The following is a 72,089-nucleotide window of genomic DNA, read 5'->3' on the forward strand; positions in this document are numbered from 1 at the left end:
TCTGTCGGTTCCAGCGACCCTTGCAGTGTTGGCATAAAAGGAACTGCACTAAGCTGGTTCAAGTCCTATTTCTCTGAGCGATCTCAATTTGTATGTGTTAACGATAAATCTTCCACTTGTACCGATTCTATTCACCTTATATATGCTTCCTTTGGGCAATATTATAAGGAACCACTCTATAAACTTTCATTGTTATGCGGATGATACAAAATTATATCTAGAAATTAAACCAGACGAAACCAATCAATTGGCTAAACTTGAAGCATGCCTTAAGGACATAAAAACTTGGATGTGTCGCAACTTTTTGATGTTGAACAGACAAAACTGAAGTTATTATACTTGGCCCTAAATGCCTCCGAAATACATTTTCTAATAACATAGATGCTCTGATGGCATTAATTTGGCCTCCAGCACCACTGTAAGGAATCTTGGTGTCATCTTTGATCAGGATCTGTCGTTTAACTCCCATATAAAACAAATCTCAAGGACTGCCTTCTTTCATCTATGTAACATTGCAAAAATAAGACTCATAATACATATATACACGTCTCAAAATGATGCAGAAAAACTAGTCCATGCATTTGTTACTTCAAGGCTGGATTACTGCAACTCGTTATCAGGTTGTCCCAAAAAGTTGCTTAAGACTCTTCGGGATCATTACTCCTGTATTAGCTGCTCTGCACTGGCTCCCGGTAAAATAGAATTCAAAATCCTTCTCCTGACTTACAAAGCAATTAATGGTCAGGCTCCAGCATATCTTAAAGATCTTATAGTACCTTATAATCCAACTAGAGCATTAGTGCTCCCAGACTGCAGGTTTACTTGTAGTTCCTAGAGTCTCTAAGAGTACAATGGTAGCCTCAGTTGCTCTCTCTAGTCTTCCATTTTTTTCCCCCCTTTAATTATGGGGACAGAGGGTGTTGTAACCTGTACAGTCTGTAAAGCACACTGAGACAAATGTATAATTTGTGATATTGGGCTATGCAAATTAATTTGATTTGCTTAAAAAGGTGAAATCTTTTATTTGGCTGCAGCTCAACTTTTCATCCCATTCTGTCTGTTCATTTAGATCAGTGATCTTCACTATGTCCTATTAATGTGGCTCTCATGTAAAACAAAGTCAATAAGAGAGCCACTTTCTTTTCCAGTCATAAAAGGCATGTCTGCTTATTAAAACCTCTTACCGTGTGCGAGCCCAGCAGGAGTTTTATTGCGCCTGTACATGTGCATTTTCTAATAAAAAATGATTTTTATATATTTTTTGAAAGCTTAGAATCTCGTCTATGTAGATATTGAGATGAAAATCAAGCAGGTACAATCAGCTCCTGAAACTAGCAAGTACACTCAAAATCACAACTTTGAGCCCACTTACTTACACTTACCTATAAAGCCTCATAAATTTCTTCTTCAGCAATATTTTGAAAAAGACGCTTAAAAGCCATTGCCAGATGTTCACACGTTCGTTTCCGGTAAAAAGATATCCACTGTGAACATCGTCACATCGATAAAAGTCCATGAACAGGTGTTGCAATCTGTGAAATCAGCTCATCGATTTTTACATTGTGTGATCATAAACAGTCATAACTTAATATCTCGTGCACTCATCACGGTTCAGACACGTCCTGGTTTTAGCGCGGGCTCTCAGCATTTGATTGACATTTCATTTGAGCCAATCGGAGCTTCGATGGGTTTTTTACAACCTTCATGAGCCAATGAGTGTCAACTTGATAAGAAAGTGCCCACCCTCTTCTTTCATTGGCATGCTGCGCCAGGAGCAGCTCAGCGTCCTGGTGGCGTGCGCATCGTATAGATAATGAACTCGTTCGTTCGTTAGATGCGTCACTTCCCATGGTTTGTTTTTTAAAAATACATTTGTTTTTCAAAATAATATTTATTATTTATTGTTCAGAAGAACATACAAAAAAACATAAAAATATTAGAAAAAAATGTGTTCATACTTAACTTAGTGATTACTACTAACAGGGAATATGGGTATATAATAGTTATTTATAAATAAATAAAAATAATATTTATTAAGTTAATAAATATATGTACAAATTGCACAGTTGGTGTACGCCTGGTGTTACTCTTAGACAAACCTGTCTAATAAATTACGTTTTTATCCCTTTTTATCTGAAATTTGGTGGTGAACTTGATAACACTTTATATGTTTCTATTGTGTATTTTAGCTCAGGACTACCAGCTATACCCATCTTCAGACATCTTTTTAACAAAGAAATTCTGGCGGAGTGTATTTTCTTCAAATTCAGTATATTCAGACCACTATTACTCAGTGTCAGAAGCACTTGGAGTGATTATCCAGTGTTTTGCAAGAACAATAAGAGAGTTATCTTTTGAGACCAAAATTATAATTTACTTTACACAAATACAATTAGCAGAACATCCCTAAAGGTGCACTGAAGCCTGAAAGACATTTAAAATCCATGCTGAGAACAGATTTGTTCAACCCGAAGTCCCTCTACCAATTTAAGTTCAGTCTCCAGTGGATAGGCTTATGGGTTAGTTTGCGCAGTTCTTGTAAATGTGGTTATTATCCACTGAAAACACAAATGTTGGGTCCATAATGTAACATCTACAGCTCATAACATAACAGTGATATGATATCATCATCATTGCCTATGTAATGAGTAAATCCTTTAAATTATATGACTGGGTCAATCACATTAATGTGTCTTGTCCACAACTGGCTGCCTAAAGTCCCGTCCTGTCAGTGTAATGACTATTAACTTCATGTCAACTGTTGTAGTACAACCTAATTACCCTAGTGTGGTGACAATTTAATAATTATATATTTAAACAATTCACTATTTCCAGTAATTCTAGTACACATGGATTCATTTCAAGATGTCCATCATACATGATTCAATAACTACTTCTTGACAGATTGCCCTATAGGCACGAGTCCCCAGCTGTTCCAGAGGAATTACTCGTGGTCTAAAACTTCACACTGTGTTTGAGCTTGGATGCTCTCATATGTGTTTATGCGTAACCTTCTCTCACCCCGGCTGTATCCAGATGAAAAATGTCTTTTTAACCTTGTTTAAAAGATTTAAGACAAGAGATTGAAGATGAAAACAAGTCTTCTTGACCTCGGAAAGTTGGCACTGTTATACTGGACAATTAGGGCAGTTAGATGGTCATAGGACATAAAACGTGGCATGTCTTTGTGGTAGTTCCAATTTATAAGAGGATTTCCAGTGAAGAAATAAATATCTTGTGACCAGGTTCGAGGTAGCCTGACATTTAATATTCCCCCTTGGAAAATCACTGTTTATTACATTATTCAGTGTAACTTCATTAGCTGCTGACTCAGTTCACCCCGGGTAACCTTTGATAAAGCCTGTTCTCATATCATTTTGTCAATGGAACTCTTCACCATTTGTATTTATTTCTGTACCATTTGCAAAGCTGTGCCCACACTACATACCGTTTCTTTGCCTGTCAAGCCTCTTTTCTTGGAAAGCACATAATGCAGTTTATAATTACAACAGTGTCCGATTTACATCTTACAATTCTTGGAATTTCTTTCAATAAGGGGTCCCTGATTTCAGATGTACAGCATATGTACAGCAGATGGCTAATTAAGCTAATGTTAGCTCTGTGATTTGGTTGAAAACATCCTCTCTACTCTACAATGGTCCTCTTTACAATGGTTTTAAAACAAGAATCCTGTAATTGTTTTAAAATATATTCTTGATAGCTACATTCATATACATACTTACAGATATCATGCTTAAAGTCTGAGACTGAAGTCACCAGTTGATTTTTCTTGCATTTCAGTGTAGCCTAGTATTATATGTATGAATAGGAAAAGTCTAAAATCAGTCTAGTATTTCATTCTAACATGGTTAGCTATACATGCTTTACTATTCATCTTCTGTATACTGCAAATCATACTTAAAGCCTCCTTAATATGGATCACTTCATTCCTTAAACAAGTCTTCATCCAGAGAAAGCATTGCACATTAATTTAGATAAAAAAAAAAAACTTTATTGAACAGCTCCCCTCAAAAAAAATTACAATTTCTGTAGCTTTGGTATCAACTCATTTACATTAATGTATACAAGATATTCACAGCACATAGAAAACAGTGTGCTAAAAGAGAATTACAAAAAAAACACATACACTAATCCTATGCAGTAGCGAAAAGTACCACACCACATATAGCTTAGACATTCACTGACAGCACAGCATTGATAAACTGCTTTAGAAAAACTCCAGTTATCTTTGTATTGCAAGAAGAGAAAAGTTTCAAATCAGTTAATCAAAAAATTGAACAAAATACAGGCAAGCATAGGCAAACAATATATACAGAACAGATTATTCCATCTGTCGCCTCGAGTAAAGTCCTTGTAATGTTACGTGAAACGCTAGAAAGTCATTTCTGTTTCTTGTCAGGATTTTCTTTGACACCAATAATTCAAAGCCTGTTAAACACAGTAGGCTGACTTTTGTGGAAGCAAATAGTTTGACTACTGTGGAAATTCTGAGTAGAGCCTGTCCACATATACTGCTGACTATGTGCCTATGAGCAAGGCACTGAACTGCTGATCATTGTTAAAGGGCCTATGACATCGGTTCTTCAACACATAGTACATCCTGCGCTTTGGGTTTGGGTCCAGCATAGATAACAAAAACCAGAATTCGTAGTCGTAAGTACACGTGAACATATCCGTCCAGAGAGGACTTCTGCCGATACCAAGTATCAGTGTTATCCAGTGAACATTACCAGACACTATTTCTACAACCTTGCATACTTACAGTGCACATGCACATAATTATTGGAGGACCTATACAGTAACTCTCCAACATGCACTTATTTCACTTTGCCTAGGTCACTATTCCTGACAACTTTAATGCCTTTAGCATGCTATCCATGCTACTTCCAACAATCCACCTAATTGAAAAGTACTTTTGCATTTCAAAGTGACGAGTGATGAATTCAATGCAGAGAATAAAAGCTAAAAAGACTGATACTTTAAAATCATTACCAGTGCATTACTCTAATCTTTATTTTTTTTATATTGTCTAGTCTAGAAAAAGACTTCAAAATGTTTGCAGTAATAAACAACTTGTGTGTTAATCTAATCTTTGTAACCAGTGCCACAGTCGGTAACCAAACCATACAAAAATACATCTTATCCCTCCTGAACTCTGAGCACATTTCTGTCATATCAAAGTGAATACTTTACCAAACATTAGATATTGCAAAAAATTATTGATCCCTACAATTCCTCTTCTCTTATCATAACAGTCTGACAGTTCTTTCTCCATCGTCATAAGAAAATCATTTGAATGCCCATTCCTAGAAAGACTAATATATATACTTTTTCTCTGCAAAGAAACACAAACTTCCAGCTTCTGCCGGTTTATATTGTCCAGAGGGCTTCCCAGACGTTCCTTTGTTACCAGTCGATCATGTCTACTAGCCATTTTAAAGCTGAAGCAACAGCCACGTTAAATCCACTTAAATCCCTGCGGTCCATGCCTCTGCAACACTACCTCTCAGTATTCATGACTTCCTGGCTTGGTACTTTCAGATTTCATGGTTATAGCCAATCATCAGCAATCGATACGTCGACAGGTTTGTTGTCTGAAGAGGGGCCTTTGGTGATATCAAGGGTTGGTTCCACATAGGGGCCCAGTTGGGGCATGGAGGCAGCCGGTTGACCCAGGGAGGCTACCAAAAAAAGGAAGTCGTTGATGTGGCGCGGACTAGTGATTGCTATCCCCCTCATGGCCTTGGTGGTGATCTTCGAGGAGCTCTTTATGCTGGAGCCTCGTCGAGGAACCTCACAATGCAGCAGGGCTCGGAAGCATCTGTAAAACTGGGGCAAGCATATAAAACAGACATGTGATCAGAAATGCACTGTAGTCTCTCAGTCTACTGAACCAAAACACAAATACTTAGAACTGATCAGACACTTCTTCTCTCTCACTGACCCCCCATCACTTCCCAAAATACTACTTCATGTGGAAAAAATTGCCAAGGGACAAATTAAAGTCTACACCATCTGGCCTATTCTACAGTGTTGACTTATATTCTGTGTGGAATGCTACGCTGTAATTTACACTGCCAGCAATCTTCAAACAGGGTGACATGCACTTTTTTCCTTTTACATTCACTTGTTTTGCAAAGCAAGTCTAGGTGTACAATGACTTTTGTTTTCACCATACAACTTCAACTGCATGCTCCACAGGTCTCCATAGCTTTAGACCAGGGGTGGGGAACCTCCGGCCTCCGGGCCGTATACGGCCCGCGAGACCATTTGATTCGGCCCTCGAGGTAATTCATAACACACGCAAAAAAATCCACTAGAAAGAAAACCACAAAAAAATCTAGACGCCAATATAATAAATCGGGCGACTGACTATTTTTGCAAGCCACGGTCAGGGTCCTTGAACACAACACGAGCGGAACGTGTCATCACGTGGTCACGTCATGTCAAACTTCACTATTAAACGAGATGGTCATTAACATCAGTGAACGCAGCGTGGCGAGTGTAAAACAGAAATGTCGATTATTTCTTTGTGGAAGTAAAAGGCCAGTGTGTCTAGTCTTTGCAGACGTACTTGCGGTGATGAAAAATAATCTTGAGCGTCATTACAGCACGAAACATCCAAACTGCACGAGCTGAAAGGACGAGTGCGTTTGGATAAAGTTAACGCTCTTCAGCGGAGTTTGGCCCAACAAGCAGCTCTCCAGAGCGTAACATACAAACATGGAAAGATAGACCGGTAGACCACCACACCAAGAACAGACTGTTCCACCACTGCTGTGCAATTATCACTGCCATTTACAATACTCACTTTATTTTCTATCAACCTCTTGGTACTTGTATTATTTTTTATTCTATTTAATTATTGTTTACTGCCTTTTTACTTCATGTTCTTTTGCTGTGACAAGATACATTTCCCCGTTGTGGGACTAATAAAGGATTTATGTTTTCTGATAAAACAGAAGATACATGAATAAAAAAAGTTGCTTTTTTGTACAGCATGTACAGAAAAGTGAAATGAATGGGCTGTGTCTTTAAAAAATGTGCAGAGGTTATGAGTTTAATAATTAGTATGGCCCTCGAAGGTTGTTGTAAAAAATAAAATGGCCCTTTATAGGAAAAAGGTTCCCCACCCCTGCTTTAGACGATCTTTACTGTGCTTGCTATGTTTGAACAAAGTGCAACGTGCCAACAGTCCACTGTCTGGTTCTCCAGAGATCTTCAACTGCTGGCAGAACTATACGCATCTTTCACATTATGTCAAAGTTGCTTCTGACTTCCCTTTTTCATGGTCTGTTGTCTACATAGATGAACCCCAACTTAGCCTAACAATGACAGGCTTGATAAAGAAAATGAGGATGTGCATTGTATCAACCGAATACAAAAGGAAGAGAAGATTGGGGGGGGGGGGGTTCTGCTGCACTTCATCAGCCAATAAATAGTGGGCCACTTTGTTGGCTACTGCACTTCTGGTGAGACGAGATAGTTCAGGCTAAGAACTGAACTGTAAATCAACACGACCCCCCCCCCGACTAGATGAACTGCAAGCTGTTGTCTATCAATAGTGTCCTGGTACTTGCTCCGACTGTAACTGGAAGCAGACTTATGTTGCTCGTGCAGCAGTGAAGCGCACGGTGCCTGTTACAGCTGCCAAACAACCCCATGATTACAATTCTGCACTTCACGATTTATGGCCATTGCCAACCTTCAGTATCCTTTTTATGTAGTGAGGTGGAAAGTAAGAGAGAGGAGGTCTAGGTTGTTGGTGGACATGTAGCACATCTGACTTTGCAGACCTGCAATTAACATTTGTATTTTTATTATCCATAATTGGGATCTTATTCCAACCAAATATTTTAGTTGACTAAGCTAAACATACCTTTTTTCATAGTTGTTTTGCCACAACCACAATCCTTTCCTAACCTTAACCATACGACAGTTTACATTTGTAGATTTTGCAGAAAGGGAGAACTGGACATGGAAAACAATTCTGTCATAGAACATAATATTGGGTTTTGCAGGATTGTCCACTTTCAACGTTCTTGTCTGGTGAAAAGGTTAGTTTCAAGTCTCCGCCTGTTCTCATACACCTAGGCTTCTGAGTTACATTTAATGTGTACCCTTCCTGACAATGTAGTTTAAAGTATGATGAAGGCCACTGTGTATGAAAGTTTTAGTCAAAGGTTACTGATTGGACTCAACACTTCAAAATCTTATTAATAAACAATCTTGTTTAAACAGGATGTATAATAACCTGACATCAACATCCAACTCAAAATCTATTTCCAATGACTAATAGTTACTTATTGTCTGCTTGAAATAACTGTTAATTTAAAACGATAGATCAGTGTCCCCAAAGTAGTAAGCTGAGTAGTAAATTCATGGCATATCATTATAAAACATTGTACATCCTTCAATAACACATGCTGATAAAAGGGAGGTTTTTACCTTGAAATTCGACAGAACGAGATTTAAGTTGTCAGTGATTTTCAGCACGACCAAATAACAAGACATATTACCATAAACACATTTCCTCAAACTAATAGCATTGCTTCAATGATATCACATCAACCTTTTCAGGGTTACACCTCCACAAATGCTGTATTCTAACCAGCGCCAAGAATCGGAACACGTTTTGTGGAAAGAAAGGACGGGCTGTCTCCAAGGCACAAAGGAAAGGCATTGAAATGTAAACAGCTTTTGTCAGGATATGATAAATAGTGAATACATTTTCAAACCCAAGAAACAGATCTGGAAGTGTCAGGATTATGATTTCATGCAGATCTTCCTGTGTTACAAACCTCTGCACAGAGCCCCTGTGTTGCCCAGCTCGACGTGCAGCTATCTGCTGATGGACAGGTGGGAAGATTCTGAATAATTGAGGACCTCTGCAGTGGGTTGAAAGCATAACAATGCATTCAAGGTATTTGGCTATACTTTACATTCCAGGCATTTTCCTGCCACGTCCAGGACATGTACAACATATGCAGCCACTGGACCACAATGTAGAGCAAGTCCTCTTCTCAGCTCCTGCTGATGTGGACTCTGAAGACGCCACTCTTGAGTAAACGTAGTATACTTAGTATACTTACATTTTCAGGTATACTTATAGTCTACTACATTTTCTCATGAGCGCAAAATATGATAAAACATTTTCACGCATCTGGTTAAAGTGGAAATAACTACAAAAGGTCAAATGCACAAGTTATTGGTGAATAATATTACATGCAGTGACTAATATGAAGAGAGAGACACAAAGAACAAATAGAGTGTTGATGAATGCATAGATTAATTAAAATGCATGAATGAAATACAGTTGATGAAAGTCACAGGAAGATGTGCAGCAAACTTTGTAACAATAAAGAAATATGGGCTTTTGCTGAAAAGCAGTACCTGGTTCTGAAGGCTGATGCACACCCTCCTCTTGACTTCAAATGTGTTACTCAAATTGTTTTTATATAGATGGATGTTGTTGCTGCATATTTTGGAAATGTCATTTTTGATTATATGATAGATTCCCTGTCAGCTCACAGTCCCAGATTGGCCTCAGTTTAGCAGGTTTTTACTATATCAGTCTGTAGTCTATGTTCTCGTGCGTTACCTGATGGTGAAGGTCTGAGGACCGAAACACTGTGTCACTAATACATTTCATTACAAGTAAACAACAGTGTGTGGGAACTCCCTCTTCTCTTGGACAGCAGTCCCAACAATGTCCTCAATCCTTTCATGCAACAGCTTCTTCCAGAATTATTTTGTAAAGGACAAGGCTGGTAGTATTCTAAATAATCCTATTATGATTAAATCTCACTGCAAGTAGTGCCTCTGCAGCCAAAGCTTAATATAGTTTATTCATCAGTGCCATAGAGCTCTGTTAGTCCATCAAAATCTATTATACAATCAAATTAGCCACACTGCTGCTCTGGGTGCAGTGCTACTTCACTCCAATGAGCAGGGGCAGCGTAGACGATTCTACATACCAAATCTGCAGTTTAATCCTCCATAAATAAACTATTTACTCTTGTTTTTAGTGATGTTTGCTAAATATCATAATGCCTGGCTGTTTTGGGATTTTCTTTTTAAAGTATATAATTTTGACCTGGTTTCAAAGATTCAAATACTCAGTAAAAACATGGGATTGCGGCTGAAGCTGAGGCTGGGGAAAGTAAAGTACTGATGGATGGACAATAGGGTTGGGCGATATACAGTTTGTAGGATTTCAGCCCAACAACTGACAATTTCCGATACATTCACATATATTCTTCATTCAAACAAAATAAGACCCCTGAACCATGGTTAGGTCTTTCCACTGTTCAACCATCCCCAGCTGTAGTTTGGTCAGAATAACCCCTCAGTTCTCTGAGTAAGATGTGAGAATGTGCTGGCTCTACATGCTGTCTGTCGGTCGCCCTGCCCGCCTCCTTTTCGGAGGCTGACCATTAAATTAGCAAAATAAAATTGCCCAAAGAAAAACATCTGGTGATGTACCCAGCCAATCGCCAATAGCTGATATATCCGTCCAATTGCCCTCCCCTAACGGACAACACTTCTTTTTAATTGGATTTGTTATCGATAAGAAAAATAAGGAATATTGGCAGCCATATCCGAAATTTCAAACCTGTACTTTCCAGTTGAAAACATTTCTCAAACATGAATTTCTAACCACACCACGAACACATCTCGTGAGAATTTAGTCATTTGACTTGACATTGAACTTCTCCTGCATATCGCTGTCTGTCAAAGGCTTGCTGGGTACGAAGAGGTGCAGAGAGGGAGAGACGGAGCGAGAAACGCCTCAGGACATCAACCAAAAACTTCTCCCCACGATGTATCTACGAGCAATACATGTGACCCCTTTTGTCAGTCTGTCCGTGACCTTTAGGTCATCGATCGTTGAGGGCTAGCGCCGAGATGTAAAGAACCGAGACACTCAATGCCTCTCAGTGGTGCTGATGCAAACTCCCTGCTCCCCTCAGCTGTCCAAACAACATGCTGAAGAGTGTTGGACAGATGGTAGAGAGGGAGATGGAAACGACAGGAAAAAAGGCAGTGGATGAAGCTAATTAAGACACGGGGGCGTCGAGGCTAAGGTCAAGAGAAAGGTGAAGGCGAGGACAGATAAATAGATAAAGCATGACAGGGAGATGCACTGACGGAGTATTTCAAAGTGAGATGACTCAGGAAGGTTCACCTCAGACTGGTCACATCAGGTTTGTGTGATGCTTTCTATGATCTGGGCTGATGCTTTTCAGGCAGATGATGACAACAAGAGGGTCAAATATCAGCCATCGTCTCAGGCAATAGGAGCTCATTTATTTCTTTAAAGCAAGGGAAGTGTCGACTTTTCTGTTCCTACGTGACTGTACACACAGATACTATCATTGGCAGTTCACTCACGTTGGTTCTGCAAGAGGAGACATCAGTTTTGTTTGTTGTGTAAAAGTCCAAAATAATCCAACTGTGTGCATGCAGTAGGCAATATTTTCATATTCAATCAGTTGTTATATATATGCAGAAATGAATAGACTCCTTCAAAAGAGTTATTTGTGACACTAATATCTGAAACGTTGCAGTGGTCTCACCACCGTCTGAGAAGAGTTCAATTGCAGACAATAACTGCCACTTAATTGAGTTTAAGGGATCTAAATGAAGTGAGTAAATGGCAGGAAGCATTAAGCTTCTTTTTATAGACATCGGCACATAACCCACGATTGCGTGACTTAATTTGATCCAATAAACTCGTCAGTGTTTTGAAGTATCCCGCAGACCACAGAATGTAAAAAGGAACAGATCTGAAAGCTCTAGCCGGCAAAATAATGAGCATCACGCAGGAACATGTGAACAGAATGACAATCATCTGATTCCCTCCATGGATTTTATGGCACATTTCTAATTCAGCAAAGGGCTGCAGTGTGTTTTTTATATTGTGTGTATCAATCATTTCCACACTGCAATCATGATTCTGAAATGATTAAATAAGCAGCTCCATGGAAACTAAACCAAAACTTTGGTTCTGTTTATTTTTCAGATGCACCAAGCTTACATGCAGCTAAATCAGTCGGCACCTGGACAATGAGAGCTTACTTAGATACAGTATATCTCAAAAGTGAGTACACCCTTTAGATTTTTGCAAATATTCTGTTATATCCTTTCAGGGGATAACATTATCCTACTGAAACTTTGATATAACTTAAAGTAGTCAGTGTGCTGCTTGAATAACAGTATAGATTTATTGTCCTTTGAAAATTACTCAGTACACAGCTGTTAATGTCTAAACAGCTGGCAACAAAAGTGAGTACACCCCATAGTGAACATGTCTAAATTGTGCCCAAAGTGTCAATATTTTGTGTGACCACCATTGTTATCTAGCACTGCTTTAACCCTCCTGGGCATGGAATTCACCAGAGCTGCACAGGTTGCTTCTGGAATCTTCTTCCACTTCTCCACGACGACATCACGGAGCGCACGGATGTTGGACACCTTGCACTCCTCCACCTTCCTCTTGAGGATGCCCCACATGTGCTCAATTGGGTTTAGGTCTGGAGACATACTTGGCCAGTCCATCACCTTAACCTTCAGCTTCTTCAGCAAGGCCGTTGTCATCTTGGAGGTGTGTTTAGGGTCATTATCATGTTGGAAAACTGCCCTACGGCCCAGTTTACGAAGAGAGGGGATCATGCTCTGCTGCAGGATGTCACAGTATATATTGGAATTCATGTGTCCCTCAATGAAATGCAGCTCCCCAGTGCCGGCAGCACTCATGCAGCCCCAGACCATGATGCTGCCACCACCATGCTTGACTGTAGGCAAAACACATTTGTCTTGGTACTCCTCACCAGGGTGCCGCCACACACGCCGGACACCATCTGACCCAAACAGGTTTATTTTGGTCTCATCAGACCACAGGACATGGTTCCAGTAACTCATGTTCTTGGATTCATTGTCTTCAGCAAACTGTTTGCGGGCTTTCTTATGCATCGGTTTCAGAAGGGGCTTCTGTCTGGGGCGACGGCCATACAAACCGATTTGATGCAGTGTGCGGCGTATGGTCTGGGCACTGACAGGCTGACATCCCACTTCTGCAACCTCTGCAGCAATGCTGGAAGCACTCGCACGTCTATTTTTGGAAACCAACCTCTGGATATGACGCTGAGCACGTGGACTCAACTTCTTTGGTCGACCCTGGCGAGGCCTGTTCCGAGTGGAACCTGTCCTGGAAAACCGCTGTATGATCTTAGCCACTGTGCTGCAACTCATTTTCATGGTGTTGGCAATCTTCTTATAGCCAAGGCCATCTTTGTGAAGCACAATAATCCTTTTTTTCAGCCGCTCAGAGAGTTCCTTGCCATGAGGTGCCATGTTGTCCAGCATTCAGAGAGAATTGTGCCCAAAACACCAAATTTAACAGCCCTGCTTATCATTTACACCTGAATCCTTGTAACACTAACGAGTCACATGACACCAGGGCGGGAAAACAACATCATTGGGCACAATTAGGACATGTTCACTATGGGGTGTACTCACTTTTGTTGCCAGCTGTTTAGACATTAACAGCTGTGTACTGAGTAATTTTCAAAGGACAATAAATCTATACTGTTATTCAAGCAGCACACTGACTACTTTAAGTTATATCAAAGTTTCAGTAGGATAATGTTATCCCCTGAAAGGATATAACAGAATATTTGCAAAAATCTAAAGGGTGTACTCACTTTTGAGATATACTGTAACTACTGTAACATATATGTAGCAGAGTCCAATACAACTAAAGAGTTTGTGCCTGCCAAGGGCTCTCAGTCTCATGTCTTTTTAATGACATTCTAGAAAGAACAGCGTTTGAAGTATTTCTTATCGGATTACTCGATTAATTAATGGAATAGCAGGTAGAATACTTGATAACTTATACAATTGATAGCTGCTGTCACACTGGACAATTATGTTTCCTTATCTTATCATATTACCTGACCAACTATGTGTATTATGATGTTTGAGAATCATCAAGCCGTCATCCACATCCAGTATGTGGCAGTCTGTTGTTTCCTGATAATGAAACATTTAAAATGTCAGAGTGATGAAGAATCTTACATTTGTCTTGTCAGTAGAAAGATGCCTACACCTGGAGACTGACCAGGTGGCCCCTATTGGGGGAGAATGAGGGACCCACATTGTGGATTGAAATAGAGTAAAGTGAGTATTTCAGAAATGAATATGAATGCTCGTGAGAAGTAGACTTTAACTAACCCAATTATTTAAGCAGTAATGGAGTAGATCACTCGTAAAATCACACAAACTGTCATTCATTAAGAAGCAATTCACAGCGATAAAATGGGAGGTTGAATTTATACCACCAGTTTCTTTTAAGCATCAATTATGGGACTGATCGTCAGCAGCTGTATTCTGGAAGGATTCACAAATTACAGGTTCATCAAGAGATTATTTTGGAGCTCAGCTACTTGACTCATGCTGTGTTTAAAGGTTCCATAGCTAAAAATGACTTCTCAGTGGTACGTGACCTGATTCAAGCCACTTTTGCAATCGTGTTTGTAATTATGATAAAATTGTGTCAAAGGAAACAGTTCGACATTTTGGAAAAAAAACTTTCTTGCTCACAGTTAGACGACAAGATTGATAGCACTCATGTGTGTCCGCTACATAAAACACGAAGGTACAGCCGGTTTGCTTTGCCAAGCGGAAAACATCCCATTATTTTGTGTAATCAATGTTTGTTACTGCTGTGTGCAGCTCTGCATATGATCAACCTGTCTCTATTATCTGGCTATGTACCAAAATCCTTTAAAGTAGCTGTAATAAAACCACTTCTTAAAAAGCCTGGTCTTGATCCAGAGGTTTTAGCCAACTATAGGCCGATATCTAACCTACCCTTTCTCGCTAAGATCCTTGAGAAAGCAGTCGCAAAACAGTTGTGTGATTTTTTACATAATAATAGTTTATTTGAGGTTTTTCAATCTGGATTTAGAGTTCATCATAGCACAGAGATGGCACTGGTGAAAGTTACCAATGACCTTCTATTGGCATCAGACAAAGGACTTGTCTCTGTTCTTGTCTTGTTAGACCTCAGTGCTGCTTTCGACACTGTTGATCATGACATTCTACTACAGAGACTGGAACATTGTGTTGGCATAAAAGGAACCGCACTAAGCTGGTTCAAGTCCTATTTATCTGAGCGATCTCAATTTGTGCTTGTTAACGATAAATCCTCCATGACAGCCAAAGTCAGTCTTGGAGTTCCGCAGGGTTCTGTACTTGGACCGATTCTATTCACCTTATATATGCTTCCTTTAGGCAATATTATAAGGAACCACTCTATAAACTTTCATTGTTATGCGGATGATACCCAATTATATCTATCAATTAAACCAGATGAAACCAATCAATTGGCTAAACTTCAAGCATGCCTTAAGGACATAAAAACTTGGATGTCTAGCAACTTTTTGATGTTAAACACAGACAAAACTGAAGTTATTATACTTGGCCCTAAACGCCTCCGAAACGCATTTTCTAATGACATAGAAGCTCTGGATGGCATTAACTTGGCCTCCAGCACCACTGTAAGGAATCTTGGCGTCATCTTTGATCAAGATCTGTCGTTTAACTCCCACATAAAACAAATCTCAAGGACTGCCTTCTTTCATCTACTAACATTGCAAAAATAAGACACATCCTGTCTCAAAATGATGCAGAAAAACTAGTCCATGCATTTGTTACTTCAAGGCTGGATTACTGCAACTCATTGTTATCAGGTTGTCCCAAAAAGTTGCTTAAGACTCTTCAGTTGATCCAAAATGCAGCGGCACGTGTATTGACTAGAACAAGGAAACGGGATCATATTACTCCTGTATTAGCTGCACTGCACTGGCTCCCGGTAAAATACAGAATAGAATTCAAAATCCTTCTCCTGACTTACAAATCAATTAATGGTCAGGCTCCAGCATATCTTAAAGATCTCATAGTACCTTATAATCCAACTAGAGCATTACGCTCCCAGACTGCAGGGTTACTTGTGGTTCCTAGAGTCTCTAAGAGTACAATGGGAGCCAGAGCCTTCAGCTATCAAGCTCCTCTCCAGTGGAACCAGCTTCCAGTTTGTGTTCGGGAGGCAGACACACTCTCCACATTTAAGAGTAGGCTAAAGACTTTCCTTTTTGATAAAGCTTATAGTTAGGGCTGGCTCAGGTTTGCACTGGATCAGCCCCTAGTTATGCTGCTATAGGCTTAGACTGCCGGGGGACACCTCCCTGCTCTCTTCCTTCTCTTCCCTCTCTTTTCCCCTCCCTCTCTCTTCTTCTCCCTCTCTATCTGTATGCATTTATGTAAATGTATGTTACTAACTCACCATCCGGGGTATCATCCCCGGAGTGTCTGTCTCTCATGTGGCAGGTTGCCACTGATAAAGTTTACGTCAGGATCATGAATCGTGACAGCGCCTGCTGACCTGGTCCTGCTGGACACCGGGAAGCCTTATTGACATTTTCCTGGATTCATCCATACTTTCTATTTCTTTTTTTTCCAACACAACATAATTTCTGTCAAATGTTGTATTTGTACTATGTTGTTTATCCTGTACACACGACATCTATTGCATGTCTGTCCGTCCTGGGAGAGGGATCCCTCCTCAGTTGCTCTCCCTGAGGTTTCTTCCATTTTTTCCCCTTTAATTTTGGGGTTTCTTTTAGGAAGTTTTTCCTTGTGCGATGCGAGGGTCTAAGGACAGAGGATGTCGTAACCTGTACAGTCTGTAAAGCACACTGAGACAAATGTATAATTTGTGATATTGGGCTATACAAATAAATTTGATTTGATTTGATTTGATTGGGCCCCTTACAAAGCAAGGAAGGCTCTGACATAAACGCACAATATGTCATTTTCTGCAACGAGGGGTCCCTCTATCAAAACAATCACAAAAGATGGAGTTTTTGGTGGCGTCGTGATGAAGCGTGGGATCATGGGAGGAGTTGTCTCCATCACCATTGTCGCAGTGTTCATCGTTCAGGAGGTTTTTATAGCGGTCGATTTAAAACCGGTAAAAACACTAAAGGAGTTTTCACATTAAACATCAGTGTTTCTCCTGTGCTGTGCCACAAATGTTCTGCCACGAAAAATGAAGCTCCAGACTAAAATCCTTCATCTGGTTAAAAATATATACAGTTAAAAACGACCAAGATCTAAACATGATCTAAACTGCCTGCAGCTGGATAACAAGTTCATTTAACAACCACAACGCTGACGCATGCACAAAGGGGATACGACGCCATTACAGGCGACTAAATGAAACAGACTGTCACCTTGATTAAATTACATGAAATTGTTGGAAACATTTGCAATAATGTAGGTTTATAAATCAACCACATATATAGACATTTTAATGAGGAAATGTTATATATTATACCTTTTACATCCAAAATGTTTGGCTGTTTATCCACTAATCCTGTGTGTGTGTGTGTGTGTGTGTGTGTGTGTGTGTGTGTGTGTGTGTGTATCTGGTGTGTGTGTGTGTGTGTGAGAGTCTGTGTCTGGTGTGTGTGTGTGTGTGTGTGTGTGTGTGTCTGGAGTGTGTGTGTGTGTGTATCTGGTGTGTGTGTGTGTGAGTGTGTGTCTGGTGTGTGTGTGTGTGTGTGTGTGTGTGTGTGTAATTACTTGGAAAGTTTAAATTAGACTCACAGTTTGTTGGGAAACAATAATGTTTTCAATCGTAATGTTTTAATAATGTTTAAACAAAGAGATGATTCAATGTAAACTTACCCATAATTCTGTGCAGGTCCCTGACATCCACCTCAGACCTCTTGGCTGCGAGCGCCGTTAATGGTGGATGGGACAAACCCACACCAGCAGCTACTTGTATCTGTACAGCATTTTTAGTCTTCAACTCGCCTCAACTCACAGTTTCCATAGTAACGGGCTGGGAGGAATTGAAGACTGAAAATGACATACAGGACATCCGGTGTCCCTCTTTCTCACGCTGTCATGGGGTCGATGATGTGTGGGCTAAAGCATCCCTGTGAGGTCAATTAGCGGCGGCGGGAGCTTGAGTAGGAAGGAGTGTGAGATGTAACAGCGTGCACTGGACTCCAGATGCCGGAGCAACATCTTCAACAGGATGTTGGAACTTCACAATAAAATAACTCTTGACAGTAACTCTGTGAGGAAAGTTTAAACTCCAAAGCAAAGTAAAACACTTGAGCGGCTTTGGAAGCTGTGATAAGATTTACTCTCCAACATACACGGTGCTGTATATAGGTCTCTGTACAGAACATGAAATCCCTCTGACTGAAGAGAATATTTTCTACAACCGTACACAGCATCGTGTGCTTCACTTAAAAGAACAGAATGAGATCATAAAGATTACTTTGAGGAGAACAGTTTTATCAGTCTGCCGCAGTGGGTTTTCCACTGTTGTTTTTTCTCACGGTGATGAACAGCGTTTCAGGAAGGAACAAAACATCTTAAATCCTTGTATTGTTTTGTACGAAGATACTCTACTTGAGAGAGGAACTAGATGAGTACAAAGTTAAGTTCCAGACCAATCCTAAATCAAAGTAATGGCCATGATATGTCTTAAGGCTTTGAAAGTAATATTTTCATCTATCAACTAAGGACAAAGTCACCTGCAGTTACCACTGCTCTGGATTGTGTTATTAATCATTTTATTATGGATTTAAAGTCGGATTTAGGAAGCTCATACATATCTCATATATTGACTTTGGTCTCCTTTTCTGAGGAGTTAAAAGTTGTATGCCAGCTGAAAAACTTAATACACTAGATATGCATAACAAATCGTTAACGTCTAAATTAATGCATCAGCTTATGTATACTTTTATAAGTTGGATGTTAGAAATCCTGCAACAAATAAGATGCTGTGGAACAGAAATGTTTGAAGGGATAAACAGAAAGTTTAACTCTGTTTTCAACCAGCTCTTTATTTCCTTAGTTTTTCTTAATCTGTGGATGGATCTACAGCAGTCAAACTCAAAATCCAATTTCTGATTAGCCCACCATTGGTTAAAATGTTTCACCATAAGGTAGCTGACAAGTACAGTTGACTGCTTAAGTATGCGGATGCTGCGTTCAAGTCATATGTTCTGTAAATACAATCTGTCGGCAGGGAACACTGTTGGCGTCCACTTCCCGTCGGGAATTACAAGTAGGATCTTTGGACATTTTTGCAGCAGCTGCTGTCACACACCTGGGCTGTTTAAACACGGTCAGTAGCTCCATATTCAGTGAGGCTGGCAAGTCATTATGGAAATAATTGCTGTAGTTAATTAGTTTGCTTTAATATTCATGAATGATTGTTGATATTGGTGTTCTAATGATTAATGCATGCTTTAACAATAAAGCAAAACAAACCTGAATACAACACAAAGGCATCGAGAAAGGTTAATGAGTGTGAACCAGATTAACCCGTAAGGGGGCCGGGGCCTCTCCATTACTCCCGTCTGCGCATTATGAGTTAGTATATGATGTTACATTTCTTTTAGAAATATGCACCAGCAAAGTAAAAACTGAAATAATAACAGCCCTGTTTTGTAGTACTTGACAACAATTAAACCAAAGATTGTTTGAATTACTTTTACAGGTCTGAACAGGTGAAAGTAATTCATAATTGCACAAGAAAACAAACAAAAATAATTTGCATGCATAGGCCCAGATGAGCAGGAAGCAGGACATGAAAAAGGAAAAAGTACGCTGCGGTTGTGTTTAGGCGTTTTTACGCTTTTGCCCAGAGATAAAACAGCTTTTATTTTACGAGAAAGAAATCCTCTCTCTCACTAGAGCTTCTCAGCAGAGCTTCTCAGCAGAGCCTTCAGGCCCGGTCAAAACAAAACTAGTCTCTTACAGCCGGGGAAAAACTAATATTTTAAAGTGTTTCCCATGAATTACTTGGACTGTGCAAACCTCGCTGCTTCATGTGGGACGTGGACTTAGTGCTTGCTGCTCTCTCTCTCTCTCTGCGGGGCTTCCGGCACGACTTGTAACCCTGCAGACTGTGCTCCATGCAAGGGCTCTGCTGCGATGTCTGCAACCCACCCAATCTGTTTTGAAACGCGGACCACGTCTTGTTTAACATGCTTCGTGTGTGTGACTTTTTTGCCTTCACCATTCATATCCATACATCCAATATGATTATGATTTAAATTGTTTACTAGAGCTCAAAGTTTTTCACAAATCTGTACTTTTTTCTATACTTCTGCTCTCAGAGTGCACCAGATTGATGCGTTTAACTCTTACTTACATATCCGAGGTCCACCCACCACAGTCTCGCAAGATCCTGTGTGAAACACTCAAATAAATGATTGAAGGCTCTATATTACAGGAAATGGCACTTTCAGGTGTTAATTAAATGAGAAATGTCCTGCCATATCTCCTCTTGCCTGTTACTAATCTTGCACACACCCACACCTTTGACTAGAACTAGGCGGTTTTATATAACGGAAATATTTTTAATCAACTGTGTCCTTCAGATTTATTTCAACCCACACGCCGAGTAAGGGTCAAGTGCCCCTGTGTACCATTTCCATTTAATATTCCAGCCTTGGTAAACAATTCAAACAAATATTAAATGAGCAATTAAAGCCAGAATGTTGTGATAATTAATCAACCAAGTTATTAACAAATGTATTTTGAAATATGAATCACTTTTAAGCTGTTTCAAGTTCCGAGCTCTACAGTGAAGCAAGTGATTTAAAAAGCAATTAATCATCATATTAGAAAACTTCAGGAAATCAATGCCTAGTTATAAGTAACTGGAATTATCCATCAAACAATACCTGCCCTCTCAGCATATCTTTTTGGAGCAAAACTAAATTAGTACTCCTCCTGGTTAGGCAATGTATCTCATTCAATCTGAATTGAATTCACCAATGACCTTTGCAAGAAACACCTAATCTTATTTTCAGAGAAGAGAATCTCGGATCCATTTCACCCACTGTCCCTCTGAAGTTCTGTCCTGGCTGAACCTGAAATTGCTGAATAAAAAAGCTCCAATTAAATGACTCAACAAAAACACGCTTGTTTCCATCAGTCTGCAGATTACATAAAATAACAAACAAGCCAGAGTTGCACAATGTCACTCTGCTTTAGAGGTCTGTTGTGATTAATTATTTACATACAGAGGCATGGTTTCCCCCAGTCAATAATTGAGTATGTATATACATCTAGTTTATAATCATTGTGGATCGCCACATTTTGGCCACTAGTGGCATATTACAAGGAATAACTGAGGACACATGTCTGATGTCGGGATTCACTTCACAACCCCTGATTGCATTTTGGCTTTCATCAGGTCTCATGTTGCTCCGGCCCTCAAGCCACAGAAGCACACGCAGAGACAACGCTGTGTAGTTTAGAAGCTGACGGCCCAAAAAGTTTGTCTCGTCCCTTCAACTTGTGATGGACGCACATTCATGTGTTTGCAGCATTTCTTCCACTGCTCTCAGCCGAATGCCACCAGTGAAATTAATTTCACATTTCAGATTTTCCTTCTTTGTTTATTGCGCTCCAATTGGTTTATAGTGGGTGGGACCTGCTTTCTGGTGGATAATTAGATGAGAGGAGTTAGTGAGATATCCTTTTTAAATATAAGGCTACAGCCAGCAGCATCTTAGCTTAGCACAAAGGGGAAACGGCCAACCTTGCTCTGTTAGAAAGTAACAAAAGTCCATCTACAAGCTTTTCTAAAGATTTTTAAAGATACTAGCTCTCTAAGTGATTTATCATATTGTCAGTGGGCATGGCCAAGGTTAATTGAGACCTACTGTGAGACTAATTATTACCACTTCAGACAATGGATGCGTTCATGACATTGGAAATACCCTCTCTGGTTTGAAAAAAGTACGAGGAACTGGTTAGAATTGCTTGAAAGTCCTTGATTAGGTGATACCATATTAGATTTGTCCAGCGTGGCCCGAGATACAAACAAGAGGACCCAGGCATCGACTCCTCTTTTCTTATTGAACAGTTGATTAGATGGCTCGATATTGAACCCTGTGATGCTACTTGATTCACTTTTCCCCAAATCTGTAAGAAATAGCTGGATTAAAATGTGCGGCACCACCTTCATATTCATCATCTATACACACAGGATCATAATTAAGATTATTCACAGTCAAGAATGCGCTGGAATAAGAGCTGATTGGAGTATAAAAAAATGACTCATTCACATCATATCAAACCACAGTGAAAACAACCAATGACCTCCGCCTGCTGCTGCGTGACAGCGAAATATAAAAAGCAGTGACCCCGGCCCTCCACCCCCTCATCCACTCCCACACACTCTCACCTGTTTATTCATGAAGACATAGATGACTGGGTTGATGACTGTGCTCGTCTTAGCCAGGAGCGAGGGGATGATGCTCGCCACGGGCGTGACCAGGCCCGGCGGCCCGAAGGTGGCCAGCAGGGCCATGATGCCGTAAGGCAGCCAGCACAACAGGTAGCAGATCACCATGACCACCACCATGAACAACACGCGTTGCTCACGCTTCCTGCTCATCGATGTGTTGATGCCACTCACCTAGAGACCATGAGGGAGAGAGAGGGAGAAGATGAGAAATGAGACTTCAGTGAGCTAGCAATGACACAATGTGCTCTGACATATAGGTTTTTTTTGCCACAAGGCATCCGAGGAGTCCTGGAAATAAAATGCATGAGTGACGGGATAGAGTGAAGGTCAGACGGGTTGAAGGAAGAGATTGAAGGTGTATAGACAGGCTCAGAGAAGGCAGGGAAACCATAAATTTACAGAAGGACTCCAATCAGTGAGGAGGGCAGAAGAAGAAGAAAATTAAACTTTTGTATTCCTGCTTATTGGATTTAATGGAAATCTCAAACACAAATATTATGTGCCGCCAATATAGACAAACACACACATATATCGAGCCACTTTGAAATAACACCATGCTGTGGCAGGTGTTTTTATTTTTTTGGGTAAAATTAGTGAAGTAATGGTATTCTAAGAAAGTAGATGTATGAGTTGCGTTTTCATCAAACTGTTTTGAATATTTATGCTTGGCCGAGGTGGAAAAGTTGGTGTAATAATAAAAGAAAAATGGAAACAGATTTAGTGAATAAATGACGCCGTACATGAAGCATGCAACTTCAACGTCCATTGAGGCTTCTGCTCCTCTGAAGAGACAAAATAATAGCAGCAGAACATAACAGACTTTTTTCCACACAGTTGGGAAATACTACAACATGTACGTACTCTCTCGGACAGGACTCTTTTGTTGTAACCTGTAACCCTACAGCATAATGCAGTATAAAATGCTCCATGGACTTGGAAATTAAACTACATTAGCATTATCACCATGTGTAGTAAGCTATGTTAGCTGGACATGCTAACACTTCCATCTCCTTCTGCTCTTGTGTTTTTGGTTTTAGAAAAACTCTTTATCAGGGCTTTGTAATGGCAACAATCTGGCATCATGATACAGAAGTTACAAACTGTCACAGTAAGAGAACACATCGCCATATGAACGACATCTGAGTAAAAAAAGTTAACTTTTGTATGCAATCAGAATTTAGCATTTATCAAAGTCCCTGAGCAAAGGTACAAATGTAAGTGTCGTGTATAAATTAAGTGAATACAAAACAGTCCATCACACTGACACCAGCAGGACTAACTGAATCTGTTTTGACTTGGCAACACAACAGTAGGAATAAAAGTTCTTTAAACAAGCTCCTGATAAAACAATTAGATTTGTGGCGGGTTTGCTTGAAAGAGGCCAATTATAAACAAACCAATTAAAAAAGATTACTTTAGATTCCAACAATAGCCAATATGTCTCTAAACTGTTAAGTTTCCTGTCAAGAGCTGAGTTCAGTGCCATCTTCAGTATATAGCTCTCCTAATTTATTGGGTACACGTACGCCTGGTTCAGTCTGATTTATAGCTCGACCTGGCCGTCGTAGGGCATCGGCTGCATCAATCAATCATTTTATCCCATGTAGCGTCAATGTAGATGACAACCGGCTGCCTGAAAGATTAGCATGTTTAGGATTGTATTGCCTTCTATGATTTGTTCCCTCGCGACTATAAACGTTGAGAAGCAAAAGAGGATCACGGCATCATTGTAACAATCTGCTTGTTCTTTGGTGTCCTGTTTTATGTTGAAGTGTTCACTCCCCCTTGTTATATGTCTAGTGGTACTTCCTGTCTGTGTCTTTACCCTCTCCTTCTGATTGTTAATGTGTTCCTCCTGTGTCCACTTACTCTTACCTTGTGTTTCTGCCTTTCTCCCCAGCTGTGTCTTGTTCTCTCGTTTGGTGTCTGTGTATTTAGCCCTGTCTACCCCAGTGTGTTTTGTGGGATTGTCATTCGTGTCCTGCTCGTGTCCTGCTCGTGTCCTGCTCGTGTCCTGCTCGTGTCCTGCTCGTGTCCTGCTCGTGTCCTGCTCGTGTCCTGCTCGTGTCCTGCTCGTGTCCTGCTCGTGTCCTGCTCGGTTTGTGTTTGTTTGTTACTTTATATTTTTGTACTTTGTCGACTTCGGCTTTGTTTTCAATAAAGCTCGTTTTTTTGTTAACATCGTCGCCCAGTGAACTGCATTTGGGTTCTCACCTTCACCACACTGTGACAATCATACACAACGCTCTTGTTTTTGTCAAAATGACAGAACTACAAGCTCTGTAATGAGCGTGAATGTATGACAGGAAGTTTCTGATGATGGACTGCATGATGTTGCACTAAGCAGACAGTGAACTCACTCCCCGTCCATGACATGAAATAGAGTTGTAAATTATGGGCAGTCGTCTAACCGATGCTCACAGAGTATGAATAGACGAGTCGGAAATCATTTGTCAAGAACGGTTTGACGGGATATTTTGGTTAACAGAGAATATCTTTACAGCATTTCACTGACTTAACACAACATTTTTCAATGTCTAATTTCCCTCAGCGACGACAGAAGGAGCATTGTTTCCTCTTGAGACATCTGGCAGGCTGTCAGTTACTCAGACAGATCATCTGGCCATTGCGCCGCTGTTCAAATTACTTTTGAACCAAACCAAAAGGAACTATCTGTAAATAGAATAACTCACTCTGTGCTTTCCTCGTGTGTGTCTGGGTGTGCTTTTGTAGTTTGCTTGTCTCGTTCCTGTCACACGTACTATACATTTTCAAATTGCAAAAAGTACACAATATGCATTTGTGTTTTTGTGTGCAAGTCCCCAGCAGAAGAATTAGTTCCAACACTTCTAAAAGTCTTAACTGATTTCCCGACAAGTGACCTCTTGTGGCTGTGTGCAGAATTACAGTATTCATTGAGAAGAAAATGCTGGAAGTTTGTACACAATGCCTTTTTAGGGATGAGGTCACACACACCTACTTGAATATATCGGCAATCGGCAGTTAATGGTGAGTGTTTAAATACACATAGTTGCTGACAAGTTTTTATACAAAAGCGTTCTTTTATGCCATGGACCTTCTTTGTGGTTTTTGTAAACCCGCAATACGGGATAAGCCTTTTTCCACTGTGGAAAAGCACAAGTGTTACCCTTAACAATTACTGTTTAATTTAAGTGTCGTAGTACACCGTTGTAGTGAACCAGCATGAGCAACACCAGGACCCTGAAACCTCTGAGAAAAAGGCCTAAATAAGCCGGTGTCATATGTATTAAACATTAGAGGAAGTTTACAAACATGGCGGCCTATTAGCTTTACTGCTCTTTCTATTGTACGAATGCCCAGTGCGTTATGTGACCAACAATTTAGACTTTGGCCACTACACTAAAAACAGGCATATTCTTGTGAGATTATTTCTGGTGGTTTTTTACCATAAAACACACTCATATTAAATCATTAGAAAGTATTGGCACTTATAGCACAGCCTCTGAGCCAGCAGTAGAGGAAACCTCCGGGTCCAAGCAAGCTGCAGTCTGTAAAACATGCTATTGTGGAGGAACAGAAGATGGCACAATGACGTTCTTACTGCAAAACGTACATTTTCAACAATGTAGAAAAGTGTGACGGGTAGTACGTTTAGAAGTCAAAGACAATTGTTTTATGCTTTAGGTTGATATATCAAGGGGACAAAAAATGCAGCTGCTGACCCCTTTTTTGTGTACTGTACACGACTGCATTTCTAAATGCGAGTGTGCCTGCCTGAATAACAACGATATGGTAGTGTTTGTGCGTTATGTGGTCGGGTTTTCTGCTACACAGACTCTTTGCTCTTCTAGATGACACTGCAGTTGACAGTAAAAACCTGCTTTCAATATGCGTCTGTCATGTTGTCTCTGTAAGAGGAAACAGTCACTCTGTGGTACTTCGCTGTCACACTGACTGTAGACATTTCCTGTCTGTAGGCAAAGCCATCTATTCTAATCACAGCTTGTCACATGTGAGAGGATGAATAATGGTGTGTGAAGCGAGGGAGACGGGTAAACTGTGTGCTGTGGCACTTTTACTTTCACAATTACACTTTACTTTACTGAAGGCTTTTAGAGGATCATGTAATGTTGATAGGATCTTACAATGAGTGAATGGGAAAAGAGCACTCTGTGAGGGACATACTAAAAAATAAAATCATTTATTTTTCTTTGCCGAGTGGAGAGAGTGGTAGTGGCTGAACTTAGACACTGGATGGTCTGCATGGTTCTGACCGCAGCCATTATTAATAGACTTGTTCAAGGAGGGAATAGTACAAGAATATGCAAGAATCCAGGGAATGATTTGAGTTTCGGTTTAAAAGAATATTTCAGCAACCTGACTGCAGTTGGTGGTGCAGTGGTCAAGTAAAGGGATAATTATAGTTTGAGCAAAGAGCCAGGCAGAGTCCTGGGTGAGGAAAGTTCAGTTTCGAAGTTACTTCCATACTTGGGTTATGGCTGCATTGCGGGCTTTATATGACACTTCTTATCTCAAATCGGGGGGAGGGGGGGTGCGTGCAGCAGAGCCCTAGCATCCATCCCATCCATTTTTTAGTATTGTTAGTTTTCAAGGAGAATAGTTCAATCAAAATCCCTGTTTGGTTTATTCTGAAGTCTGTATTGAATTACACATGAATTGAATGCTAGCCAGAAATTAAATTAAATGGAAATATTTTCTTTAAAGATTACTTTTATTGTTATTTCTAGATGTAGTCTAGTGAAGACAAACAAATCGAAGAAAGAAAAGTCTGCAATAACTGAAAACTCTGAACCAAGGTTTGTGTTTTAATCTCATTGTATTGACATGTGATGTGATTAGTTTTGGTTTCACATCACAATTATGTGAGCGTACTAAAGAACTACAGTACATGTGAATCCCATATCTACGTCCTGTTGTCTTCACATGTGAGCTGCGTCTCCCTTTACTTGTAATGTAATGGTTTGTAGACGGCTCTCCCCCCTCTCTTGTTTAGCAGCAGGACTTTACTTTAGGTCTTGAAGACCATCTGAAACCTCTACTCTAATAGGGATGTTCCTGAATCCATTATTTCAGACAGTTTGATACTTTGAATGTCAAATGTCAAAATACAACATTTTCCTGAATCCCAACACAGACACTTTTGTGTTGGTTATACAGACACAGGTAATGGCGTCTTTGTCTCTCTACAATGTAAATGTACTACTTCTAGAAAACTTTCCTGTTAATTTCTCCTCTGCCAACAGCTGTCAGCTCTGAGCGCTCTCAGTTTTTACACTTGAACCAGAATTCCTTTCTTTCCACCTTTACTGGCTCCTCCAGCTCAGTTTAAAATGAACTGAGCTGACACTTGACATTAATCTAAAGCTCTGATTTCCCTTCAGCGTACACTTTACTCAGATCTTACGTTTTATTAACACTTCACTGCTATGCTACATTTATTCTGAAACTTTAACTCTTCTTTTTAGCATTTTAACAGTTTCAGCAGCAATCACACTTTCATACATGCAAACATTTATTTTCAAAATAAAATCAATCAATAAATCACTAAAAAATCAATAAAATGTTTGAACATCAGATAATACTTATTTGAAGTTAGCTGAGGAAAAGAAAACGGCAAACTATGGGTTTGAATGTAAAAAGCAGCGTGGACCTTCAGGCTCAGAACACATTTGTTTTCTATCGGTGTAATCCAATAATCTAATCATTTTAACATTAGTGACAGAGCTGCAAGCGGCTAAATTGATTCTGAACCAGTTTAGTCTGAGTTCTTCCAAAAGGAATTTTGAGATAGCAACTGTATTATATTATGCAATAATAATTACCTTTTTATAATAATCTAATAACCGTGGTTGAGATGGTATCGCTCCAGCTTTTTTAGCTGAAGTTGAGTGCTTTGTTGTTGTTGTTTTGGAAGAGGCAGGATTGTGTGGAGCCCCTACTGAGAGGACAAGTCCCTCCAGCAGTGAAGAAGAGTCATCATAAACTAAACTTTGTTCCCACACACCCTAAAACTCACTTTACATTTATGCTTTGTTATCAGCTCTCCACTCTTTCAGTTTCATCTAATCCAATCTTCTAATTCTTCTCTCTCTCTCTCTCTCTCTCTCTCTCTCTCTCTCTCTCTCTCTCTCTCTCTCTCTCTCTCTAAAACTATAGCAAACATGGTTGTGCAATCATCAAATATTTCTGTGCACGGGCCTGCAAGCAGATAAATCATAAACAGCGGCAATACCTGTAGTGTCTCTCTGTCTCTCTGTCTCTCTGTCTCTCTGTCTCTCTGTCTCTCGCTCTCGCTCTCTCTCTCGCTCTCTCTCTCTCTCTCTCTCCCACACCTCTGTCTTTTATTTCTGTTTATTCACTGATATCTATAATTGTATCATGGAGCAAGCAGATTGAAGTAAAACAATGATAACACTCACTCACTCACTCACTCACTCACACACTCACACAACCATATTAGCAGACTCTAAGTGTTCTTAATTAATCCACATAGTCAGTTGATTTGGAGTCTTCATTCCGACTAACTGGAAGACACGGATGTAGTGGGCGGGTGCCAGACCCACAGTTGAAAATCAACTCAGCTCAGACCGCAGGCAGTCAGTACCTGCTGCGCTCTCCCCAGCTGCTGCTTGCCCTCCTTCCCGCCCCCAGCAGCAGCAGAGACAATTATACTGTAAGATTGTTGGTGGCGGCGAAGCGACAGAAAGCAGTCGGTATGAGCCAGACATGGGGGTGAGAACGAACAGACGGGCGGATGGAGGGGGAGTGGAGAGATTTGGTTGTTTGAGAAGAGTACAGGAGGAAGGAGTGGGACTGGTGCAGCAGAGAGGTGGGAGATTAAAAGCCCCCGAGGGGAGAAAAGGAGGCGCATAGTGAAGAGCTGCATTCAGGTAGATTTACAACTGATTTCCGACTACAGACTTAAGTTCCCCCTCTCCTGCTTTTGTCTTTGTATCCTCGTTTTGGCCAGTTGTTTTGAGAGTTTTTCCCACGGTGTAATCAGCAAGTAAACACTTGTGAAACTCCTGGGAGAGGTGAGCAGGAGCAGCTTTGCAACACTACACCTCAACCAGGAAATACATATTAGAAGCAACTTTCCAAGTGCTTTTACTGTAAACTTTATCTAAACCTTTTTTTTCACTTTTCAAGTCTAAGTCAGCTACATCGAACTTAAAAAAGCTGCAAGCCAACAACTTATTTTATTTTGTGACAAACAAATTGGCGATGTATGATCTGTTGCTGTCAACGCTCTCTTTTAAGGTTTTATATTGAGGGGGAAACTTCTAATGCCACAGCTCTTGACTCTAATCATTTATTAAACACGAGCATGTCGTGCGTCGCTATCAAAACACCCCCAACTTCTGGTTTCTGACTGAAAGCCAGAGCTTTACAAGACCTACGGTACAGGGATTGTACATGTAACTAAAGTGGCTCATTTTGTTTCAGTAATTGCCGAATATATCGCAAGATTAAAAAGCAAAAGCCTTGTTTGCATTTTGTTTGGAAGACTTTTGTCTACCGTCCGCGGGGCTGTGACAGCCGAAGTTGGATCCTGGCACGAGAACATGAACACCTCAAAAAACTACATCCTCACCAATCTGATCACACTGTTCACCCTTCCATCAATCCCCCCTCCCTGTACTCTGCCAGAGGCGGAAAGCGCAGTCTCTGAGACGAGGCGTTCAACGAGTCACACAAACATGTCAGCGCTTGTACGTGTGACATCTCTCCTCTGACATTACTTACTTGGCTGGGTTGAGACAGTGAGGGGGGGGGAGGTGTTTCTTGAAGCCAATCAGTTGTAAACAACTCCAGTCAAACAACAAACACACAGAGACACACAAGTGCTGTACAGAAATATAGTCCCATGTATACATCCACTTTTTTTATATCAAAATACACACCCAGATTTAAAACATAAGGCAGTTGTCTAATAATTTGCATTTTAAACACAGACATTGGCACCCAGACAAAATTGTCAGACAGTACACACACACACATTTCCCAGAAGGGAAAAGGCATAGGCGCAGCACTTTCAACCGGCTTGTTTTGCCTCAGCATTCCAGCTCCTGAGTCGGCCGGGGTGTTCTGCCAGCACAGTTGTTGGCCGCTAAACATGATTGATCACAGGATTTGTGTCTGCCGCATTAATCCTGTACACCACCGGCCTCCCGTGGCCTGCCAAACACTGTGCCTGCCGCCCATCAAAGGGCTCCTCTCAGCAAGAATCCTCAACGCTCCGCTGAGTCGCTTTACAAACACTCACCGTCCCCCTCCTCCTACTCCTCCTCCCAACCTTTCCATATCCCCTGTGCTCCTTCCCTCCACCTGCTCCATCTCTTCCCCACCTTGCCGCCACATCGAAGTATCTGCAAGGTCGCGCAGAAAAGGAGCATGATTGTGACTTTTATTGAATGAGGTAGAGTCTGCGCAGCGCTGGGGGAATACGCAATACCAGCTGCTTTCTAGAGACAAACAACTTGTAAGGGAGGGAATCAGGAGTCAAATTGAGGGTGAGGCTGTGTCAGGTTGCTGGGGGAATTCAGGAACAGATGCAGCGAATGTGAGGTCGGTGCGGGAGCATGTGTGTTTGCATACGCTGAGATGGAGTGTCGAGACATTCGTTTTCATTTGGAGTAACAACACTTCCAGGACCTGAGGGAGAGTGGAGCAATGTAGAGGCGACGTGGAATAAACTTGTTGAACTGTAGACTTAAAGAGCTTTTTTTTATCTGTTAAGATTGCTTTTGGTAACGTCTGAAGATACTGCCTCTAGTCCTGCCTCATGGATCTCTAAAGGGACTCCAGATTCAGAGGGGGACAAAAAAAATCAGGAGACCAATGTTCTTTTCCAATGTCAGAAGTCTCAGTAGACTTCACCAAATACAGAGAACAGAGCAAATTCTATCCACAGGCTGTGAGCAAGGTGTCAACAAGGAGTTCAGGGCAGCTTCTACACATGACTGCTTTCGGCAAACACAAAGTGACATTTAGTGACATCAAGAATGCCCCGCATCCTGCTTCTAAAATATTCAATAAATGTAATCAAAGTTTGAAATGTATTGGGGAAAAATGACACTTCACTGAACTAAATTGAGCCTTTGAAGACTTTTGGCGTTCGTATGACAGGCGTTGTTGAAGTGTTTTATTCCATTCCACATTTGATTGGTTTGAGTTGGACTCGATCAAACTCACTGACAGACATAAACTCACAGAAAGACAGATTTTAAAATCATACTTTTTGTCATGGACACGCTCACTCACTCAGAACTCTGCTGGTTAATTGAATAAACTAGACATTGGTCAACAGTCTGTACCTTTAAATTACTCTGAGCCTCCATTTAGACAACTTGAATGTCGGCATCTGTGATACAACAGCTGTGTGACATGCGTAAATGAGAAAAACTGGAATCGGTGAGGAATAAATGAGATAGGCTGTCTTGTAAAGTCCAAGCTTTTTCTGACACTGCAGAGGCGTTCTTTGTCATTTGTTCCATCAATATTCACACCCACAAACAGCCAAAGACACACAATACAGAGAGGTTTGGCAGCACTTTGCAAACAGAGGAGACTTAATGACCTCAGTGAGTTTTAAGGAGCCCAGTTCGATGGTCACGTCCCTTAGCACTCAATTAACAGTGTTTCTAGTGTAATGAGAGCAAACCAAACTAGCAGGAGGGCACTTGTACGATTAGGATTTGACTTGAATATGCAAAATATACTTTTTAAGTGTGGTTATAAAACAGCAAGATATTATAGGGGCATTCTTGGGATTTAGCATGGCACTATCTTTACTTTTAAGGGCACAGATGGAATAAAAAAGACAAAATTAGATTAGAGATTCTTCTAAGATTTTGAATCGATTTACAATTTCCAAAAATCGATAAAAAGAAAAAAAGAAAAGTACAAAAGACCCTAGATATTGCTCCTGATCTTACACAAAGTGTGTGCATCTTTGATTTGTTTCAGAATCACACAAAATACCAGTTTTATGGAGTAATTCTATGTGCAAATAATTTTTTTAATTGGCAAGTTTCTTAGGAATAAATGCGCACCAAGCCTAACAATAGTTTTTGTGTAACAGGCATCATTTTTATTTTTTGTATAACATGAACTTGTTATTTTTAAAATCAATGAGAATTGAGAAACACTTAAAACGTTTTTAGTAAAAACTTTTTATTTGTGTAAATTTGGAATGAATAAATGTTACCTTGTGTCTCAGGTTCACCTTTGTGTCTTTACATTATTGCAATTAGTTGATATAACTTTTCCATATACTAAACTCCATAATCACAGCAACTTTCTGAGCATAGAGCGGAGTGGAGTAGATCCTGAAGTCAGCGCCTGTTTGCTATGTTGTGTTTCATTGGTTGGCAGCAGGAGGCTCATCACCCAGTATGTTTTTAAACTCATTCAGTATGAATATTATTGATTGTCCCAGTTTGCCTCCAGTTTAAAATTCCAACAGTGGATTCATTAAGCACATAAATATTTGATGTGATTTAGTGGAGGACATCCTTCAGATGTGAAGATTTACATTTTCTCCAGCTTCAGGGTAACTAAAAATTTTAAATGTTCCAACGCCGTATATTTTAATGTAATGCCCTCTCTGCTGCAAACACGACCCTACGGGGGTTCCATTATAGTTTCATACCAACACCTGCCCCTGTACTGCTGGTTATCATCAATCATGTGCTACAACTTGCACAGATGGAGAAAAAAAGTGTTTTAAAGTGCTATAAGGTAGATAATCGCTTCAAAACAAGGGGCCATATGGGTGCTCCAGTAGCTCACCCGGTAGCGCAGGCGCCCCATATACAAAGGCTCACACAGCAGTCCAACTCGTGGCCATTTGCTGTATGTCTTCCCCTTCTCTCCCCCTTTCCTAATTCTCATCATTAAAGGCATCAAAAGCCTGAAAACATTACTTTAAAAAAAACAAGCGGCCGTATTGAGACAGTATCTTGTCTTACTCTTCTTAGGAATCTGAGTTTCATCTTAAGACATATTCACAAAGCTCCTGAAAGCAACTTTTACTAATTCCCTTTTTGTTGACAATTTAAAATGTTTTTAAATTGTTTTTAAATTAATGCTAGGCGACCACCGAATGAGCGCCAACATTAGCTTAACACTAACCATGAACTGTACGCTACCTAAGTTAATAGTACAGTTTAAATGAAAGAACAAAACTTAGATTCCACAATAATTTACCGTCCAGGCTGTTTTCTGCTCGGATCAGAGTAACTATGGTTGTTAAAGTCATATAGCTCCGGGTATCCAGCAACAGCCACCACACAAGGCCCGCCTCTCAATTAATCTGACTGGACAATGGGGAAGAAACGCCAGTGGCATCAGACGCTCTCCCGCGCTGAGTTGAAGTTTTTGAACTCGAGGCCTTCAGGACGCTTTTTCAAATACGGATAAAACGGATAAAGCGTGAGGCGCTCGGTGAGCAAAAATGCTTCACTCTCATTGAAAACATTTACAAAAAATGTAATAAACATTTACAGGCAATAAGAAATTAAAACATATATATATTACATTTTTCTAGATCTGATGTTACAAAGTGATTCCCTATAAAAGACTAAAGAAAGACGGTTGAGACACAGTATAGAAATAATAATTAAAATAGAGATGATGATAATAATAAATAATAAGGTCACTCTAAACAGGTGTTTGATGTCTCTCTTCTCTTGATCAGGCTTTTTACACTCTTCTAAAATGTAACCACAGCACTGCCAATGAACAAACAATCATCATCTATTGTTCCCCTCAATACGTGGGATAGCAGAACATGTAATATAAATATAATATAAACTGATTGGTTGGAGATTACATTCTGGTTCCTCAAACAACACGTACAGTTTGATGAGAAAGAGAAGATGGAGCCAACAGAAAGAGAAAAACAGAAAGAGCCCCGATGATGCAGGTCACTGCGCTGCATTCCCACCCTGAGGCTGAAGGAAATGTTTGTAGAGCTTTTCAGCCAGATGTGGAACCCATCTCCTGCCCAGCATTCAGATGTGAAACTTAAAAGTTAACCAGCCGCACCAGAACTCAAGGATGATCCAAATCTCACAGGTCCAACTGGAAAGACAGTTAAGTGAAGCTAAAGGAACATGTTACAAATGACAGACTTAAATGTCACGCAGAGGAATAAGATTAGGTTACAAATTACAGAGCATCCAATTAAAACATTTCAACTAATTTGTTAGGAACTGTTATCTCCAGCAGGAGTGAACATTGCCATACGCATACAGTATGTTTTAGTGAGAGTTTGGAACAAGCGAATACACGAAAATAGGTCAGAAGGAACCCACTCGGAGCGATAATATATCTGTGGCCGCTGCCCCATTTCCAATACAGAATCCTCAAGAGGTGCGTTAGATTTATATCCTGATGAGAAACCAAGAGGGGGCGGAGCAGGGGCAAGCACACATAACAGCGGGCAGCCATCCTCAATAAACCTGTGTCCTATAAATTATGGCATATAAATTATGGCAAAGCACGACTGCTATGATTTCAAGGAATGCATCAGTGCTTTACTGCGTGAATCAGTGTGAATGTTTGTGTTCGAGCCAATGGTGAAATGCTGCTGCATCCTATAGACAGATGGCTACAGAGGCTGGCAGTGCCAGATGAGAGGCTGTCTCACGTTCAAATACCCCGAATAGGCCGTTTATTGGGTCAGGACAGGCGGAGAGCCCAGGATGTGAGCAAATAGAGAAATAATGGTCACCATACATACAGAGCAGTCCCCTTTTCTTTCCACGAATGCACACAAAAGAAAAAATAGAGGCTATTGCCAACTATTAGTTTTATCAAATCATAACATCGCCTTAGTTTTCACATCAGTTTTCATATTGACTTAATTCCTTGAGTCGGGCCAAATTAAACTTTTGGTCTTTTGTAATCGTGCTCAGCGTGCCAGTGTCGGTGCCATTTAGGTTCAACCAAAGATGGCTCCTTAAGAAGACGCAACACAGCTTGGAAATACGAGAAGTTGACTTTGTTTTCAAAAAGACCAACAGAGGGCTGAGCCCTTGGCCTGGGAGCTGCACAAGGAAATTACATATTATGTTTTCTTTTAATCAGATCACATCAAGTCATTTTCAGGCATAGCTATAATAAGACAGCCTTAAGCCTGTGTCCCAATTCAGGGCTTCCTCCTTCAAAGTCCACATGTCATGATTTGATACATTTTAATGGGTCGGCAGGGCCCACCCCGTCAACAGACACAAATGTTGATATTGGATTCCTCTGAAAACTTTATCTTCAATTGACTAGTGCCATATCCAAATCACAGGAGGCACACATTTTGTTAAAGGCAAAATATGTGTGAAAATACTATTCTGATTTACATGTTGTTTTGCTGCAGAGATATCCCGGCCTACACATCTCATCCTACAGACTGAAGAAAAAATATTTGCTTGGTACAGATCCTCGCAAAGAAAGATGTCTTTCAAGGAAAATGAGAATGATGATGCAAACATGAACATACCATCCAATATCTTCAATCATATTGCAGTATCAGTCAAAAATAATCTTCCTGCATGTTTACGGAGTCCTGTCCTAACCTTTTGGTTGCTGCTTCTTGTCTAATTCTATCTGGATTGCAGATGAATTTCTTCAAAGCACTGATATTGTTGAGTATAATTTCTGACAGAAACGTGACGTTACTGAACGTTACATGCATTATTGTTTCTTTTATTATTCATGGAGAAATCTAATACATCTGTCCGTAGCTATCATTTTCAATGATTTGATGTTTATTAAAGCAGTCGTGAAAAAATGGTTGTATAAACACTGCTTTGTATCTTTTTGATATCCCAGAATCTGTTGCACAATGGTCACTTGTTTATTGTTGTGTTCTGGCAGATCTGTGATACCGCTGATAATCAATCACTGGTATACTGGTAGAGTTCATCTCATGAAAAGGAACGATGGCAGACTGTAAAACACGACCCAAGTTGTTTGTGGAAACTAAAAATCTTCTGGGCTCTATTAAAATGTAGGATCCAGCCACATTTCTCATTGGTTCTCTGACAGCCATGTTGTGAGTATTTCTCGCCCTGTGGTAACTTTGATGCCTGCATTTTGATTTCCTCTTAGGGATGCCGATATCTAAGCTCAGAAGTGGAAAACTCGGGTTGATATTTTCAGGTCCATCTGTCCCAGTTTGCTCTGGAAGCAAATTCAATAGGAATTAGAAGATGCCCATTTACTGTACAGTATATGACATCTCCTTACAGAGGACTATGGCTCAAATATCAATAATTAATGTTATCATAATGAATAATTGAAAAATGTTTCCCCTTGTGGTAGGAATAGTTTGAGTAACTGGGTCAAAAATAAACCCAGGAAAGATTTGTTTCAGCAAACTAATATGGACATTTGAGATTTGTGGGTCAATAAAGTAAGTTTCTCTCTCTGTCAAAACTTTCACCATGTAGGCAAGTTACAGATTGAGCTTGCAATTTAACTATGTCAATATGAAACACAGGTGAAAGCCATGTTCAATTATATATGACCTTTTACACCCTGGGAACAGTTTCATAATACTGTATTCTCAAATATTATCACTTTGATTGAGAATCTTGCTGCGGTCGATGAGGGACTTTCACATGGGACTAGAGATAACGAAGGCTCATAGTATATTACTTCTACACTTTAATACCCCCGACCTCACATAACCCTCTATTACATGATCTAGCTTATTATTATGGCAGCCATAAGAAACATTAGCTCTTTCAAATCTAATCCAATCAGTTTTAATAAGGGAAATACAATTAATGGTGCTTGCGCTATTCAAAAGAGCACATCTCATTTATGAAATTAAACTAATGATGAATCTTCCTGGCAGCTTTAAAAAGGGTCTTGCTACTAAAAAAAAACTAAAACTACAAACATGATGTGTAATTAGATAAAAGTCCTTCCTACGTTTACTATTTATTTGTGTGCATGAGATATATACTTACTAGGATTTAAATGTAACACAGGTGGTAATGAAAAATAAAAAGTTAACGACATAATTATATACTTCTAGGCTGGCTCTGATGTATGGGTAAAGGGCTCAGGGTCCTTGCTAGAGGTTTCCTTGGTTCCTAAGATAAAAATGGAGGCTTTGGGGTTTGTTCCGAGTGGCCGGACCTCTGTGTAAGAGCTGGTTACTGTGTGCTGGTTGTGGAGCTCTTATTGTCTCTGAGAACACCATAACGGTCCCTTGATGAGCGCGAGGGCTGCTGTGATACTGAACGTCAATGACAGTTTTTGTTTGCCATTCTGCAACACACTTCTAAAACGCTACACACTGTTTCTTACTTTAGACACTTTGCAATAGATTTAATTCTTGAACAATCATTGGGAAAACATATGAGACTCACATGAAAACACTTATACACTAATAAAAAACCAATCCATCTAAGCCTTCACACTGGAAATAGACTCTTTGTGTGTACCCTCTTTTGTGAGAAGTTGTCCAACATGGAAGACGCGAGAGGAAGAGGTTTATACGATGAAGATGAAGAGAGGGAAGAGAACAAAGGGTGGATCTATACACCATCCACCTCATCCCTTACAATTCTATTTGGTTACCACTGCATTGTTTACAGTAACATATTGTATTGATTACTTTAATGTAATGTTACTTTATGTTTTTTGTTGTAAAAATCTGCAATGGCAAAACAATATATATGTATATATATTTTTCAGAAGCCTTTTTTTGTGTGTTCTTTGAAATGTGAGTAGATGCACTGTTCAGGATCAATCTTTCATTGTAAGAGAACAAAACAGCTACACATATTACTAAATACGGCAGTGTTTTGTATAAAGTCCACCAGTGTGTTGTTGCTGCTTTGAAAGAGTGATTTAAATAGTGCATGTGTGTATCATTTTGGTGCAAAAACACCATTTTGAAAAAGGTCCGTTTTGATTGCAGAGTTAAAATTTAACATAGAAGTGAGATGTTTATCATTAAGTGTAGAGTTTTGACACAATGAGCCAAATGCCACAACAAGTGCGTAAGTAATTGCAGAAAGCTGTTTAAAGATGTACAACTGGACCGCAGCTGCTGATGAGCACATCATTAACTTCACTACTACATTATACCTCCCTCCCACTAGATGCTATCTTTCTCTCAGGTCACCTAATGGCTTTTGGAGGTTGGCTGCACTTTTCACCATCATTTGCAGGAGGTGCTCCTCAGTGAGGTTATCAATTAAAGAATAATTGGTATTTAATGGCGTTTCACAGCTTGGATGTAAGTGCAGGTTGCGTGTGCTCTCAATATGTCCACAGATTGGGAATGAGGGGTTGGCAGATGTCATGGATCCCAGAGCTGTAGGACTCGACATGTGCTGCTCTACATCTGCAGTTCTTGACAGTCGCACCATCTGATTAATATGTAATGCTTCCTACACTCTAAATAGTAATATTAGAAAGTAGTGTGTATTAGCTAGGATCTTTTTTCTGCTTTTCTTTTTAAAGTGCAATTTCCTGCTTCAAGACCGAGCAGCAGACTGGTGTGAGCTTCAATGCAAGTCACTGAAACATTAAGTAAGATAACTGATCCACAGGCTGTATATAAGGAGAGCAGAACTAACTTCAGACGCCTCCCTAAGAAAGCCGACACGCTTTCATTTTGATGCAAATTAAAGTATTATACTGTGTGTGCCAAGCAAAATGTAGAAACACTAATAGCTTCAAAACAACTGTTTTGACGCCACAACATTTTGTACAGACATTCATCATTTAAGGATGAATTATAATAACTTTGTTGATTCCTTGACTTTCATCTGGCACCATCATCAGTTCAAAATGTAAATTTGTCCAATACTTGGTGGAATGACTAAATACCTGAAAAAATGACATTCCCATCAGCCTCAGCTGTACTTCGTGTTTACCGCTAATTAGCATGTGTCAGCATGCTAAAATGCTAAACTAAGATGGTAAACATTATAGAGCTGTTTGTTTTGACATCTGTGCACTCTTCCTGTTACCTGTTAACTGGACAAACATCTTCATGAGACGTTTTGCCAGCAGCTGAACAGGAAGAACAGTCTGATACTCATGAATCCACAACTCACTTATGGTTTTGTATTCGCTCCAAAGCCTAGTAGAAAAGTTAACTCGGCTCCAGACTAACTTTTCCTCTGGTGGCACTGGTGCTAGGACCACACAATATATAGTTTTTGGTACAGCATGGTATTAATCAATGACTTCAAATGCTAATTGTTTCCCCCCGACTAATAAGCTGTACACACACTGCGCTGCTATGTTTACAGCTTTAACATCCTAATCGTCCATGACCTGAGTGCAGCCTTTGAAACTGTGAGCCATAACATCCTGCTCTCCAGACTCAAGGACATCGAGGGTACTGCATTCACGTGGCTCCAGTCTTACCTGTCCGACAGATCCCACTTAATTTCCCATCACAACCACTCCTCTGCCACAGCGCCAGTCACCCAAGGCGTCCCCCAAGGTTCAGTACTCGGCCCCCTCCTCTTCACAATCTACATCCTCCCCCTCGGTCAGATACTCCGCCACTTCAACCTCGACTTCCACTGCTATGCCGACAACACTCAGATCTACCTCAGCACCAACTCCCCCCATAACCCACCCCTCTCCCACATCTAATCATGTCTCACAGAAATAAAAAACTGGATGCAACACAACTTCCTCAAACTTAACAGCAGCAAATCTGAACTCCTCCTCATCGGCTTCAAATCCACACTCAGCAAAACCTGACACTCACCATTGACGACACCACTGTTTCCCCCTCTCCTCAGGCACGCAACCTTGGCGTGATCTTCGACCCCACCCTCTCCCTTGAGCCCCATATCCGCCATATTGTCAAAACTTCCTTTTTCCACCTCCGCAATATTGCAAAAATCAGACTGTCTCTCACCCGCCCAGCAGCTGAAAGACTGATTCACGCCTTCATTTCCTCCCGCCTTGACTACCGTAACTCCCTTCTATACGGCATCACCGCAAGCTCCATCAACAGACTCCAACTGGTTCAGAACTCCGAACGCCCGACTCCTCACACACACCAAATCTTGGCACCACATCACCCCAGTCCTCAAAGAACTCCACTGGCTACCTGTCTCCCTCCGAATCAACTACAAACTCCTGGTCCTCACTTACAAAGCCCTCCACCACCTAGCCCCCTCCTATCTCACTGACCTCATCTTCCCCTACCAACCCCCACGGTCCTTCAGATCCACCTCAGCTGGTCTCCTTTCCACCCCCAAATCCAAGCTGCGCAGCTTTGGAGACAGAGCCTTCTCCAGGGCAGCATCCAGGTTCTGGAACTCCCTCACCCAAGACATCCGTGACTCTCAGTCACTCTCCATATTTCAGTCCAGCCTCAAGACGCACCTCTTCTCAACTATCATTTGCTAGCCCCCTGTTAACCGTATTATTATTACTATTATTATTATTATTTATTTATTTTTCCTTTTCTCTTTCCCTTTCTTCCCTCATCCTAACCCCTCCCCCCACTTCCCCTGCTATTGTAAAGTGGCTTTGAGGTCTCGAAAAGCGCTATATAAATTCAATTTATTATTATTATTAACTGCAATACACTGGCTGAAGCCCAGACAGTATGAAAGGCAGACACACAGCTGACACCCTCACAGTTGAACTAATTGATGTGGTGGAGATCTAGCATTACTGGGAAAGTAGCTGCATGTGTCCACGTCGATGCACGCATTAGAATTTGCGTTTAATGATCGGTTACAGAGGGTAAGCTAATGGTCAGAAATACATTTGTTAGTCCCTCGTCTGAAACCCAGTAAATCTATTGGATATTCAGTTTTTGTTTCAGGTGGAAACACATGGCTAAACAGAGCATTTGAGCATATGCACATTATTCAGGACAAAGGCTTCCCATCTTTGTTTTGCTTGTTTTGTAAGCACAAGAAACTACTTGCCATTAAATGTCTACATCTTTCTCATGTAATCATTGTTTGGGTTGCTTTCTGGAGAGGTGATGTGGGGTGGAGATGGGATGGAAATGATAATGGCAACAAAGACAAGCAAGGGGAAAAAGATAGATGATGATGGCACAGTGAAATGGAAAGAAATATCGGAAGCGGGCAGACAGAGCTGGGAGATGAGGAAAGAGAGAAAGAGAGCTTAGAAAAGGCAAATGAGAAAGCTGGGATTCATCGCAGACAATGAAATGAGCCCTTGCACTGTATGTGCACAGATTCAGAATAGTGATGTGAGTGAGAACGAAGAACACACACAGACGAGATAAGCATAATAGTCCAAAGACTTGTCAAAAGAGGGAAAAAGAAGTTAGAGATGGATGCTCAGAGGGCAAAGGGAATGCAGAGAAGAAGAAAACAAGTAAGAAAATCAAGGACCCAGCAAGACAATGAGCAAGACAAGGCACTTGTAATACAAAGAGAACAAGGGCATCATCCTGGAGCCAATCTGACGGAGCAACTAATTTGTGTTTAAAGCGTGCAGCCTCCTCTGCAGCGCAGCAACCGTGCCCTCCAGCATCTCTCCACTCCCCCACCAAGCTCGTATCAAGCAGAAGTGATGGCAATTTTCATTCCAAGCCTTGCGAATAAGTGTTTTCACAGCTGTGTCTCCTTCTCTCTACCGCTCTGTTTGTTATGTTTGTGTTAAATGTTTGTGTGTGTGATGAGTTTTTGTGGTGAAAAACATCAGAGCTCCTAATGTGAACAAAGAAATAAACACAGACAATAATTTGTAGCAGCAGCACATTTGGACATGAGCAGCGGATCTTTTCGTAATACGTGACCAGAGACACAGAGCTGGTTCCGGACTTTTATAAGCCTATTACTTTGTAGATTTGAAAATGTGTGCCTCCTCAGGACGTAAGGGTGTGCCATATCACGCCAATATTCCGACTTGTTGACATGATGATGTCATACTGTTACGCACGTCAACAACAAGTATAGCTTAAAGCAAAACTGCTATCGAATCACCAAAACGGGGAGCGAGGCACGGTTGGCCCTCGGCGTCCGAGGCTCCAAATGTTTTATGAATAACCCCGGAGAGCGTGCATGTGGAGGAGGAAGAGGAGGAGAAATGGCAGTGTGTACAAAATAATAAATAAAAAAACTAATATAATGGGGGTTAAAAGAAGATATAAGGGTGACTTTCTTTGTATTTAGGAACTGGTTAGATTTGTTGTTGTTGATTGTATTTAGTTGTACTATTTATAGGCTATTTTAAACAGAATCTAAGGTAAGCAGATAAGCACCCAAAGACTCACTATTTAAAGGCCCTGTCACACAGTTCTGTATTGCAGAAATTACAAAATTTGTAAATGTACTTACGTATCAGAGCGAATGGCCAACGTTTTCAGCGAATGCCCAACAGATGCATAACGCATTCCTAGCGTATTCCTTCGGCGTATGGTGGAAACGTTTGCCGGCGTATACGGAATATCGGCCATATGTTGGTGTACGTTGTTGAACGCTGAGGCCGTGAAATGTTTTTGAGCATGTTCAAAAATGTTTGTATAAGTACGTGATACGCTATCAATAGGCTCTGTATACGTTCATATACGTTGTATATGCTAATTTCTATATAGGCCAGCATACGTTTCTGCCATACGGAACTGTGTGACAGGGCCTTTAGCAACAAAGACACAGTCCCTCACTGGCTTCCCACCAACACACCTTGCCCGTTGTGTTTGATAGACTGCAATAGAGGCACAGCTCCTCTTAGGAAATGAGGGATCAAGAATGACAAACTTGTTCTGGTGTAGTACGATAGCAGCTCACAAAGTTACCCAACGGGCAAAGGCTTGAAAAAGAGATCTGCTTGCGGCCGATGAAATTACCTCATGACCAGTGCAAGGTCGGTGCATCTGATGTGGGCCAGCACCAAATTAGGACCCCAGCAGTCAGTCTGTCGCTCTCTCCCTCCTCCCCTCCTTTTCTCCCTTTCATCTCTCTGCCTCCTTCACTTCCTCTTGATATCTTCATCTCCCTCCCGCTATCAAGCGCTACCTCTGTGCCACATAGCCTTAAGCATGTCAGAGAAATATGGTAGCACTTGAGAGTATCACTAGATATCCACAGGGACATAAGAGTCACATAAGGAATTCTGACCAAGTGTAAAGATGTTGAGACAAGAGAGGCAGCCACTGGTTATCTAACCAAAGACTACTCGATGTGTGTGTGTGTGTGTGTGTGTGTGTGTGTGTGTGTGTGTGTGTGTGTGTGTGTGTGTGTGTGTGTGTGTGTGTGTGTTCATGTGCATATTTTGTTCTCTTTTTTTAATTATGCAAATTATTTAATGATATAGTTTATCCGTGTCACTCTGTCAAAGCTGTAATCCACAGGATGCTGCTTTCTGCTATTACTTTGATGACATCTTTGCTAAGGCTAATTGAAGGAAATATTTTGGGTCTTTGAAATCTAATGGCTCTGATGATTCATGATCCATCCCAACCCAGTGTATCAAAGCCGAGGGTCATCATCACTCCAACTACTTAGTCGTGCCTTCTGTCCTCTGGCAACAAAGCAACACATTAGTAGTTCTAAGTGAGACACCAAATTATGTGAAAGTATGTAAGTAAAAGGTAATCCCTCTCCAAACTTTATTTTCATATGATGTGTCTTGTGGGGGGAAACTGTGAAGTCCCATAATGTGTTTTCACTGTATTTGTGTAGAGTTTCAAAGAATAATCAATTAGTTGTCAAATATTAATTATTCTTCAACTATTTACTGTAGATAATAAATAATTTATAGGAAAAGTCATAATTCTCTGATTCCAGCTTCTTAAATGCTTCTTAAATTATTTTCTGCTTCCTTTTCTCCTCTTTGAGTTGCGGACAAAACAAGACATGTAAGGACATCACCGTCCCTGTTCAGTAATCCTGAGCACAGCAGCTTTGGTGTAGACATTTTTAATCATTTATAAAATGCATAAAAATGTCTACTTTTCCAGATTTATATTCCAGCTTTATATCAGAGTGAAACAGGCACACATAATATACATAACAGATGGTGATTATGGTGGTGTGTAATTGAGTGGTCTGCCAGAAACTGGAGTCACACAAATTGTACAAAACAAAACGTTACATTGTGCTGTTTGCCTGATAAAGCAAAATGGCAGAGTGACCCGGCCCTGCTCTCCTTTTAAAGGGAAGTAAAAAGAGGACGTGTAATTTATTCCTCCTAATGCCAACTCAGGCTATTGCCACCTACACCACCTGCTGTCCCTTACCGTAATACCCAAACTGTGTCACCACACACTGCAGGCTTTGTATAATAAATGAGCGGAGCACGGAGGACTGGACACAAAATATTCAAGGTCTAGCCAATTTTGAACTGGCAACCGGAGATAACAAAGCTGCCCCCTAATCAATTCATTGTTAATTAACCAGATAACATGCAGCTATTTTTATTGTGTTGGTCGCTGTAGGGGATAAAAATGCCTTTCCATCGGTCAATGTTGGTGAGTCCACTTTTCAGAAAAATGCCCAAAATACTCATTATTTATCAAATCAAACCAGAGCCTTGCATGTGGTTTAACACCTTCAGTGGGGAGTTTCAGAATTGCTTTGTTGCAGTGTCTCTTTAACCTTGCTCCTGAGTCAGTGTGTGACTGGTAAAGTATCAGTAAACACGTTCACTGAGGTCATGTGACAAACGCATTATGTTCAAGCCGCCCAGCACTGCCTGCAAGAGCAATAGAGCTGAATCACACAAATATATTATGTGAACGTGCTGTAAGGGACTTGCTTGTTTTGCATGGATTTGGTTTGTGTCTTTTTTATTTGTGTGTACAAAACAAAGTGGAAAAATGAGAGGAATACATTTGCAAAGTGTGCCTTTAGTTTCAGTGTAAATCTCCTAAAAAGATACACAGTTCCAGCAGCAGCATTAGGATGTATTCAACGTCATTACCTTTTATAATGTGTGTGGATTTCGTTGAATGAATGTAGACGTGGTAAAACGGATGCTTTTGTTGATTTTATATTCTAATTAATTCCTCTGCATATTAAACTGTATGTGAGATAACCTGCTGACAATAGCACAGTGACAGTTATCAGTAGAAATATTGTTATGGCTTGTTGCATATTCGTACAGACTGATTTGATGAACACGTTTTATGAGTATGTGAAGCAAATAGCATCCTACACAAGTAAATGCTTTACCGTCACAGAGTCAATACTTATGTGCTCATTCAATATCACATTAAACCATCACCATTTTTGAGACGGTGACCAGCAAATTGAGTGAATTTGCTAAAACAATAATCCAAAGAAGAGCTCACAGCTCCTTTCTGCTGCGCTGATAAAGACCACAGTTTACCATCACAGGGTGACAGCACTGACACACTTACAAGAAATCAGAGAGCCTGTCTGTCTGTCTGTTTGTCTGTCTGTATGTCTGTCTGTCTGTTTGCCTGTCTGTCTGTCTGTCTGTCTGCCTGTCTGTCTGTCTGTTGCCTGTCTGTCTGTCTGTCTGTCTGTTGTCTGTCTGTTTGTCTGTCTGTTTGTCTGTCTGTCTGTGCGTGCCTGTCTTCTCTTTTCCTGTCTATCTCTTCATTTCTTTTACTGAAAACCCATCAGCAAGCAGTTTTCACATCATGGCAGGGGAGAGCATTAGACTAAAGTTCACTTTATATATAATGTAGAAAGCCACATCCTACTAAACTGACAGGGCTGCATAATATGAGGACAATATGCAATAACGTTGTTGAATATCACGATAATGATACTATTTGCAATAAATAAACAAATTAAAGTGTACTCAGTTCTGCTACTTTCAGTTTAACGTTAAAATACAACAAATGAATAAAAAATAAATTAAAGGAAATTATTTCCAGCATTGAAATTGAACAGAACAAATGAATTATAATTACATTTTAAAGTGTTGTTTCCAACCAAAACTCTCAACTTAGTCAGAAACTCCTTGTGTGCAACATCGCCGTCTTTTGTGATGTGTAATCACACAAGTTTACATCACGATGTCAATAAAAAAAAAAAAGATATATTGTGCAGCCTTATAAAGTAAACGTCCTTCACACTCTCTGTGTCATCCCTCACCTCTGATGTTTGGTTCTACTGTGAACTCGCATCAAATTGGACCAAAGCCAAACTTGATCCAGTCCTTCCCATGTGGACCGCTCCATAGAGCTGCACATTATTAAATGAGAAAGTTCAACTCTTCTGCGGACAAGTTGCTCAGCTACTTTTATGCATCCCAGCTGGGGTTCTATGTGACAGGAGTGCAGCCACGGTAAGTGGGAGAAGAACGACCCTGAAGAGCATGGCGAGTCATTAAAACGAGCTGAGGGAAAGAATGCAGATGTAATCATTCACAAAGAGAGGATACAACTTGCCTCCTTCTTAATCTATACAGAGAACTTCAAGTGTTTTCTGATGAAGAACCACAGCAAATAGACAAAGTGTGAATGGGGACAAGAGAAGAAGAAGAAAGTGAAAGAAACTCATTCAAAAAGATCAAGAAATACCGCACACACAAACGCTGCCAAAGACATGAGAATTACGACTGCTGAGAAGTTGTATAGAGACGTGTGTGTGTGTGTGTGTGTGTGTGTGTGTGTGTGTGTGTGTGTGTGTGTGTGTGTGTGTGTGTGTGTGTGTGTGTGTGTGTGTGTGTGTGTGTGGCTTCCCTAGAGAGAGCACTGCCTTCCGCACTGTCACCCCTCATATTCTTCAGTAAGTGTGGGACTGTGTGTGAAAAACCATCGGTTACTTCACGCCTCTGTTACTTGTGTCCTGTGATGGTGGTTTTTATTGACGGCCAATTGACGGCCAAATAGGTGCGTCTGCTTTTTTAATTACTTTAATTAGAACATTAAAATGACACATAAAGCACAATTATTTAATCTGACACTCAAGGAGCAGAACCTCAGCTCAGATCTGCACAACTATAAGCACATTCACAGCCGGACACTTTTTGCAAAGCACACTTAGGTGAGTTTGCAATTGCTGTAAGCACCTTTCAGTCTTAAAGACTATAAAAATGACATTATGTTTAGATTATATTCTGTTCTGATTTTCACCACTTGGAAATGCATGGATGTATTGACAGACTTTTGCAATTTGGAGAGAAATAAATATTAATAATATATATAATATATTTGTATATCAGTGTGTAGTACTGGTCTTCATGTACTTGACTTGACAATACCTCTGAAAAAACCCTGACTATCATTAGAAAAGTAGAAATGTTAAAAGAGGAGATTGATCGCAGCAGTGTGTTTTGTAATGTATCGTTTTGAACAAAGTGTTTAATTTTGTAAGATATTTGAGGTGTTCTGCTACTTGTGTGTGTAGCTGTGTGCTAAAGCAATCGTAACAAACCGTAAATGTTTTTACTGCAAGGAATTGTGGGACGGCATCATCTCCTTTCCTTTGGTAAAGGATGGTCCAGTGTATCTTGTGCTAAAGCAGATAAGAAAGGAAGCATTGAAGCACCTTTGCTTCAGCTTTTAGAGAATTCCACCAGCTCTCATCATGGCTCAGTTACAAACCTTCCTAAGAAAGAGAGTAAAGTACACATATTGTTATATGTACCTGTAAAGCGTCTTTGAATACCTTTTAAAAGCACTTGATAAATAAAATGTATTATTATTATTAAAGTGTGACGTCACTGTTACCATCTGCAGTGGTAAAATTCTGAATGCAGAAAATAGCACAACTGCTTAATGTGTAGGCTTCACGTGTATTAGCTATTAGTATTTGAGTTATATATGCAAAAATGGATAAATAGCTTAAATTGTATGACATTTACCAATAATAGGCTAGACATAAACATTGGCAAGGGACCTTTACAATACAAATCTATAAATCTTTGTTTAAATTATAGTGAATAATCTTGCATGTTTATCAATATTGCACACACTGTTAACTTGTGTATCTTTACAGGTGGTGAAAATTATTTATTTCTGTCATGTTACGCAGCGTTTGTTTAATTAAAAAATTAATGACTTAATTAATTTGTGATTATATGCGTAAACTCATGATTTTCCTGAATGAAGCTTGTTTTTCCATAATTTGATGCAGAGTGGTGTGAAATAAATGAATCATATTACTGCAGAGACATAACGGTTCAGATCATAACCGTTTCAAAGATATATTTTCCATGACGCGAGCATGCGCTCACTCTTACATCCCACACAAGGTCCGTCAAAAATGCAGGATTTTGCAGAAACGTATCTGTATAACTTTAACTGATCAGTTACATGTCTCTGCCAGGTAACGATCCCTCTGGAACTTTCCTAAATATTAGCAAAGAATGGAGTGATATACTAAGTTTCAAAGCTTGATACAGATTTTACTCCTACCCCTAAAAGCAGGGCCTAAAATGCATCACTGAGAAGTTTTAACCAGGAAACTGATTTCCTATACTTTGAGAGGCTTGATAAATAAGAGCTCTGGCTCAGCTCATTCTCAATGTGAGACCAGTCTATGAAACGCATCAATCCAGTCATTGAGATAAGTGTGTGAACCAAATGGTGTGTGTGGTGACTGTGCCCCATCAGAATGACAGAGACCCAGAGACTGACTTTATGGACTTACAAAAACGGATTTGTGCAATAAAACCACACTTTATGATTCATAATTGTAATAAGCTTTGCTGGAAAACAGCCGTTGAAAATGCGGCTGCAGGTTTCGGTTCGATGCTTCACGGCTTTAGGGAAAAAGTAGGTTGAACTGAAAAATGTTTAACTGGCAGAGATCAGAGGAGTGGACACTAAACAGCAGGAGTCTATTGTTTTACAGCAATATCCAGCATCTAGAGGCTTTTAATTTAGTTGTATTTCGACTGTTGCTGCTTCTGTTCTTAAGTTGAGATTTGTTGGGCTGCAGTTAATATTGTAACATTTCCACAGTGAGATACTCGGCATCTGCTGAATCAGCGGGCAAGAAGCAATGATGCTATCGTATGAGCTTTATGTTTTATTTTAGCGTTATTGGTATATTGAAAAACTTTTTTCTAAAATGGAAGTTATTAAACCTTCAATAGCTGTTTTTTTGAGGGGAGGTTGGTGGGAGCAGAAACGGACAACAAAACATTTGAACTTTTTAAGTTAATATGGTGAAGCTGCTAGCTAAACGTTGCCTATTTACACATCCAGCAGACACGGAGCAACGTTAGCATTCATTGGGATTAAGTCTCTGACCACCTGATGAATGTAAGCCATATTTTCTTTTTAGCTCTGTTTTGGTTTCTTCCAACTCCTGAGGGAAAATTCTTGCTCTTTAGATGCTAAATGCGCCGCTATGTTCACCAACTACTTGCTAACTGTGTCTGCCTGTGGTTTAGTTGCTGTACATGTAGTATACACAGGGTTTTTAGGGCATTTCCATTGGAAACAGTTGCCTGCTGCTGTTGGGAACAAGGTTCATAAGAGCAGCGAGAGTGAATCAAAACACTACAGTTGCTGGATCTAAAACCAAAACAATGAGTTGAAAGACGCAAAAAAAACACTCCATAGAGCGGAGGGGAACTGTAGAGTTGGGATATGAATCTCTGTGGGTAAAAGAGTACTAGTTTGTCAAATTAAAGGTCCATTGTTCGTTAATTAATTTTAACCACAATAAATCACTAATGTTGAGACATTTAACATGGTGTCATTATGAAACAATAAATGTGTTGAACTGGGTCACCCTGAGTGTGTGTCTCAGTGTGTGTGCGTGTAAATAGTTGAATGTGAGGCAAATTGCACAGCACTTTGGATAAAAGCGCTATATAAATGCAGCCATTAATTTACCATTAACCTTTTAAATGACCTCTGCTGAGTTTCTGGCAAAAAGGGAGACTATCTGTAATGAGGCTGCAAATTAAAAAATGGGAAACTATTTAAAATGTTATGTCTCTGTCTGCTTACGTTGTTGGGATGCATATGAGCTGTTACCAGCACTTATCATGCTGTCTCCTAACATATGAGGGCTTATGGGAAGTGGAATATGCGGTTTCAGTGTTGAAAATCCTGCCATAGATGACATTTAACATGGCAGCCAATGGTGAAGGAGCCCCTAGGCTCATTGGTGCAGGTACTGCAGGTTTAGTGGAAGCCTTCCTTGTCCCCATACTGCCTCACCTGTCTGATGGCGCACAGCAGCTTCCCATAGCAGAACACGATCACCAGGAACGGTGCGATGAGGCAGAAGATAAACAGGCATATGATGTAAGATATGCTATTCGCCGTCTTGGCCGTCCAGTCGACAGAGCAGGTGGTCCCGGGACCCTCAAGGCCATATTTGCTCCAGCCAAAGAGTGGCGGCACGGTCCAGATGAGGGAGTAGACCCAGGACAGGGTGATGCCCAGGGAGATCTTCCGGTAGTTGGAGGAGTCCGCCTCAGTGGGCACCATCATGGTGCTGTAGCGCTCATAGGAGAGGACAGCCAGGGAGATAAGGGAGACGATGCCTACAGGGTGGACAGGGCACACACATACACAGGTTATTATTATTAGGTTATAACGTCTAGTACAGGTTCAGTCCCACAACGGGAGGAGTTCCATACAATACACAAGCTAATTGAGATGCACCGATCCATTTTATTTCAGTTCTGCCCATACCGATATGTATATCGATACCGATACCAGAGGGCTTTTTGCATAAAATTTGCATTGCATTAAATATAAATGTATTCCAAAGCGATTCATTTGAATTGTAGGCTTCACATGAACGAGTAGGAGGGCAAACTGCTATGGCAACTCCTTTATTGTTTTAATAAAACTTGAACAGATCAAGTGCACAGCCATGCATTAGCATCTTATCCCGATTTAAGGCAGGAGGACCGTCTCTGTGAAAATACAAACCGTAGTAATTTGTTGTTTATGGACCCGAGAGAGACGGAATGTCCTCGGCCCGCGAGCATCTGGGCTTGGAGCAGCCATTGGACATCTGTACTAAAGACACTAGCATAGCCAACTGTAGACAGCATGCGCAGGTGTGTTATTCCTTTAATACCCTGACTACTGTTCTTCACATTTAGTGGGGCCATCAAATAGACAAAATAGCACCGCCTTTCCATCTACTGTAGTGAGGAAAAAATGTCATATAAAGCTCTTTCTGAAATCAAAAGTTCAGCTCACAGGAGCTTTCTGGTTTGCAGCTTCAAAGAGTGAAATGTGAAATAGTTTCTGTGCACGGGCCTGCAGCAGATAAATCATAAACAGCGGCAATACCTGTAGTGTCTCTGCTGGACAGAAGCAATGCGGTGAAACACAACAAAGATTTGGAGAAGCTTTTTTTCTCTCTCTCTCTCTCTCTCTCTCCCTCTCTCTCTCTCTCTCTCTCTCTCTCTCTCTCTCTCTCTCTCTCTCTCTCTCCTCTCTCTCCTCTCTCTCTCCTCTCTCTCTCTCTCTCTCTCTCTCTCTCTCCCTCCCTCTCTCTCTCTGCCTTTTCTTTCTGAGTATTTCAGAGGCACAGCAGCAGGAGCCTGCAGCTCAGTGTTCATGCTGACCCCTCAACCTTTTTATCCTGTTTGCTATTTGTTTCGAAGCCATTATGATCCACGAGGCCATCCTTTATGCCCATTGATTTTCAGCTGCAATGAAGCGACTCTGAACTGAATTCCCCCTTTAAGAAGGTGGTCCAGGCCTTTCACTGAGGTGCTAATGCACGATGAATGAATAAAGGGAAAAAGTAAGGAGGGGAAGGGGAAAAAAGTTCTAGCCAGTAAAACAGGATGGAAACAACATTAGCTATGGAATTTGTTTGTGTCTGTCTGTGTGCAAACACCTCGAACACACTGTTGAGTCTCTTTCTCACAGCGCGTTGTGCTTGTGTGTTGCCCCCAGATATTGCGCTTGTGTTGCTTTTCCTGCACAGACTTCTTAGCTCCGGGCTTTTATTAGCTCTGCTACTGCAATATTACACAGTCAACACAGTTTTACAACAACCCACTTGTGTTTCTGTTTGATCTCAGCTGACACACTCATAGCAACCAATCCCAAACATGTTTTGCAGATATTTTGACAAAAGACGCTTATTGCTGCATTTTTCCTCCGTTCTCCGTTTACATTCTTAACAGCTGAACTGTGTTCTCACAACAGGTGGACTGACTGATCTCTATGTGATAGTGTTCATAGCAACACTTGAACCGCAGCCTGAAATAAATAGGCTGTTACTCCAGTGTGTGATAGAGCAGGCAGTAAAAGGTAGACGGAATTTAATTTGGATTTGTGATTCATCTTGATTGGTTAATGAATTTCTACAGTTTATACCGTGGCCACAGAAAACACTTTTTTCGATTGGCTCGGAGCATCAGGAAAAGAGGACACCTCCAAAATAGTACTAGTCAACGCTTCAACCAACATGTTGTGTTAGTTTGTGTATTAAGCTGCAGGAATCCAAAGCCACAGTACTGCGGCTCCAACAGTTTAACTTTCTCTGATGAAATGGAAATGACCACTGGGTAAACTATAGTCTCCAATCAAGGTCCATTTACTCACTCGCTCTGGAGCTTTTGACCATGTCGCATGGTCTTGATCTGCAGATGAAGTTGGTTTACTTGTCTAGTAAAACTCAACGCTGTGCCAAAGCTTGTCCTAAATTCAAAAACATTTCCAACGTGAAATGTAGTTTTGTGTCTAAAACTCAGCTAAACTTTGTTTTGTTTTGGAGCGCAATGACAAATGTCATGTTTTGTTGTATTAGTGTGAGTTGATTATTATTAGTTTAGAGAACTTTACGCTTTTGGTGCAGCTTCTCTGTTTGCCTGTGATGAGAGATCCACTGAAACATGTACCAAGAATCGAACCGATACCAGTGCTTCTATTTCACCAATTTAAAAAGATGTATGCATGGAACTCATTAAGGTCATTTCTATATGAGGCCAGGCATTGCACCTGTACTCAGGGTCAGCAGCCTGGGAAGACTGTGAATGTACATGTAACTAGAGCAAGAACATGAATTTGATAATGACTTTGACAGAGAAAACTGTATTTAGTGTGGATTGATCAGCTCTGGCCGCATCCAGTGTATCGGTTTCTGTGCATCCCGAATGGTATGAACAAGAAAATACACTCCTAGATTTCTTGATATTATAAAATACCATACATTTAAATAACTGACAAGAAAAGGCAAAGAATGCTAGGACAATAAGAACTTGGTTTCTGAGTCATTTCTGTGAACATGTGGTGTAGCACATATTTCAGATGACAGACTGATAACATAATTGGAGCCAAATCAAATCACACTGTCTCAAAACTGCAAAAGCTAATTAGCAGCTCTCTTCCATGACACCCACAGAGAGGCATTCACATTTCATATGAGCAATCATGTTGTTGCACCAATTGACAGCCATCTATGATATATCCCTTTTTAAAATATGAAAACTTGATTATCCTCACATGTCCTTGATGAGAACAGCTCTTTCTCTCATTACAGTTTGGGTGACAAGGAAATCTTTGTTCCTGGCAATGTTGTGTAGACCCGTACAACTTCATAGCATCCGAAATCAAATATCTTATGATCTGATGTCTGAGGAAAGGCTCTTCTGTCTCTGATGCTCCTTCACTCTCTCTGTTTTATCCATCTGTTAGAAAGCATCTGGTTCGGCTTCACTTGTCTGATACTGTAAATCCAGGAAAAGGCAGTTTGAATAAATAACACAGGATCAAATAAAGCTGTGTGTGCTCTATAAATCCCAGTGTCTTCCCTCAGGGTGCACAGAACTTCTGTGATTTACACCAACAGGTAAAGAAAAAAGAGAGATCAGATTGCAAATGTGTGGCGAACATTACGGACGACTGCTTTGGAAAGTCAGACTCAGCGTGTGCAAAATGGAAGTTCACACTAATGTCCGACTCAAACCAGACACCCACAACATATTTGTGTCCCTTTCTGTGAGAGTCTCTGCACTAATACACTATTAATTACACCGGCTCATTATCTGGCTCGCTTTCTCTGACCTTTACAGCCGAGCGGCATTGTTCCGCTTTCTTTCACCCCGCTGGGACATCTTCTTACCATCGCAACGAATTAAAATCACAAGCCAGGTGTTGCCTGTACCTGTGCTTTCTCTCTCCCCTCTACACGCTCTTCCATTTGTGTGCACGCATCTGCGCTGGTTCGTGTGAAAGCGTGCGTGCAGGAGGGCAATCTAACTTCAGTATGCAGCGAGCGGGCCCAGCAGTGCAAGAATAATCCAGTGACTGTGTCAGAGTCCACTTGAGTCAGGAGGAGGCAGCCAACAGTATGCAGGAACACGCAAACCTGGTGTCAAATAAAGACCCTCTCCTGTTCCTCCACAGTAGAAAGGTTCAGTGAGATGGAGAGAAAAATGCAAAGAGGCAGGTAGAAGAGGTGAAGCTGCTAAATGGATGCCAGGAGGCTAACGGCAAAGGGAAAAACTACAGGGTGTGAGTTGAATTCGTGCACACACGCGTCTCACTGCTTTTGGCATAAAGTCAAAGCGGTGGAGCTTCAATTGTTCAGTCATTGAAAAAAACAAGAGACTGCAAGCGAAAAATAGAAATCAATGTCAAGAGGGAGAAGGAATACAATGTTCCAACACAAAACTAACAATGTCTTTGTTATTGACAGTGATGCCCCCTAATTCTGAAGGAACATCAATCATTCAGGAAAGCTTTCTAGAGGTTTGCCGAAGACAGGCGGTCACTTTGTCAAAGCTGCACCCAGCATTATTCATCTCAACAGTGAATTTCGCTTTTCTTTTCTCTTTCTTTCACTCTGTTTTTATGAGCCCATTGAGGAATTACTTATCCATAGCCAATGAAGGTTCTAATGATGTCTTCGAGCCATCTCGCTCTCTCCATCTTTCACACACTCTCTGTCTCTCTTCCCTCTTCGTTTGAGTTTGAAGAAGCCAAAGTCTTGTCAGACAGATTTTATTAAATTGGCTCCTTGTGGATGTCAGTGTTACACATCTTCAGATGGTGCTAAATCTCGACATAATACAAGGGTTAGCGAGACAGCAGATACAATCAGAGTACTTCCAGATACTGAGAAACGTCAAGGGCTCGTTTTATTGTTCGCTTTATATGACTGAAATAAAGTGATCCTATTTTGGAAATTGGCAACTTATCCGAGAGGAAGTGGAAGTAGCGCTTGTGAATCTGTTTTCAATTTAAAAGTTTCGACAAATCCAAGAGGCTTTTAAGCAAAGGAAAATTCAATTTAGCTATGTTGAACGTACTGTGCGAAAATAGTAGCAGTAGATCAAGGAAAGAAACAGGGTGTCCTGGTGAGGAAAGCGAGGGAGGGATTTGTATGCTGCAAAAATCTGACTCACTGAGTGTAGGGTGTGTGAGTCTTTAATTCCTTCCTCTGCTGCACGGACTACTTAAGTGGCCTAACCGACACAGCAGGCTCAAGGTGTAATGTGGCTCCCTGCACCTGCAACATTTCCCTGAAAGAGACACACAATTATTATAGAGATGCAAAACTACCACAAACGGCCCCAAAGAGTGTGTCTCTTTCAGTCTGGAGGTCTTGCCCCGATGTAGGAGCTGGGGGACAGTTTGCATGTCTTTGCCCAGGGGCCCCATTGTCTCACAATCGAGCACGGTGTTCAGTATGAACAAATACAACTGGGTTTACAAAACAATAAATGACAGTTTTTTGATGTCTAAAATAAGAACAACATCTCTACTCCTGTCTGTTTTTCATTCAAATCATAGTCTGCCAAACATTCTTTGAAATATGCACGTTGATTGGTATACAGCAGTGCAAATGTTCCGACATTGTGTTAATGTCAAACAGTTGAGAAATTAGTGTTTTCAAAACCCAATATCTCAGGCTGCATGGCCTTCAGAGGTTGTTTCAGATGCCTTGGAAAGCGTTTAAAGCAATTAGTGGGACTGATAACAAGAGAGCGCGTTCATTTAAGAACTTTTACATCAGGCCAATGACTCCTGATGATTGAAGCATTCTGCAAATGAATTTAGCATCAAACACATTTCATCCCAATTCCTCAAATAAATGCATTTGAAGTGTTCATGTGTTCAGTGCTTATTAAGGGAAATGAACATTATTCTGTAGTTTATGTTTCTAAAATACAAAACTCCTTATTTGAAACTTTTACATAGCACCCCTGGTCCTCCAAAAATGAACACTAAGCTTTTCTTCCCCAGCCCGGCCCTGGTTCCAGGTGAGAGAGTGAGTGCCTTATTCTCAGTTGCATCATTGTGTCCCATTTTCATCAATATCAGCACTCCTGAGCAAAGGTAGACCACAGTCCCCTTTCTCATTACAGATTTCCCCGGGTGATTTTATTTTGCAACAAATGGTGCTGATGCATCTGCCATAGCCTGCTCACGGAGTGAGATCGTGTCCCCACAGCCCACCACAGGCCTAAATGAACAGTGATGACGCTTCCCTTGCCTCATGCACAGCCACTCAACTAATATAGTAACAAGCATTTAGCGGCCATTTAATAGCAGGCTGCACATTTCTCCACACAGTACGTGCAGCAGTCTAATTGCACAGTCCTGTGTGACAGGTTTGCAGAGTTCGTAAAGACATTTGAACAAATGATCTGTCTGTGAGGGAGCGCTCAGCATATGCTTTCCCGAAATACCCCCAGCGATATTATACCATAAAAACGCATCCACGTGCAGTTTTGGAGGTGGCTGGAAGGGATTGAACAGTCTGCCATGCAGCTGGAGATAATGACCAGAGCCACACAAGAACTCTTCACCTGGACAAAAACGTCGGCATCACCAGGGACCGCAATAGTGGATGTGCGTCCATGCGTAAATGATCCGCAGCATCTCGCTACGTGCTGTGCTAGATTAACCGCAAACAACAACACATGATGAGACAATCCGCACCTTTACCAAAAAGACATTAACGATCGACAACCTGCACGATAATCATGACTGAAATTATGAAAAAGAAAGAGAGAGACAGGTTGTTCAAGTATGCGGAGGCATCAAATCATAAATCAATTGGCCGAACAATAGGTTGGATATTTTCGAATTTGGCGCATATGCAATTAATTTTCTCACTGTTCAATTCATATGGGCTACGCAGATAGTCAGGCTTTTATCAGAAAGTTTGATATGACCAAAAACACGCACCGTTATAAGGAAATATATTAGTTATCACGTTTCTTTTCTTATTATTCAAAATCTTTAATTTCGAGCCCATAAATGAAGCTCTAAGAAGCGCGGTGCTCTGGGAGCGATCCACTATTACAGCGCACCATCACTCAAAACTGACAATTTACAGTAGTTTACATATGTAACAGAAACACACAAACAAATCGTCCATCGTCAGTTAGATTCCGCATTTCTACTCACCAAAGAGGGAGTTGGCGAAGCCGTACCACATGCATCCGCCTTCTCCTATGAGCCACCTTCCCTGCGTGCTGGCAGCAAAGCTGAACGGAGTCCCCAGTACGCACACCAGCAGGTCGCTGATGGAAATGTTAATCAGGAGCAGATTGATGGGTGAGCGCAACATCTTATAGCGGCAGAAGAGCGTGAGCACCAGCAGGTTGTTCAATAGTCCGAAAGTGCCGATGAAGCCCAGACACACAGCCACGACCAGGTTCCCTGTCGGGGTGAGGGTGGTCTGGTATGTGTCTCCCCCCAGGTGCCCTTCCCCGGCCGCTGCACACACAGGGCTGTTGACCCCCGCGCAGCCGCTCAAGCTCACGTTGGACACGATCATCGCGGTCCGGTGTCACGGCGGTGGCACACGGGGTGGCCACGGCGCACTGAATGGCAGTTAATGTGTCGTTGGCATTTCTTTGTTTTTTTGTGGAAAAATACTTTAAAGACAAGCTGTCGCCAGCAACACTTGTTGCTACAAGAAATGTCAAGTGGAAAAAGTTGAGACAGACCGAAATGCGTGACCATCAAATAAGTGTTTGTTGGGGATGTCAAAACTTTGTGCAGTTCAGAAGGACTGGGGGCGTTCAAAAAATAATAAATAATAAAAAACCGAACTTTTGGTTTAGTCTGCTCCACCGTGTGGCACACTCACTCTTTCCAGAGACGTCTCTCACACAGACACCTTTCCTCTCTGTCTTATTTAAATCACTGTTGGCTGCTCTCCAGCTGAGGGAGGGGGGCGGAGCACGCTGGCGCTTCAGTGGGGAAGAGAGCAGCATGGACATTTAGCAGCAGACCAATCAGACGCTCATCATGCCGCTCACAGACAGAAAACTGCGCTAGAGTCGACCCGCTGTGCTCAGAGCTCTGTTGAGAGAAAGTCCAGTTTAAAGTTTCAGGAGCTGTCCTCTCTCCTGTTGCTGCTTTCACGTCCACCACATATCGAGCGGCGTTGTCCGTGGTGCTGAACATGTTCTGTGAGGAGCGGATCAGCAGCTGCTCCAATCATCAAATGTCTGTCTGCATTTTAATTTCAGTTTTGAAACAATTAAACTCGGTTGAAAATGACAGAGCCATGAGCGTTGATTTCATTGATTGTGGACATAAACGTAGCAATACAATATGAGCTCAGGACTATCTACTATACAAATGTCAAGTAATACATGAATAAAATGCCCCAGGTGAGTTAATGATGATCACACTTTTTAGTTATAGGCTCAAAACCTGTCTTAAGTTTATTTTAAAATGAAGTACATTGTTCATTATTTGGCAGAAAGTGAAGTCTTACTGCTGTACTTTTTAGACCATAAAATGAGGATGAGGTCACTTTGGAGCATTGTGAAACACCTGGCAGAGCAGAAGTAAGCTCAGCTGTCTCTGGGCTGTCGCAGATATCCAGAGGTTTGGATATTTTCCATGGAAGCTGCTTTTTTTCCCTACAGAGGAAATCAATTTAAGTAGATTTTCCGCTGTCCGATGACTTTTCTTCTTTTCTGTTTTGGTTGATGCTATCTGTGAAATAGATTCATATTTCTTCCCATCTGCCAGCAATGAAAACATATACTCCAGGTATGGCAGTTTCAGACTGGAATAATGAGGAGCAGGGAAATGTTAAAATATGATGAGTGTCAGGCATCTCCCCTCATGGTATCCATATATTCTAGCACCAGCTGAGAGAAGCTGCAGTCCTTGTTTTGTAGATAACACACTATTGCTACTGAACCTTTGCTCCCTTCAAACATGCATAATCTGGACTAACTAGCTGGTCCGCTAGAGTGCTAAACTAACCTCTCTTCTGTTGCCTACTCCACACGTCTGACAGATAGTGTGCCACCACACTTTTTAATGTTTTGGAGAGAGAGACAGAAAATCTACATTTTAATTGTATATTCACATATTAAGTGTCAATATTGTGTTACATTTTTTAAGTAAAGTAACGGTAAGAAGATGCAGTGATGCTGTAATGATTTTCCAAAGAGAAAAGTTTGCATCTGGCAGCAGGTAACACAGAAGTCTTTGCTTTCTGAGTATGTATTTTCTGCTGCCGTATTTGGATAGAGCACAGACACCCCACAATATGATCCACTGAAAAAGTCAAGTATGGGTTCAAAATGTCAGCAATAAATTGCTAATCAAATGCAATTTCTTGTGTTAAAATGCTGGCATTTGGTGTTACACGTGGTCAGGTAAAACTGTGTCCTCTGGAAAGTTACAGAATCAGACGGGAAACTTATTCTTCCCCTTCATGGTCTGTTCTAATCCCTCCCCACCAAATAGCCCCCTTGTCACACTGAAGCAAGGTAATTACCAGAGAAAACTGTCCAGTGACATTTACTCTGACATCTTCCCCATATACAGTCCTACCTGTAATTGGGCTGAATTAAGACACTTGGGGTCTATTGTGAATACCATCCCCATCTAATCCCCTCAGTGGGACCGGGCACTTGGTATTAAGTTGGATTCCTGGGTCAGCTCGGTAGCTGCACTCTGAGGAGATGTTCAGGAAAATAAAGTACACATGGGGTTAAAATGGCAACACAGAGAATCTATGTTAAGAGAAACAATGTTTTATGGTTTTTACCTCCACGCAGGAGGTTATGATTTTGGCTTAGTTTGTCTGTTTGTCAGCATTATTACGTATCAACTACTGGCACGGTTTCCATGAAACTTAGTGGAAGGATGTAGCATGGGCCCAGGAAGAATCCATTACATTTTGAAGCGTATCGGAATCACGTGGAGGATACACGCATTATATTTAACTTCTGTTAACATTCCTGCTGTGTTCATGTGATGTCTGAATAATCCAAGAAATGACTTCCTAACTGGGAAACATCACGTGTAAGGTGGTGTAACAACTCAGAAACGGATATCAACATGTTGTTTAAATGTTCTGAGCGAAGTCGTAAGAATGATTTCCCAACTCGGGAGACGGGACCATCCGAGGAGCATGTGAATGCATCAATGACCTTGGCGGAGGTCTGCGTCTGAGTGCTGATCTAGTTATGCCTAAAACCTTTTGGTGATTATATAGTTTTGTGGAAATAGGCTCTGTAATTTGGTTTTGTATCTTTGTATAGTTCTGTACATCTTGGAACATCCTCTTCTAGACTGTCACTGTTTCAGTATCAGGCCTGGAATCAGTACATTTGATTTGTTTATCCTGCCTCGCAGAAAGATTATGCAGGCCTAGGTGCTTTGTTTGTGTTGACATTATGCTGGCCCTGAAGGGTGCCCAACTCAAGGTTAAAGTGTCCCCAAGGAGGGCGTATATAGTAGATCTTTGTATTCAAGTGCTGCAACCACTGCCATTTTGTCAGAGACAGAAAACATGATGACAACTCACAGAGTAAAGGAGAGGATATGAATCTAGAATAAAAAGTAGCACCGCATAGAACGGGTGGAGGGAGAGGAAGGTCAGCAAACAAGAGGGTGTTTACTGCTGTGTCGAAGGGTTTGCTACACCATGTTTCTGTTACTCAACATTTTTCTCTTGGGAAAGTGTATTTTAAACCCCTCATCACATATGCACTTTGTTCTACCTTTCTCTTCCACTCTCCTCCCTCACCACTGGCCTCCTCTCTAACGTTGACCTTGGGAGAGTGGCCACTGCCACTCGGCAACTTAATACGTCCGAGGCTTTGAGGAAAGATCGGATGAGTTGTGGTGCCATGCCTCATATGGATTTATTGTCCGCAGATCTAATATGCTGGTACACCACAGCCCCTAGTTTATCTGGACACGAGTGTCACTCGAGCCCCCTGCTCTAAATGCGCCACACACAGCCAGTCATGACATGTTACAGGAGGGGTGAATATATCTTAGATGAGGGGTGGTGAGGAAAAGCTGTCTGAGAATACATTGTGAGAGGCAAGACGGGCTGCAACACAGCATCTTGTGGCAGACTGACAGCAAGGTGTCAACACCAGTGCATGTCCCAAGGAAGAAGGATGTGTCTTTATAACGAACACTGTGGAGTTTTTTGACCACTAGTGGGAATGTAGAGCAATCATTTAATACTAGACTGTAAAAGTAAATTCTTGAATTTTTAAACAGTATTTTGACAAATACACTCAACACCTTTCTGACAACTGAGCAAAACATCCACTAAGGAAGAGTGTGAGATGCAATAAAGCTCCAACAAATAACAATTAGTGGACCTTTAATTGTAATGTTTATTATGTTTACCCATTTTGATCATACATACGTATATTTACCAAATATGTAATATATTGTGTTGTGTTTTTAGCCACTTGATGAATATAAGTAAATAAATTCAATCTGTTTTTGTCTCCACCAACTAGAGCAGGGGTGATGACGATGACACGTTATGGCTTGCAGACAATTTTGAGCTGACATTTTTTAACATGATTAACAAGTAATAAATAATTATACTGTGTCATTATAAAGTAAAAGATTTAGCAGCGGATTCTGTTTTAGTTCTCCACTCTCCTTTCCTCCACTCCGTCTCTGACTGTAACTGTGTGTGCACGTGTGAGTGTGTGTGTGTGTGTGTGTGTGTGTGTGTGTGTGTGTGTAGGGGGCGAAGCCCTGCACTTCGCGAAACAGCTGAGGAGAAACTGCGCAAAGCAAGCAGTAGACCAGGAGTGTCAAACTCAATCACAGAGTGAGCCAAAATTAAAGCATCGTTTCGGGGGTGAAGCTTGGAAACTGTGCAGTGAGCACAGAGTCATACTTTGCCTTGAGTGTGTCGTTACACTGGAGGTCAATCAGCTCCATTTGGTTGTTCACATGTGCTGTTTCCACATCAACTGCAAACGGATTGGTGAGCAGTTCATGCGCAGTCGGGAACACAGCGGTGGAGATGTTTGTCAGTGTTTGGAAACACGTAGTGACCAAAGTTTCCTGCTGCATCAGAGTCTCCCACAGGCAGCTCTGCTCTCACTGCATCATACATGTCCGTGATCACACGGCCCTGAAGCTGCAAGTTTAACAGTGAGATGCTTCGTTATGTCGCACATAAAGGCCAGCTCACATCGTCACTTTTCGTCCCAGAGATCTGTGAGGTGTTTCCCTTTGCTTCCTGCAGATTTCCTCACGCAACTCAAAAAATCTATTCAGCACTTTCCCTCGACTCAGCCATCGCACCGTCATGTTCAGAATGTATCTCCTCAGGAAAAGACTTACATTGACTCTTATAAAGCTTCTTGTCTGTGTTACAGTGCTTATTGCATGTTCCATCTCCAGAGCTTTACAACACAGCGCTTCCTGGTGTGTGATGCAGTGATACACCGTCAGCTGCATCTTCTCCCGTATCCTCTCCACTTATCTGTTCTTTTCATCACATCGCAGGCGCTCCGTCTGTCGTCAGTCCCGTCAGTTTGTCCCGGGGCAGTTTCATTTCTCACACATTTAGATACTTCCTCAAATATGTATTTTCCCGTGGTTATGCTGTGCATTGATTTAATTACCAAAACCGGCGGCCCAGTTATGATAGACATGTGATATTTTCTCAAGGGCTGGATATAATTGTGGGCTTGAGTTTGACACCAGTGCAGTAGACACAGAAACGTGCACATAAATTATATAAATAACATAAGCATATAGTTTATTTAATAAAAGAGCACCTGTTCAATGTGAAAAGTGAGTTGTAAATATAAAAAAAAAAAAATCAGGGGGGCGCTTTTAGTACTTGGAGACGTGATATACTTAAAACTCAATTATATTAAATATATGGCTCTCAAGGAAATACATTTAAAAATATTTGGCTTTTATGGCTCGCCCAGTCAAAAAGGTTCCCGACCCCTGAACTAGAGTAATAGTTAGAGATCATTCTTCTGTCCATTAACTAATTGATTAGTCTACTAATATAATCTAATATTGGCTTCAAGGATAAACACAAATAGCTCTCTGTGACTTTACTAAATGCATTTCTGCAGGGCTATCCATAGATATTGAGATTTCAATGGCAACTAAATCCCTCTCTTTCATTGCAACCTCGCAGGGCTCAAGGCTGTGTATCAGTTTGGGAAGACAAGGACATAAGTTTCCACGTTATTGGATTTCTTTGTGGATTCATTCATTTTCTAATAGGGTTAATTGACCCTCTCCACAGAGAGCTACCAGAGGCAAGAGTAAGCATGTGATGTATAAATAAGGGAAAAGTTCAACAGACCATTTCCTCTTGCTGTTTTAAAGTGTACCTTCCTCCCTGGAGTGAAAAGAGTCCAGACATGCCGGTCACACCAACCAGAGGACTAAACCCCAGAGGTGCAGCCTACAGGCAGAGCAAACAAGTGGCACTCTGAATAAAAACATCTCACATTTTATATCAACACTTGCTTCAAAAGCCGGTATTATCTTACAAAATGTGGCCAGTGCACTGAGAGAGGTAGAGTGCACCTTATATATATATATATATATATATATATATATATATATATATATATATATATATATATATATATATATATATATATGTATATATGTATGTATGTATGTATGTATATATATATATATATATATATATATATATATATATATATATATATATATATATGTATATATGTATATATATATATATATATTACAACTCTGTTCCTGTGCCCGTTTGTTCTCCTCTCAGGAGGTCAGAGTGAACAGAGTTGGACTGTGATCCTCTACAACTGCTTGCGTCTTATAACTTCAGAATCATAACCTTTTATTGCCAATTAGGGATTACACATGCAAGGAATCATGTTATCAGTGATATCACAGTGGGTGTGTCCGTCAATTGCTAGAGAGAAAAACAGACCAGTGCAGCTTGAATGTCTGATATGTGATGTGGTGTTATTTTAACCTTTTACAGAATACAGGCTTTATGTTTAAGGTTATTTGAAGGTGCAATCCTGTAATATGTACAGATGGTCATTAATATAATTGCCCAGATAACATGTGCCTGACTTGTCTTGATTAAATTAGCTTAATTGTTTTTTTAGATTCTTCTCATCCCAATAGATCTTAAAGGGTGACAGTCAACAGTTCAGCATATTTCATCCCCCAGCCACAGTGAAGTGGTACCATCACACATAATGGATCAGTCTCTCCAGTTATAAATACCGTGGTATTATTATTGATGGAGCAAGTTGAGGTGGAGTAGGCTGTCCACTACCACAGGTGTGATGCCCAGCTCTTCCCGTCCTCACATAGAACACCTCACTCCCCAATTGTTCCCGCTGCCATCGGTGTGTGAGTGTGTGGGAGAACTATAAATGCAGCCATGCGAACATAAGCTAATTCAGTCAGACGCTTTTGTTAATGAATTGACAATTTATTGCGAATGGTTACACAGTTAAATTAGGTGGAAAAGACTCCATTCTGAAAGAATCAGATCAGCATGAAGGATTCTGCTTAGAGGACTTAAAGAACCTTGGCAGCATATACAGAATAGAAAATAGCTGTAGAGATACATGAACTTAGCTCTTAGAAAGTCAAGACACCATTGTATTACCAGTATAACCCTGCTGATACAATAGTGCATCCTGCAGAGACTTAATAGTGTCTGATGTGGAGCATTTAATACATCTATTTGACAAAGTTTTTACTAGATGATATTAGATGAGATCGAACATGACCTGATTTCTCACTTGATTTATTACCTCAGTAAACATTTTACTGACGAGTTTATGGTCTCAATCTCTAGTTTTAAGTCTTCTTCAACACAGCATGATGTTCATTTTATAAACTATGGTCCCATTTAGAGTGAAATAGATGATAAAGCAGTGTATGTTTTAGGGCCTTGCTACCTTGTGACTGATTAATAGCTACCACCTGCTGCCCGTGTTTTCGTTGTAGAACCTTTTCACAGTGTTTTCAGTTCATGAAAGTTAATTGTAACATTTTGGTGGAATATAAATGTCTTGACTGCTTCCACTTCTTGTATGACGTCTCTGATTTGCACTGGTCTGTTGGTGAGGCACAGGGATCACTGAGTCTCCCTTTGCTGTATGAAGAATGTATCCTGTGGGATGGCGTCTTCCTTAGAACGACCTGGTCCAGCTGCTCCCCTTAGTTTTAGGGAGTTTTTCTTCTTCTTGTCTATTCCATTTGATTTATTTGAAATGGTTGTTCCACTCAATGTGAGTCGGCAGAGTTGCATTCACTGATCATTATCAGACTGACTGATTGCTTTTGTGTATTGATTCTTCTTGAAATAAGAGAAGAAGGAAAATACTGGACATTTTGATTTCTGAAAAAGAACTGATATATATTTCCTACAAAACAAGCACTTTAATTCAGGAACAAGATGTTAGTTGCTGGAAAGTGGGCTTTAGGAATCGAAACCTACTCACTAAACAAAAACACTACTTTAGTGTAAGCTCAAGTCATCACCTGTTAATGTCAGTCATTGATTCATTTTCTATACCTGCTAATTCCTAGTCTCGGAAATACCCGTACTACCCTTGTTGAGGGTGTACAGGCACACTCACATCTATAAATAACACATTGTTGTGACGTGACCACTGAGCCATTCGGATGACCTCTGTCCATTTCATAATGTGTAACAATAACCCTTACATTAATGGGCTTAAGTTGATTTCCCAATGATTAAACAGACACTTTATTACATTTAGTCAAGTTATATTTCTGAATCGCAAAATGACGCATGGGGCATTGTTCCAATACCAGTCAGTGGATTCCAGACTGAGCCAAGGTTAACTGGCTCTTGGCAAAACAAACTTACTATAGGCAGTTTCTTATTGACGAGCTCTCTCAATGTTGAATAAGCTTGACTAAAGGGTATGAGCATGTGGAAGTATTAATGCTTTATGTACCTGGGAACTCAGAGGCAGATGGTTATCAGAAACCTCCTCAGTATACAAAAACAGGCACTTTGATAGTTATTTCTACAAATGTAATGACACAGAGGCATGGAAGCAGAGTGCCTTTTAAAGATCAAATCAGCCTGTAATTCAGACGTGACGGATCAATCAGCCTGATCATTAAAGGTTTCCTGATGATAATCGTCCATAAAGAGCGTCGCACTGTTTGAATAACAGTGTTGGTGTGGACGTAGTGAACACACGATTGATTTGGCCTTTTGTGTTTTCCTCTCTTCACAGAGAGGTCAGAGAGCCTAGAAAAGGACAATATTGTCTTTGTATATTTATCACTGCGGCATTATGTCTTGTCATGGTTGGCGGTCTCACAGGGACTGTTTGGACAGGCTCTACTGACTATGCCAGTGAAAAAACATTTTATTTTCCCTGAAGTGTACCCTACGTCCATTTGAAGCGCAAATGTCTTTAAAGACATGTTGTCGTGGAAGGAAATAAATGATTATTATTATTATTCCAAACTACTTCTGAAGTACTCGGTGAACTCCAGATTTAATCCACTCTCATGCATAATGTGAAAGTGTGGTTTGAGCTATCAAACATCACACATTATGCTTTTAAGCAATCAGAGCGTGTTTGACAATACAAATGAAAAAGTGCACAGTTTGGTTTTCTTTCACTTCCACATAGCCGTGCTTTTAGGTGTGATTATAGTCCTCTCACCTTTTCTCCCAGGAGGAGGCACATATTAATGTGTTCAGCCTTTAAAACCTTTTTAGAGATCAGATTTACAAAGTGTCAAATAAATCTTTGTCAGCTGAACCCCTTTTTCAGGTCAGCAACAACCAGATGAAGATACTTGGTTGACAGTCTGAGAGGGAGCAGATGCTGAGAACACTAAGCACTGAGCGCTGCCTCTTTGGGTGGTAATTGTAGGAAAACCTTTTATCATGCTACATCAAAACATATTTTTTCAGTGTATTTCCAAGAGCTACCATCACATTACAATATGGCACCATGTCGAAACCAAACAGTTCTTTATGTAAGTACTAAGTCAGACGTATAAGAGATATTTCTAGTTTGTTGGAATCACGCATTTTCACAGAAACACAATCACATCTCTGATGTATATTTACAGCATATAGGATGAGTGTAGCCATTCATACACAAACAATGGCAAAAAGCTTTTAGTGTTATAAGGATCCACTGAACACTGCAGAACAAATAAAAGCGAAGAACACACTCTTCCCTTCTCATACTGTAATTATAACCTGCTGCTTATTTTAACAGTCGAGCCAAAGTTTCTGATGTTCTCTGACTTCCTTACTTTGTTTAGTTAATTGTGAGCCAAAGAAAAGCTTTTTAGTGCATTAAGATGTGACACGGCATTTCCGACAATTCAGTTGTAATCCTTCTAAAAGAATGGATGACCTGTTTGAATCCATATTGATATACTTTTTATCACTACTTTGATTTCATGAAGCCCATCGCAGCGTTCATTGTGTTAACGAAAACTGTCTATGGTCATTTAACCATGACTGTGACGATATCAACATGCAATATTGTTGACAAAAAAGCGAGACTAAAATTGAGTAAAACAAATAAACTTTACCAATATATCTTTTTATTTTGGTTGAGAAAAAAATAAGTGATGAAATAGAACTGACTTTTCAATGCAGTTTCGTGTCCTATGCTCCATGTCAGCGGCAGCACACAGTGAGCACAGAGAGGAAGACTGGGAGTAACTTCCTTAAGTTAAGGTACTGTAATAATAACAGGGCTTCAGAGACAGAAAATACATGACATTTTGACTCAACTAGATTGACTGAAAAGTTCAATATATTCTGAGTAAAAAACACTAAAATGTCAAAACTTTTCATTGATTTTCAACTAAAACTTGCCATTAAAAAACAGGTTGACTAAATATGAAATAAACTAAAAAGGACATTTGACAAAAACAAAGACGTTTTTTTGCTTACGAAGGTTCCTAACTGAGTGAAATGAGCGGGATGTGTGTAAGTGGCAGCCATGATGAGAAGTGGTGGAATCTTCTAAATGCTGAAGGAAAGGTGCTTCAATGTTTCCTTTCGTATCTGCTTTAGCATAAGATACACTGGACCATCCTTTACCAAAGGAAAGGAGACGTCCCACAATTCCTTGCAGCAGCAGCATTTAAAGTGAGGGTCCAAAGTAAGGCTCACTTGATTCGAATAATCTGTCAAATCACTGCACTTTTATTTTTAGCTGCGTCATTGTACGTGGAGTAACCCGGGATAACACCGGCTTGCAAGGCCGTAAAGTTTGTCTGTCGGCTGCCCCCGTGCTCTAAACTCGGATTGCAAAAGGCTTGCTTTGTAAATCCTGTGGAAAGTTTCCCACTCACACATATTTATAGAACTGAGTAGAGTTAGAGAAGGTTCCTCTCCTATTCTGTGTCTGTATGCAAATAAAATGAAAAAGGGTCCAGCAATTTGCCTGATTTGCCTAATCAGTGTTTTAAAAGCATCGTTGCATTCTTTGCACAGCCTCATTGGTCCAGAGAGTCACTGCTTTTCCCTTTTTATGAAGAGCTGAGTATCTCTGTGGGTAAAAAATAAAAGTCCAGAGTCAGCTCTGATAGTGTCAATGACTACACATTAACGCTCCAGAATCTTACTCTGCAGAGCCGTTTCACCTCGATGCCACCAAAGCCAGTTCGAACCATGTTAGTAATTTCTCCATCTTATCACTGTTCAGTTAAGTGTAGAATGCAAGCTTTGTATATTTTCAAAGGAAGTGTGTGTTTGAATGAAAGATGAAACAAGATGCTATCTAACTCAAATGCCTCCTCTTCCATTTTTTAACCAGGTGAGAATCCTGTGAGCATTTCTTACTCCACCTATCAGATTTTAAACGATTCACTTACTTATGGAAGGAGTTTGAGGATTGATTATTTCTTACATTGTTTCCATAAAATGTTCTTTATCACTATAATTATTAGGCTTTTCATATTCAGAATCATGTTGAATGATATTTTTCATCAACAATTTTGGCACTTCTTTTTACAGAAGAGTATTAGAGCCAAACATAAGGAGAAGAAAGTGAGGAGGAATTGTTTGTTTCATTTTAATAATAAAGTCAAAATGTCGAGAATAAAGTACATCACAGTACAGTACTATTAATAATAATAATAATAATAATAATAATAATAATACAGTACAGTACTTTCCTTCAGTACATCAGAAAAAATAAATGAAGAGTAAGATGATTAATTTTGCATTTTGAGAAGAAAGACAAAATGGTTGAAAATAGTTTTGAAATGTTGAAAACGTTGCACTTTTTGAGAATAATTCAAACTATTAATGCAAATACTGAAAGTTTGACTTTATTCTCCACAATTTGACTTTTAAATTTGAATTTCTTCTTCCCCTTATGCCTGACACTAATACTCTTCTGTACTTTCTTTTTCATGAATTCATTATTCCTGCACGAACCGGATGAGACGTGGGGACAAGTGTTCTAAGAAGTCAAGACAAGGTGACAAAATAAATGTACACATTCGACTCGTGAATCATGACCGTGATGACCACCTGACCCACTGCAGTGACGTCCTTTGTGACAGTGATCCAATCTGAAAAGGCTGGTAAGTGAAGCAGGAAACAGAAACTATCTGCTGTGCCAGTTTCCCAATCCCCCCCCCGACCTCCTGTTCACAGCTGACTAATGATGTAAGCCCTTGACTTATTACACCTGTCTTCATCATGTCATTACATTATCAGTCCATCGGATTTAACATGATTCTTCAAGTAATAAACATGTATGAAGTGAGAGTTGCTGTTAATGTAAATCAGATGATATATTTTCAATCAATTAGATAGATGATATATGAAAATTGTAAGATTGTCGCCTCTTTATTGCTGCTATTAATCATGCGAGTTATTTAAATGACCAATAAATAATAACTGATGATCAATGATGATTCAGTATTTTCAATTCAAATGATCTATCACATTTCCTAATAAATTGATGAAGCACCAATTCTAAAGCAAGTCACTGAGGAACACAGAGTCGTTGTGTGTTTCAGTTCCATGTCCCTCCTGAAGTGTCATCTTTTCAATTGACAGTCATTACTCTTTGTCACTGGCAGTACGAAAGGCCAAGCGAATGATACAATAAAAGTGCAGCGAGGGCTCCCTCAGTTTGCGCCTGCAAACATCGAAGATCAACAGCAGTTAATAAAGCGACAAGCTTAGGAAGAACAAATCTGTGATGCAATTATTCATCATTTTACCTGAGGGAGCTGCTTTGCCTTTTAATAAACATGAGGGTTATTGGGGAGTGTGAAAGTAAAGAGTGCAGCTCTGTTATTTAGTGGTGAAGAAATTAAGTGATTTGTCAGGGGATATGCAAAGCCAAATGGGTGCTGAGATTAATAGTCATATGATAAGATAACAGAGTGGTACGCACAGCTTTGCTGTTTAAGACTAAATCTGTCAGGCCTTTGTAATGAACTAAAGCGCAGTGAGCACCACAGGAAATGACCATAAACCAGGAAACAAGTCACCATGAAATCATGCATGTCTTCTTCCTAAGTCACACTTGAAAAAACGTTCATTTAGCAGGGTTCACTTTTTTTTTCAACAAATAGTTTTAGTTTTCTGGTTTTGATACCACGTGAATCACTTTGTCACTGCTTTGAGGACAGTTATTTAATTCTCAAACTCTTTGTCTTTATCAATCAACAGTAGAGTAACAGGAACAATTGGCTGACAGAAATGAGGCTGACAATTACCAAAGGTCAACAGCCAGAACACATGGATACTTAATTGACAATTCGCTAAACCCCTCCCCTGAACAGCAATCAGCCAATCAAAGCTTCGCAACTGTAAGTAGGCATCATGGCAGGCATCATGGCAGGCATCATGGCAGGCATCATGGCAGGCATCATGGCAGGCATCATGGCAGGCATCATAGCAGGCCTGTTAAACGTTTGATTTCACCACATGATATTTGTGAAGCGATGTGCATGGGGTGTAATGAAAGTGGTACTCGGTAGGTATGCACCAATTTATCGGCTGACCATCAGTATCGGCTGATATTCGTCTTGTTGACTGCCATCCGCCAATATCGGCAAATAAGAGGATCATTTATCGGACACTCTTATCCAGAGTGACTTACAGTGACTAACTACAGGGACAGTCTCCCTGGAGCCACTCAGGATTAAGTACCTTGCTCAGAGGTACTGAGGCCATCACCCCCCCTTTGTGGCCATTCATTTTGCAGTGGCTGAATGTTGTGTTGGTAATTCGCAGTTGGACTCAACAACAGTTGCTAGCATATTTTAGCATATGCTGCTACTGCAGCTGCTACTTGGAGAAGAAGCCTCTGGCTGGACATGACTCTTGCAAGATGTAAGCGGACAACTAGGGCAGCTTTACACGTTTGGTTTCAGTGAGCGGCTGTTCAGCTCTGCTTCTCACATCTTGGATGAGATGAGATATAGACCGAGCTGCAACAAGGCAGAGATGAGTAAGAAAATCATGCATCCTACTAAGTATTAGGTTGTGAGGGATAGTGATTTTTTTCATTAATATTCAGAAGAGAAGGCGCACTGTACGATTATTTTTGTTTTGTAAAGAGGTCCATTTTCAGCACCTTGTTACAGCCTCCT

General features: G+C 40.6%; 1 protein-coding gene across 1 annotated transcript; it reads right to left on the reverse strand.

Moving 5' to 3' along the window:
* Positions 1-3,996: 3,996 nt before the first annotated feature.
* tmtopsa (teleost multiple tissue opsin a) lies at positions 3,997-58,005 on the reverse strand. The gene is made up of 4 exons (XM_029452688.1): positions 57,630-58,005; positions 50,454-50,782; positions 22,313-22,546; positions 3,997-5,850 (listed from the first exon to the last, which is right to left on the reverse strand). Exons 1-4 carry the CDS (start codon positions 58,000-58,002, stop codon positions 5,572-5,574), a joined length of 1,215 nt encoding a protein of 404 aa, XP_029308548.1. The 5' UTR covers positions 58,003-58,005; the 3' UTR covers positions 3,997-5,571.
* Positions 58,006-72,089: the final 14,084 nt, after the last annotated feature.

This window comes from Cottoperca gobio, chromosome 17 (assembly GCF_900634415.1).
Source record: "Cottoperca gobio chromosome 17, fCotGob3.1, whole genome shotgun sequence".
Lineage (NCBI taxonomy): Eukaryota > Metazoa > Chordata > Actinopteri > Perciformes > Bovichtidae > Cottoperca > Cottoperca gobio.

What these genes read in the sequence shown, in the direction of transcription:
- tmtopsa (XM_029452688.1), bottom strand. Translation starts at nt 58,002, where the DNA reads ATGATCGTGTCCAACGTGAGCTTGAGCGGCTGCGCGGGGGTCAACAGC. An exon ending in CTTCGCCAACTCCCTCTTTG is followed by an intron (nt 50,783 to 57,629) that starts GTGAGTAGAAAT and finishes TCCACCCTGTAG; the next exon opens with GCATCGTCTCCCTTATCTCC. An exon ending in ATGTCTTCATGAATAAACAG is followed by an intron (nt 5,851 to 22,312) that starts GTGAGAGTGTGT and finishes TGCTTGCCCCAG; the next exon opens with TTTTACAGATGCTTCCGAGC.